The 72089-nt window shown below is 45.3% G+C and overlaps 2 protein-coding genes across 2 annotated transcripts; one reads left to right on the forward strand and one right to left on the reverse strand.

Moving 5' to 3' along the window:
- The first annotated feature begins 32269 nt into the window (after positions 1 to 32269).
- LOC123084417 (fatty acyl-CoA reductase 1) lies at positions 32270 to 56840 on the forward strand. Its single transcript, XM_044506034.1, has 10 exons — positions 32270 to 32412; positions 32873 to 32976; positions 50447 to 50646; positions 51092 to 51192; positions 51347 to 51539; positions 51642 to 51803; positions 51913 to 51994; positions 52256 to 52525; positions 52856 to 52980; positions 56504 to 56840. The coding sequence occupies exons 1-10, from the start codon at positions 32334 to 32336 to the stop codon at positions 56688 to 56690; spliced, it is 1503 nt and encodes a 500-aa protein (XP_044361969.1). The 5' UTR covers positions 32270 to 32333; the 3' UTR covers positions 56691 to 56840.
- An 8767-nt stretch (positions 56841 to 65607) lies between these two features.
- Positions 65608 to 70447, reverse strand: LOC123075772 (protein enabled homolog). Its single transcript, XM_044498299.1, has 5 exons — positions 70436 to 70447; positions 66888 to 66980; positions 66704 to 66805; positions 66074 to 66538; positions 65608 to 65987 (listed from the first exon to the last, which is right to left on the reverse strand). The coding sequence occupies exons 1-5, from the start codon at positions 70445 to 70447 to the stop codon at positions 65751 to 65753; spliced, it is 909 nt and encodes a 302-aa protein (XP_044354234.1). The 3' UTR covers positions 65608 to 65750.
- Between the last annotated feature and the right edge of the window lie 1642 nt (positions 70448 to 72089).

The following is a 72089-nucleotide window of genomic DNA, read 5'->3' on the forward strand; positions in this document are numbered from 1 at the left end:
AAGAAAATAAATAATGCAGAAAACAAAAAAAAACTGGGAAAAAAATAAAAATAGCAACAATAAGTAAAGAAAAAAAAGTGCCTCCTACTGGGCCCCCACGGCCTGAATACGAATAGAAACCCACCATGGGCCAGGATTCAGGCCCACAGGAGGCCCAGTAGGCCCATCAGGCAAAGCAGTACTAAGTAGGCCCGTAAGCCTGCAGTGGAGAGGAGCTCGAGAAGGGTGCGACAGTGGGGCTTATAAACCACTGCGCGCCCTTCTCAGCTAGCGAGGTGGGACTAAACTTTCGTGCCGCACCGTGCCAGCACACGACCATTCGTTCCGATTGGCGGCACCAACCAGGACTAAAGGGGGGTATTGGTCCCGGTTTGTGGCACCAACCGGTACCAATGCTCACCCTTTAGTCCCGGTTGGTGGCACCAACCGGGACCAAAGGCCGCCGCTTCCCGCCCTTTGGGCTACTGAAAAGAGGCCTTTAGTCCCGGTTGGTGGCACGAACCGGGACTAAAGGGTGTATTAGTCCCGGTTGGTGCCACGTACTGGGACCAATGCTCTTGATATATATATATATATATATATATATATATATATATATATATATATATATATATATATATATATATATATATATATATATATATATATATACAGCACTTAGCAGTTTTCGACCAAATCCCCCACTTCTCCCCCTGCTCCTCCTCGTCGCCGTCGCCGTCCGACGCCCCTGCTCGACCTTACCGTCGCCGCCGCCACCGACGCCGTCAGGCTGCTCGCCTTCGCTGTCACCGCCGCCACCGACGCCGTCAGGCTGCTCGCCTTCGCCGTCGCCGCCGCCACCGACGCCGTCAGGCTGCTCGCCTTCACCGTCGCCGCCACCCCCTGTGAGCAGTCCCACGCCCCTCCTGTCCCGCGCACCTGTGCGGCCGCCCGCGCCGCCGCCCCTTACCTGCATTTTTTTTGTGTATATGTGTATATATGTATTTTTTGTGTATATGTGTATATATGTGTATATATGTGTTTCTTTGTGTATATATATGTGTATTTGTTTTTGTGTATATGTGCATATATGTCTATATATGCATTTTTTTCATATATATAATGTATATATGTATGTGGTAGCTATATGATGAATGGATGTGGCTATCTATATGAATATAATGTTCATAGCATTTTTTTGTTTATATACATTTTTTAATATATGTATTAATTTTTTATTTAGGTTGTTAGTATTAGGTTTTAGGTTAGTGCATTTTAGGTTAGTGTAGAGGAAAAAGTAAAATAAGAAGATGAAAAAAGAAGAAAAAGAAGAGGAGAAGAAGAAAAAATAGAAATTCTATTTTTTCTTCTTCTCCCCTATTCCTTTCTTCTTCTCCTCTTTTTTTTCTTCGATCTTCTCCTCTGTTGTCGTCGATATACCCACACCCCCCGGCCCTCTCGCTCGACCAAAACTCTCGAGGACACCCAAACCCTAGAGAAAAAACGATGTTGGTCTCCTACCCCCTCCCGCTGCGCCCCTACCCGACAAACTCTCTTGAGGCCACCCAAATTTACCAAGTTAAAAGAGTGTTGCCGTCGAGGCCACCCAAACCCTTGAAGCGTTGTGTCGAGGCCACCCCAAACCCTTGAAGCGTTGTGTCGAGGCCACCCCAAACCCTTGAAGCATTGTCTAGGCCACCCCAAACCCTAGAGAAGCAGCGTCGAGGCCACTAACATGATTCCTTATTGTGATTAGCTAGCTAGTTCTACGTTTGCCACTAATATATATTCATCTGTACCATGTTTGAATAATAATTGACATGTTGTAAATATTTGCAGAACTATGGAGCACTACCGAGACGAAGCAACAGAAGCGATGTTGGGGGAGATAATCGCAGAAGGAACTGGTGTCGTTGCGTCATTTTTCAACGACGCCGTTGGTCAGCTGGAAGGACTGGGTGAAGAAGAGGGCTATGTTCATGATGGCTCCGGCCCATTAACGCCGGTACAAGAAGAGGGCTATGTTCATGATGGCTCCAGTGATGACCCAATGGAGGTACAAGAAGGAGACCGTGCTGACTGCTCCGGTGACCGAACCGAGTCCGGCCAGGTATATATATATATATATTAATTAAGCCCGTGCTGACTAGTTAATTGATGCATTCATTGTTTTGGTATATATACACATATTAATTAACTCTCGTCTTTCTTCCTTTTTCTAGCCCTCCAGATTGAGCACAACTTCGGTAAGGAGACGAGGCCCGAAGAAAAAGTTGAGCTCGGATGAAAAGTTTGAGATCACAGCAATCGCGCGCGACGGCGAACCGATTGAACCCATCCGGACAAAGAACCCATTTGTTGCTCAGTGCGGGGTTCTTGTTAGGGACAAGATCCCGATCAGCATCCACCAATGGTATAAGCCTAAGGAGGAAGACCCTCAGGTGTCTTATGTCAATGATATGCAGAAAGATGATCTTTGGACTGAGCTGAAGGAAAATTTCACCCTACCGCCAGAGGAGGATCCAGAAAAGCCAGTTAAAGAGCAATTAATCAAGTCTTGTGCTCTTAAGAAGATGGCAGGCCTATTCAGGAGGTGGAGGAAAGAGATGAAAAAGTTTGTCGCCAAAGAAGAGACACCAGAATTCATCGGCAAATATGAGAAGATCAGAGATCACTGGCCCGCATTTGTGCCCTACACGACATAGGAAAAGAGTAAGAAGATGTCGGCGACAAACAAGCAAAATGCTGCGAAGAAGTAGTTTCACCATCGCACGGGGTCAGGTGGCTACCTGCAAGCCCGTCCTAAGTGGTCCAAGGCTGAGAATGATCTGCTTGATAAAGGGATCGAATCGGAGACAATGAGATGGCCAGACCATTGCCGGACTTGGTTCATCGGGGCTGGCGGAACCTTAGACCCTGTAACAGGGGAGTGTCGTTGGACGGACGAGCAACTGAAAACACCAGTCACAAGGCTTCGGCAGTATATCCATGCAGCGCAGCAAGGGACGTTCGTTCCAGACAGGGAGAAGGACGAGCTCACAATGGCCCTCGGGAATCCTGAGCACCCTGGACGGACATGAGGCACGCCAGGCTCCATTCCATGGAAGGTTGGTTTCCCGGACGCAGGGGGTTACAAAACCCATGAGAGGAGGAAGAAACTGGAGCAGAGCCAACTATAGGCGCTGCACGAAAGGGTAATGGGGCTAGAGGAACGAGAAGCAGATCGCAACAAACGAACTGCTGAAGCTTCCCCCGAAGCTACCCCGCCATCTCAGTGGAGAAGCAGCGTGGCTTCAACCGAGCTGCTTCAGCCAGAGCATGTCTTGACGGCTCCTGCCAGCTATCCCGTGGATGCTATCACGGGGTCTCAAAATTGCCACCTTATGACGCGATGTATGAATTTGAAGGTCAAGGCGGCTGTTGGCTCTGTTTATCCTACTGAAGAAGGCGCAACTTTTCACTGCCGGCCGATTCCAGAAGGATATGCCAGGGTGATGATGGATGAAATAACGGAGGGATTTGAGGACCTCCAGCTTGACTACCCTACCGGTGAAGGAGAGACTAGGTTGGGTTCTGCTCTGAAGACTCCATGCCTACGGCGGAAGGAGCTCATCAACCTTCCGAACTGGACGCCTCCGCCTCCTGCTCCTCCTCCGGCGAGTAAGGGCACTCCGCCTCCTCCACCGCCTCCTCCTCCGGCGAGTGTCGGTCAGGGCACTGGGCCTCCTTCTTCGGCGTGTGGCGGCACTCCGCCTGCGCCGGCGCGCCCGAGCAACCAGCAGCCTCCTCCTTCTCCGGTGCATGGTGGCACTCCACCTCCTTCTCCGCCTGCGCCGGCGTGCCCGAGCAACCAACAGCCTCCTCCTTCTCCGGCGTGTTATGGCACTCCGCCTCCTTCTCCGCCTGCGCCGGCGCGCCCGAGCAGCCAGCACCTTCCTCCTTCTCCGCCTCGCCAGCAAGGGAGGAAGAGACCCGCCGCCGCCCCGGCTGCTCCGGTGCGTCGTAGTCCTTCTCCTCCGCCTCGTAAGCAAGCACGAAAGAAGACAGGCGCCACAACCGCTCCGTCTGCTCCGGCGTCTAGCAGTACAGCCAGCAGAGGAGGGAGGCAATACAGATATGTTCCACCTCTCAAGCCTCTAGAGAAGTTACCGTACGAGAGGACCGAGGAGGAAAACGCGACGATCGTGCGGGCCCACGTGAAGGACTTCTTTGAAGGGGTGAAAGCAAAGAGACATCCACCTCCAGAGGAGAAGGTAGATCCGGTGAAAGCAAAGCGCACTATCGACGCCCTGAGGAAACCACCAAAGTCTCCGCCGAGAACCAACTATCAGCGCATTACTGAACAGACATATCTCGAAGCCCAGCGGTCGGGAAGTACTGTCAGTGATAAAAAGTTAAAAGAACGAGCAGCTGGGAAAAAAATTGCCCAGCTCGGCGAACAAGCACAACAATCGTGCCCCCCGCTCAATGTGTCTAATGCTCCGGGGACGGTGGACGGTTATGGCAATCTTGGAGATTACCTGCCTGACGATCAACTTCCTGATTTCTTGGAGGTGGACGAACACAAATACGAGTACGGGAAGCCTCTCGTCAAAAATAAAAATCTATGATAACTATGATGCAAAGATTCCATAATTGGTACATAAAAACCTGCAGAGAGTCTGGGGGGACGAATGCTTTGTATCTGAATATTAAAGAGGAGCACGACCTTGTTGCAAATGATCTGTTGATTGTTCCATTTGATGAGTTCTTCGCGTTCTTCAATCAAAAGGCCCTCGATAAACTTATGGTCTTTTACTACTGTCTGTAAGTACTATTTCTGTCATTAAGTCTCTATATATTGCTCGGCTCTTTCATTGCATGTATTTATAATTAATTATCCTCAATATATTATGCAGATTGAAGATCGTCGAGTGCAGAAAACAAGATATGTATGATATTGGGTTCATTATTACAAATATCATAGATGATATTCAGGTTAAAAAGCACGCCGAAGAGGCCGAGGCCAACTTGCTACAATCGTTGATCAAAAATCAAAACAAAGATACCATACTCTTTCCTTACAATTTCAAGTGAGTGTTACTGTCGTGTGCATATTCGGTTTCCCTTGTTACTCGAGCGAGGTTATAGTAATGTAATTGATGAGTTATGCATACGTGTGCGGATTCCACTATGTTCTTCTAGAGATTAAGCTTGAGCAGGGAGTAGTAAACGTCTTAGACTCGAGACGAAAAGATCCCCAAACCTATGCGGACATGACTGAAATACTCAACAAGTAAGTTCAATCGATCATTTATCGCACTATATCGGCAACTTTTTGTTCATTTCCTGATATCTCAAGTAATAATATTTATTTTCTTTGTCTTGCAGGGTTTGGAAACAGTTCACCGCAGAAGTTCCGGGACTGTCGAAGGAGTTGCGATATACAATACCCGAAAGTAAGTACTACTAGCTAGCTAGTTGCGCGCATCTCCCGTTGGTTCTATAGTTATACTTTTATCAATGCCATTTATAATGCTTCATTATCAGTTTGATTGACCTCTCTATTTCTCGTAAAGTGCTTGTGGCAGGAACCAGGGAATGATTACTGTGGATACTACGTCTGCGAGTTCATCTACAACGCGGCTTCGAAAAATAAGCGGGGCTACTCTAAAAGACAATATGAAGTGCGTAAGCAATAATATTCACAATTTCATTTTATTACACCATCATTTCTGTTGAGTTTCATTCATATATGTATTAACCCCCTTCTTCAAATTAGACGTGGCAGATGCGGGATGAACTCCTAGAACAAGATCGCATGAACGCAATTCAAGAGGAATTGGCAGGATTCTTTCTTGACCACGTCATCAATAAAGCCGGAGAATATCATGTGGAAATTGATTTCAATTGCTAGGGGATTGTAAGAGATTTTACATATTGTATATGTATGTAGCCAGTAGCATCGGATAGATAATACGAAAACTTGTTGTTCGACCAATCTTTCGGAGAAGGAGAGGTCGATCGATCACTTCTCTCGGTATGCATGACGAATTTCTGTACTTAATGGTTTCCTTCATTTTCTTACTAGCTAGCGTGTCAAGGGCCTCTCTATGTACAGTATGTAGCGTCGACCAAGCACGGACATAAGAGAGAACACTTCTCTCTATTAATTAGCTAGCTAACACAATATATGAACCACCTAAATTAACCCCCCCAAAACCCCCACCCCCCCCCTTTAAAAAAACAAAAACCACGGCTACTGAAATGATGACGCGTGGATGCCTTTTGGTCCCGGTTGGTGCCACCAACCGGGACCAAAGGCCCTCTTGCCTGGGCTCGGCGCACCGGTCACGTGGAGGCACATCTGTCCCGGTTCGTGTTAGAACCGGGTCTAAAGGGGGGGCATTAGTAACGACCTTTTAGTCCCGGTTCAAGAACCGGGTCTAAGGGCACTTACGAACCGGGACTGATGCCCCCCTTTCCACTAGTGTTATGTACAAATTGGAGGACGTGTTCCTGGTGGTCATCTCCGTTCGAACAGGTTTTGATATGTTTGGTCGCGTGCAATTACCGAAAAAGGCTTTCGCCCCGCTTTATATATAAAGCACCAAACCAAAAGCATCTAGTACAACCACACGCCACGCCACCGCGACACACGCACACACCCAAGACAGGATACATAGGCGCTGAGCGCAGCAACACCACTCCTAGCACTACCGCGTTGGGGAACGTTGCAGAAAATTAAAAAATTTCCTACGGTTTCACCAAGATCCATCTATGAGTTCATCTAGCAACGAGTCATGGGAGAGTGATTGCATCTACATACCACTTGTAGATCACGTGCGCAAGCGTTCAATGGAACGGGGTTGATGGAGTCGTACTCGCCGTGATTCAGATCACCGATGACCTAGTGCCGAACGGACAACACCTCCGCGTTCAACACACGTACGGAGCGGATGACGTCTCCTTCTTCTTGATCCATCAAGGGGGAAGGAGAGGTTGATGAAGATCCAACAGCACGACGGCGTGGTGGTGGATGCAGCAGAACTCCGGCAGGGCTTCGCTAAGCAACTACGGAAGGAGGAGGAGGTGTTGCAGGGAGGAGGGAGGCGCCAGGGCTTATGGCTGCGGCTGCCCCTCCCTCCCCTCCCTTTATATAGGGGCAAGGGAGAGGGGGGGGGGGCGCAGCCTTGCCCCTTCCTCCAAGGAAGGGGTGCGGCCAAGAGGGGGGGAGGAGTCCATCCTCCCCAAGGCACCTAGGAGGTGCCTTCCCCTTTTAGGACTCTCCCCTCTCCAAGTCTTCTTGGCGCATGGGCCTGTTGGGGCTGGTGCCCTTGGCCCACATAGGCCAAGGCGCACCCCCTACAGCCCATGTGGCCCCCCGGGGCAGGTGGACCCCCCCCGGTGGACCCCCGGACCCCTTTCGGCACTCCCGGTACAATACCGATAAAGTGCGAAACTTTTCCGGCGACCAAAATAAGACTTTCTATATATAAATCTTTACCTCCAGACCATTTTGGAACTCCTCATGACGTCCGGGATCTCATCCGGGACTCCGAACAACATTCGGTTTGCTGCATACTCATATTCATACAACCCTAGCGTCACGAACCTTAAGTGTGTAGACCCTACGGGTTCGGGAGACACGTAGACATGACCGAGACGGTTCTCGGGCAATAACCAACAGCGGGATCTGGATACCCATGTTGGCTCCCACATGCTCCTCGATGATCTCATCGGATGAACCACGATGTCGAGGATTCGAACAACCCCGCATACAATTCCCTTTGTCAATCGGTACGTTACATGCCCGAGACTTGATCGTCGGTATCCCAATACCTCGTTCAGTCTCGTTACCGGCAAGTCACTTTACTCGTACCGTAATGCATGATCCTGTGGCCAAACATTTGGTCACTTTGAGCTCATTATGATGATGCATTATCGAGTGGGCCCAGAGATACCTCTCCGTCATACGGAGTGACAAATCCGAGTCTCGATCCGTGTCAACCCAACAGACACTTTCGGAGATACCTGTAGTGCACCTTTATAGTCACCCAGTTACGTTGTGACGTTTGGTACACCCAAAGCACTCCTACGGTATCCGGGTGTTACACGATCTCATGGTCTAAGGAAGACATACTTGACATTGGAAAAGCTCTAGCAAAACGAACTACACGATCTTGTGCTATGCTTAGGATTGGGTCTTGTCCATCACATCATTCTCCTAATGATGTGATCCCGTTGTCAATGACATCTAATGTCCATAGTCAGGAAACCATGACTATCTGTTGACCAACGAGCTAGTCAACTAGAGGCTCACTAGGGACATGTTATGGTCTAAGTATTCACACGTGTATTACGATTTCCGGATAATACAATTATAGCATGAATAAAAGACAATTATCATGAACAAGGAAATATAATAATAATGCTTTTATTATTGCCTCTAGGGCATATTTCCAACAGTCTCCCACTTCCACTAGAGTCAATAATCTAGTTATTGTGATGAATCGAACACCCATAGAGTTCTGGTGTTGATCATGTTTTGCTCGCGAGAGAGGTTTAGTCAATGGATCTGCGACATTCAGATCCGTATGTACTTTGCAAATATCTGTCTCCATCTTGAACATTTTCACGGATGGAGTTGAAACGATGCTTGATGTGCCTGGTCTTCTTGTGAAACCTGGGCTCCTTGGCAAGTGCAATAGCTCCAGTGTTGTCACAGAAGAGTTTGATCGGCCCCGACGCATTGGGTATGACTCCTAGGTCGGTGATGAACTCCTTCACCCAAATAGCTTCATGCGCTGCCTCCGAGGCTGCCATGTACTCCGCTTCACATGTAGATCCCGCCATGACGCTCTGCTTGCAGCTGCACCAGCTTACTGCTCCACCATTCAACATATACACGTATCCGGTTTGTGACTTAGAGTCATCCAGATCTGTGCGAAGCTAGCGTCGACGTAACCCTTTACGACGAGCTCTTCGTCACCTCCATAAATGAGAAACATGTCCTTCATCCTTTTCAGGTACTTTAGGGTATTCTTGACCGCTGTCCAGTGTTCCTTGCCGGGATTACTTTGGTACCTTCCTACCAAACTTACGGCAAGGTTTACATCAGGTCTGGTACACAACATGGCATACATAATAGATCCTATGGCTGAGGCATAGGGGATGACGCTCATCTCTTCTTTATCTTTTGCCGTGGTCGGGCATTGAGCCGAGCTCAATCTCACACCTTGCAATACAGGCAAGAACCCCTTCTTGGACTGATCCATTTTGAACTTCTTCAAAATCTTATCAAGGTATGTGCTCTGTGAAAGACCTATGAGGCGTCTCGATCTATCTCTATAGATCTTGATGCCTAATATATAAGCAGCTTCTCCGAGGTCCTTCATTGAAAAACACTTATTCAAGTAGGCCTTAGTGATGTCCAAGAATTCTATATCATTTCCCATCAAAAGTATGTCATCTACATATAATATGACAAATGCTACAAAGCTCCCACTCACTTTCTTGTAAACACGGGCTTCTCCATAAGTCTGCATAAACCCAAACGCTTTCATCATTTCATCAAAGCGAATGTTCCAACTCTGAGATGCTTGCACCAGCCCATAAATGGATCGCTGGAGCTTGCATACTTTGTTAGCATTCTTAGGATCGACAAAACCCTCCGGCTACATCATATACAGTTCTTCCTTAAGATGCCCGTTAAGGAATGCCGTTTTGACGTCCATCTGCCATATCTCATAATCATAGTATGCGGCAATTGCTAACATGATTCGGACGGACTTGAGCTTCGCTACGGGAGAGAAAGTCTCATCGTAGTCAATCCCTTGAACTTTCCGATAACCCTTAGCGACAAGTCGAGCTTTATAGATGGTGACATTACCATCCGCGTCCGTCTTCTTCTTAAAGATCCATTTGTTTTCTATCGCTCGCCGATCATCGGGCAAGTCAGTCAAAGTCCATACTTTGTTTTCATACATGGAGTCTATCTCGGATTTCATGGCTTCTAGCCATTTGTTGGAATCTGGGCCCGCCATCGCTTCTTCATAGTTCGAAGGTTCACCGTTGTCTAACAACATGATTTCCAGGACAGGGTTGCCGTACCACTCTGGTGCGGAACGTGTCCTTGTGGACCTACGAAGTTCAGTAGCAACTTGATCCGAAGTACCTTGATCATCATCATTATTTTCCTCTTCAGTTGGTGTAGGCATCACAGGAACATTTTCCTGAGCTGCACTACTTCCCGTTCAAGAGGTAGTACTTCATCGAGTTCTACTTTCCTCCCACTTACTTCTTTCGAGAGAAACTCTTTTTCCAGAAAGGATCCGTTCTTGGCAACAAAGATCTTGCCCTCGGATCTTAAGTAGAAGGTATACCCAATGGTTTCCTTTGGGGTATCCTATGAAGACGCATTTTTCCGACTTGGGTTCGAGCTTTTCAGGTTGAAGTTTCTTGACATAAGCATCGCATCCCCAAACTTTTGGAAACGACAGCTTAGGTTTCTTCCCAAACCATAATTCATACGGTGTCGTCTCAACGGATTTAGACGGTGCCCTATTTAAAGTGAATGTAGCTGTCTCTAGAGCGTATCCCCAAAATGATAGCGGTAAATCGGTAAGAGACATCATAGATCGCACCATATCCAATAGAGTGCGATTACGACGTTCGGACACACCGTTTCGCTGAGGTGTTCCAGGCGGCGTGAGTTGTGAAACGATTCCACATTTTCTTAAGTGTGTACCAAATTCGTGACTTAAATATTCTCCTCCACGATCCGATCGTAAGAATTTTATCTTTCGGTCACGTTGATTCTCTACTTCATTCTGAAATTCCTTGAACTTTTCAAAGGTCTCAGACTTGTGTTTCATCAAGTAGACATACCCATATCTACTCAAGTCATCTGTGAGAGTGAGAACATAACGATATCCTCCGCGAGCCTCAACACTCATTGGACCGCACACATCGGTATGTATGATTTCCAACAAGTTGGTTGCTCGCTCCATTGTTCCGGAGAACGGAGTCTTGGTCATTTTGCCCATGAGGCATGGTTCACATGTGTCAAATGATTCATAATCAAGAGACTCTAAAAGTCCATCAGCATGGAGCTTCTTCATGCGCTTGACACCAATGTGACCAAGGCGGCAGTGCCACAAGTATGTGGGACTATCGTTATCAACTTTACATCTTTTGGTATTCACGCTATGAATATGTGTAACACTACGTTCGAGATTCATTAAGAATAAACCATTGACCATCGGGGCATGACCATAAAACATATCTCTCATATAAATAGAACAACCATTATTCTCGGATTTAAATGAGTAGCCATCTCGTATTAAACGAGATCCAGATACAATGTTCATGCTCAAACTTGGCACCAAATAACAATTATTGAGGTTCAAAACTAATCCCGTAGGTAAATGTAGAGGTAGCGTGCCGACGGCGATCACATCGACCCTGGAACCATTCCCGACGTGCATCGTCACCTCGTCCTTCGCCAGTCTCCGCTTATTCTGCAGCTCTTGCTGTGAGTTACAAATATGAGCAACGGCACCGGTATCAAATACCCAGGAGTTACTACGAGTACTGGTAAGGTACACATCAATTACATGTATATCAAATATACCTTTAGTGTTGCCGGCCTTCTTATCCGCTAAGTATTTGGGGCAGTTCCGCTTCCAGTGACCCTTCCCCTTGCAGTAAAAGCACTCAGTCTCAGGCTTGGGTCCATTCTTTGACTTCTTCCCGGCAACTGGCTTACCGGGCGCGGCAACATCCTTGCCGTCCTTCTTGAAGTTCTTCTTACCCTTGCCCTTCTTGAACTTAGTGGTCTTATTGACCATCAACACTTGATGTTCTTTCTTGATTTCAACCTCTGCTGACTTCATCATTGAAAATACTTCAGGAATGGTCTTCACCATCCCCTGCATATTGTAGTTCATCACAAAGCTCTTGTAGCTTGGTGGGAGCGACTGAAGGATTCTGTCAATAACCGCCTCATCCGGGAGGTTAATGTCTAGCTGGGACAGGCGGTTGTGCAACCCAGACATTTTGAGTATGTGCTCACTGACAGAACTATTTTCCCCCATCTTACAACTATAGAACTTGTCGGAGACTTCATATCTCTCGACCCGGTCATGAGTTTGGAAAACTAGTTTCAGCTCCTCGAACATCTCGTATGCTCCGTGTTGCTCAAAACGCTTTTGGAGCCCCGATTCTAAGCTGTAAAGCATGCCGCACTGAACCAGGGAGTAATCATCAGCACGAGACTGCCAAGCATTCATAATGTCTTGGTTCTCTGGGACGGGAGCGTCACCTAGCGGTCCTTCTAGGACATATTGTTTCCTGTCAGCTATGAGGATGATCCTCAGGTTCCGGACCCAGTCCGAATAGTTGTTGCCATCATCTTTCAGCTTGGTTTTCTCTAGGAACGCGTTGAAGTTCATGTTGACATGAGCGTTAGCCATTTGATCTACAAGACATATTTGCAAAGGTTTTAGACTAAGTTCATGATAATTAAGTTCATCTAATCAAATTATTATAATGAACTCCCACTCAGATTAGACATCCCTCTAGTCATCTAAGTGTTACACGATCCGAGTCGACTAGGCCGTGTCCGATCATCACGTGAGACGGACTAGTCATCGTCGGTGAACATTCTCATGTTGATCGTATCTTCCATACGACTCGTGTTCGACCTTTCGGTCTCCGTGTTCCGAGGCCATGTCTGTACATGCTAGCCTGGTCAAGTTAACCCTAAGTGTTTTGCATGTGTAAAACTGTCTTACACCCGTTGTATGTGAACGTAAGGATCTATCACACCCGATCATCACGTGGTGCTTCGAAACGATGAACTTTAGCAACGGTGCACAGTTAGGGGAGAACACTTCTTGAAATTTTTGTAAGGGATCATCTTATTTACTACCGTCGTTCTAAGTAAACAAGATGCATAAACATAACAAACATCACATGCAATTATAAAATAGTGACATGATATGGCCAATATCATATAGCTCCTTCGATCTCCATCTTCGGGGCTCCATGATCATCTTCGTCACCGGCATGACACCATGATCTCCATCATCATGATCTCCATCATCGTGTCTTCATGAAGTTGTCACGCCAACGACTACTTCTACTTCTATGGCTAACGCGTTTAGAAATAAAGTAAAGTAATTTACATGGCGTTCTTCAATGACATGCAGGTCATACAAAAAATAAAGACAACTCCTATGGCTCCTGCCGGTTGTCATACTCATCGACATGCAAGTCGTGATTCCTATTACAACATATCATCACAATATATCATTCATCATTCATCACAACTTCTGGCCATATCACATCACATGACAATTGCTGCAAAAACAAGTTAGACGTCCTCTAATTGTTGTTGCATCTTTTACGTGGCTGCAATTGGGTTCTAGCAAGAACGTTTTCTTACCTACGAATAACCACAACGTGATTTTGTCAACTTCTATTTACCCTTCATAAGGACCCTTTTCATCGAATCCGCTCCAACTAAAGTGGGAGAGACAGACACCCGCCAGCCACCTTATGCAACTAGTGCATGTTAGTCGGTGGAACCGGTCTCACGTAAGCGTACGTGTAAGGTTGGTCCGGGCCGCTTCATCCCACAATACCGCTGAAGCAAGATAAGACTAGTAGCGGCAAGCAAGTTGACAAGATCTACGCCCACAACAAAATTGTGTTCTACTCGTGCAATAGAGAACTACGCATAGACCTGGCTCATGATGCCACTGTTGGGGAACGTTGCAGAAAATTAAAATTTTTCCTACGGTTTCACCAAGATCCATCTATGAGTTCATCTAGCAACGAGTCATGGGAGAGTGATTGCATCTACATACCACTTGTAGATCACGTGCGGAAGCGTTCAATGGAACGGGGTTGATGGAGTCGTACTCGCCGTGATTCAGATCACCGATGACCTAGTGCCGAACGGACAGCACCTCCGCGTTCAACACACGTACGGAATGGGCGGCGTCTCCTCCGTCTTGATCCAGCAAGGAGGAAGGAGAGGTTGAGGAAGACAGCTCCAACGGCAGCACGACGGCGTGATGTTGTTGGTGTAGCAGTACTCCGACAGGGCTTCGCCAAGCACGTACAGAGGAGGAGAGGTGTTGGGGAGGGGAAGGGCTGCGCCTTGGCTTGTGTGTGCGGCCACCCCTCCCTCCCCTCCCTTTATATAGGCGCAAGAGAGGGGGGACGGTGCAGCCTTTCCCTTCCTCCAAGGAAGGGGTGCGGCCAAGAGGGGGGGAGGAGTCCATCCTCCCCAAGGCACCTCGGAGGTGCCTTCCCCTCTTTGGACACTCCCCTCTCCATGTCTCCTTGGCGCATGGGCCTCTTGGGGCTGGTGCCCTTGGCCCGTATAGGCCAAGGCGCACCCCCTACAGCCCATGTGGCCCCCCGGGGCAGGTGGACCCCCCGGTGGACCGCCGGACCCCTTTCGGCACTCCCGGTACAATACTGATAAAGTGCGAAACTTTTCCGGCGACCAAAATAAGACTTCCTATATATAAATCTTTACCTCCGGACCATTCCGGAACTCCTCGTGACGTCCGGGATCTCATCCGGGACTCCGAACAACATTCGGTTTGCTGCATAATCATATTCATACAACCCTAGCGTCACCGAACCTTAAGTGTGTAGACCCTACGGGTTCGGGAGACACGTAGACATGACCGAGACGGTTCTCGGAAATAACCAACAGTGGGATCTGGATACCCATGTTGGCTCCCACATGCTCCTCGATGATCTCATCGGATGAACCACGATGTCGAGGATTCGAACAACCCCGCATACAATTCCCTTTGTCAATCGGTATGTTACATGCCCGAGACTCGATCGTCGTTATCCCAATACCTCGTTCAGTCTCGTTACCGGCAAGTCACTTTACTCGTACCGTAATGCATGATCCCATGGCCAAACATTTGGTCACTTTGAGCTCATTATGATGATGCATTACCGAGTGGGCCCAGAGATACCTCTCCGTCATACGGAGTGACAAATCCCAGTCTCGATCCGTGTCAACCCAACAGACACTTTCGGAGATACCTGTAGTGCACCTTTATAGTCACCCGGTTACGTTGTGACGTTTGGTACACCCAAAGCACTCCTACGGTATCCGGGAGTTACACGATCTCATGGTCTAAGGAAGAGATACTTGACATTGGAAAAGCTCTAGCAAAACGAACTACACGATCTTGTGCTATGCTTAGGATTGGGTCTTGTCCATCACATCATTCTCCTAATGATGTGATCCCGTTGTCAATGACATCTAATGTCCATAGTCAGGAAACCATGACTATCTGTTGACCAACGAGCTAGTCAACTAGAGGCTCACTAGGGACATGTTATGGTCTATGTATTCACACGTGTATTACGATTTCCGGATAATACAATTATAGCATGAATAAAAGACAATTATCATGAACAAGGAAATATAATAATAATGCTTTTATTATTGCCTCTAGGGCATATTTCCAACATACCGCCCCGAAGATATGAAGCTACATATGACGAACCATGCGCTCCAAGGCGGCGCCTTCAGGAAGGATACGACGCCGGAGCGCCGCCACCGCCCGATCCAAGGATCAGAGTTTCCCTCGGAGCCGCATGACGGGCAATGAGAGCCGCGACGTCGCCTTCAAGAAGGAAACGATTTCGCCGCCGCCGGTCGGTCCGAAGATAAAGCAGGTTTTCACCTTGGCCAACAATCACCGCCACCGAACGCCACACCCCCCCAACCACGCCGCCCACACGACCATGATGACCGGGCAGCACCAAGGCACGGGCTTTGTCCAAGAGCACCGCGCAACCACCACCACCAGGGCCGCCACTAGTGCAGAACCGGGCAATAGCACCGGTTCGTAAGGCCCTTTAGTGCCGGTTCCATAACCGGCACTAAAGTGTGGGCACTAAAGCCCCCCCCCTTTAGTACCGCTTCAGCACGAACCGGTGGTAAAGAGCAACCACGTGGCACGAGCCAGCTCCGGGGGGCTGGAGCCCTTTAGTACCAGTTGGTAATACCAACCGGTACTATAAGGTTTGGGGTTTTTTTAGTTTTATGATTTCTTTTTCATTTAATTTTGTGTTTCCATTTTAATTCTTTTTTGTTTGCTGGTATTTTACGATACTACACATTGTACACGTTATGCATATATATATATATATATATATATATATATATATATAATAGAATTTCTAGTAGAACCAATCATGCATATATATATCATCAATGTCTCACAAACCACCATATTAATTAATTCACACATACACAAATGTATAGCTAGCTATATACAATTTCTCCTACATATGCATGTTGCCTTCGGAGCCAGTGGCATTAGCCTAATTGGTGCCTTCGGAGCACGATGACAATTGGAAGTGGTTTTCATGGGGGCGGTAGCGGGTAATAGTATTCTCCCTTCGGATTTATGACCTGGTCGAGCAAAAATCCCGCTATTTCCTCTTGAAGTGCTTCTACGCGCTCCGTTTCTAGGAGCTTCTCCCGCACCTCTCTGAACTGTTAAGAAGGAGATCAATATGCATGTGTATTAGTTGTGTGACTAGATATCGATAATGGTGTAAAAATTGTGAATAGTGTTCTGACAAGCGTACCCATTCCTGTCTTTGAGATCTGCTCCTTTCGGACGCCATCATGCGAATGTTCTCGCAAACGCAGAATGCACACAGATCAGTCCCCTGCGCCTGCTTCAGGGCCTTTACGAGAATGGAATTTGATCAGATAATAATTAATCAAGCATGATAATTAAAGAGATGGCAGCTAGCTAGCTAGCTAGTACTACTTAATTACTTACCTTGGGTCGAAACCATTGAAGCTTTTTTTTCCATTCGCCATCCGTGACGCTGATGAACCTTGCCCAAGCCCTGCCCGCCGACAAAGAAAATGAATAAAGGGGTTATTAAATAGTTCATATCATGAAATGACGAACTAAATAGGCCGAGATATATAGTTAATAATGATTGAAATTACCTGTTGACTATCCCAAACAAGATGTTATAGTCAGTTTTTTCTTTGAGTAGTGAGTCCAGTATTTCAACTGTTCCGTCGTCAACTTTAATGATACACAAGACCCAGTGAAATCTGCATGCACACACGTTTGCATGTCTTAATTAAGCGGGCATATGTAAGCAAAAACATGTAGCTAGCTAGTAGGCAAAAACAGAGAATTTGTAGTACAAGACAGTGTGACTCACTGGAAGTTGTAAGGAAGTAGTATATCTTCATTGTATTTGAGGCGCTTCAAGAACTCTAGCATGTTGTCCTCTACGTCCTTTTGATGATGTGGATTTATCCGCCATGTGTATTCATTAACGGTGTTTGGGTCAATGAACCCAATGCCATAGCGTCCACCTTTTCTCATTTCATACATCTTCATCCTGCATAATACCACAGAAAAGAATATAGTGAGGATAATTACAGGTAATGATTGATCAAAAGGATCACTACAGCTAGCTTGAGACTTAAATTACAGAAAGAAATCACTTACAGACAATAGCAACTGACGATAGATTTGTCGAGTGCGTCTTGATTGTATAACTGAAACAGTTCAGAATACTCAACGGACAGAGCTTTCTCATGGAAGTAATGATCCTCCTTGACATTCACCATGAGGGACAATCGATCTGAAATCTTGGTAATGTTCATGTACCATTGATGCAATTCATACATTCTCGTTGGGAGGTTCTTGACCTTGTCTGGCTCGACCAAAGGTTGGCCCCGGACATATTTCCGTTTTATTTCATCCTCTCTAAGCACAGGCATGGGCTCGATCTCGAGGAGTTGTCCAACAGTGATTTTGAGAACTTCAGCCTGCATTATATGCTCCTCCGTTATTACCACATTGCCCACCTCAGGAACGTAAACTGTTTGCCCACAATAATATTGGGCGCGCGTACTGTCACGTGTTGTTGGCACAACAAGCGAGGGGATCGATTGCGCCGCCTGTTCTCCCAGCTGGGGAATGGTTTTCCCGCATTTTTTGACAGCTGCTTCTTGTTTGCTCGATCCCGAGCTCGCCTCCTTACGTAGACGTGCTCGATTTAACTTCCTGATGTGGCGCTCATAGTCTGTGTCAACAGGCTTGGGAGCTGGTGGTTGAGCCATACGAATGAAGTGGTCAATCGTTTCCTCAGGCACTTTCTCCCTTGGCGGCGGTGGCGGTTTCGGTGCAAAATGGGCTTCCACCTCGGCCTTCGATATGGCTGCGATTTCCTCCTCGGACCTGTCATAAGCCCTCTGCGGAAGAGGCGTGAGGCTTGGACCATATTTATATCGCTTGCCTCCGCCTGTACTTCCTGTACTACCTCGACTCGTACCGCTACGCACCATAGCTGCGGGGTGTCTCTTCTGCGATTGCTGAGGCGGCGGAGACGGCTGACGGGGCTGAGTTGGACGAGGAGGAGTGGCCGCCTGAAGCTGTGCCGGACTTGGAGGAGGAGTGGCCTGAGGTTGTGCCGGACTTGGAGGAGGAGTGGACGTCTGACGCTGTGGCGGACTTGGAGGAGGAGGAGTGGCCTGACACTTTGCCGGACTTGGAGGAGGAGTGGCCTGACACTTTGCCGGACTTGGTGGACTTGCAGGAGCGGGAGACTGCTGACTCGGTGGCGGACTTCGACGAGGAGTCGGCTGACGCGGTGTCGGTGGCCTTCGAAAGATGATGCAATCCTTTTTCCATAGGATGATACGATGTTTGGCCTCTCCGAGAAAGCGCTCGTCGTCACCTCCAGGAATGTCAAGCTGTAGCTCCGAATATGGTGGGTCCACCACCTCATCAACCAAGACACGAGCATAGCCCGCTGGAATCGGGTTGCAATGGAAGGTTGCCTCGGGGGGATTTGTAAAAGCAACGGCGTCCGCCACCTTCATGGATATGTTCGTTATTTTGACGTGTAGCTCGCAGTTAGTGTTCTCCGTGATGTCATCCACGGGGTATCTACCCAGCATTGCATCGTCCGGGGCGGCGAACCCACGCTGCTTCTCGGCATGGATGGGTCGGTGCTATCCAATGCTGGATCATCCGCTAGCTGCTGCAGCTGCTGAGACCCCCTTTGCTGGGTAAGTGAGTCGATCTGCTCCTGCTGCTGCTGGAATTTGACTGCCAATTCCGCTTGACTTGCTTCTAGGCCTTGAAGGCGTTCATAGTCCCGCTTCCTCTGCTCCTCCTCCATCTTCCTCTTCTTCTCCTCCGCAATCTTCTTTCTCGCACGGGTTCTGTAGTCGGTGTTCCAGTCTGAAAACCCCTTATACCACGGAATAGCGCCCATGCCTCGTGTTCTTCCCGGGTGTTCAGGATTTCCCAGGGCACGCGTAAGCTCGTCGTTCTCTCTGTTGGGCTGGAACACCCCCGATCGTGCCTCTTCTATTGCAACAAGTATCGCATCGTCGGCTCCCTTCAGACTTGCCTTCGTCGAAACATTGCCTGTCTTCGGGTCCAACTCCCCCCCATGCGCATAGAACCAAGTCCTGCACCTGGGGGGCCAGCTCTTAGTAACCGGAGTGACACCTGCATCCTCCATCTCTTTCTCAGACTTATCCCACTTAGGCATTGCCACCGCATAGCCACCTGGCCCCAGCTTATGGAACTTATCCTTTTTTTCGGCATTCTTCTTGTTTATTCTCGACCGTTCCTTAGCTAATTCCGAATCCTTGAATTTCACGAAATCGTCCCAATGAGCACGTTGGTTCTCTAGTGTTCCCTCGAATACTGGAGTCTTCCTTCCTCCCTTGACGTACTTGTCCCATTCACGATTCTTGTGGTTCTTGAATGCAACCGCCATCTTCCTAAGAGCAGCGTCCTTGACTTTCTGCACATCTGCTTCTGTGAAATGATCTGGTAGGGTGAAATGTTCCATGAGAGTATCCCAAAGCAGATCTTTTTGATTCTTGTCGACAAAAGTAACATCTGGACGTGGAGCAGCGTCCTCTTTGCCTTTTTGTCTTTTGTCTTTTGCTGGCTCTCTCCATTCTTGAAGGGAGATCGGGAGTTGGTCCTTCACAAGAACTCCGCACTGACGAACGAACTTGTCCGCAATCTTCTTAGGCGCTAATGGTTCGCCATTAGGTCTGACTGCCTCGATATTGTACTTTACGCCCTCCTTCAACTTTTTGTTCGGGCCTCGTTTCGTCCTTTTGCCTGAAGATTTGCTCGATCCGGATGGCTGAAAGAACAAAGATCGATTCGTTAATATATCTTCAAGTCATTTAAAACATGTGATGATCACCAGATACCTGCTTATATAAATATATATACCTCGCCGGTCTTTGTTGTTTCAGGATCAACATGTTCTTCGTCATCGTCATAATCGTAGTTCATGACTTCATCAATTCGGTCGTCGCGATCGAATATCATATCACCCTCTCCGGTGTTGTTTAGAAATTCGGAGCCGTCATAATCTTCTTCATTCTGATCATCATCTGGCCCGCGTATCATATCGAACATGGTCTGTTCTCCCTCTCTGTCGGTATTGTCTGCCATAGCTTTTATTTAACTAATCCAAAAGAAATATAAAACAATTTAGTATTCAAATTACATCGTCTCGAATAATAGATATAATCTCGAATACTTCGTCTAGAATAATAGATATAATCTCGAATACATCGTCTCGAATAATATATAATATTGAATAGTACATCACTGGCTAGCTAATTAAAGATCGAATACTACAGAAGAATCTAGGACACTCGCGGTTCCTGCGGCGCGGGCGGTGGACACCCAAAGAGAAGGAACCCTCACAGGATCATAGCTGAAGTGAGATCCCCGAAGATACTGCCAGGTATTGGAGAACCTGCCGCCCTCTAACGCAACCATGTAGCGATGGACGTGCTCGTCCTCCTCCGTGACATGGCGACGTACCACCTCCGGCAGGGCCGGGTCCCTCCGCACCGAAACTGGCCCACGCGAACGCCACCAAACAAGATCAGGGTCGACGACGGGACCCGGGGCTGGGTTCCTCATCAAGCGGCGCGCCCCTCCAGGCAGCACCTCCCAGTGCCAGCCCGGCGGAGCCCAGTCCCGGACATGGGTCGGCTGGACGTCGTCGCGGACGGGTCGACGGCGAGGATGCGGGCCGGGCATCGTCGAGAACAAATACTAGCTATATGCCCGCAAAAAGTAACATTTTTTAATGATTGTATTTTGATAACTAAAATGTCTAACATTTCTACTATTTCAAAAATCTATATACTATTTCGTACTAATTAAGCATCTAACACTAAAAACAGAAAACACAACTTCTATACATCCATTAAAAAACTGAAAAACAACATTATATAAAAAATTTCCATACTAATTAAGCACTAATTATATCCATCTAACATGCATTCATACATATATAATAGTGTAAAAATAATAATCTAAATAATCTAAACTAATTAAACATACAAAATACGTATATACTAATATATACATGCATTCATTCATACATATGTGTGTGTGTGTTCATCATGCTTGTGTGTGTGTATGGGCTCGGGGAGGGGCGGCGCCCATGGTGGCCGCCGGGGGCGAGGGAGAGGGGTTAGAGGGGGAGAGCTCACAGCGGGGCGACGGCGACGGCGAGGCGACAGCCGGGGGCGGTGACGGGCCGGGGCGGCGACGCGGTGACGGCGCGACGGGACGGGCCCAGGGCGGCGACGGAGACGAGGGCGGCGACGGGGACGGGGTCGGTGACGGGGACGGGGGCGGCGACGGGGACGGGGGCGGCAACGGCGACGGAGACGACGGAAACAGAGGAAGAAACAGAGGGAGAATGAAAATTTCGTAAGTGTATATATAGAAGGCACCTTTAGTACCGGTTGGAGCCACCAACCGGTACTAAAGGCCTGTTTTGGCCAGGCCAAGCGGCGGGAAGACGAGGCCTTTAGTACCGGTTGGAGCCACCAACCGGTACTAAAGACCACCCTTTAGTACCGGTTGGTGGCTCCAACCGGTACTAAAGGCCTCGCGCTGCCACCCCAAAGTTTAGTCCCACCTCGCCGGGCGAAGGGCAGCCGCACTGGTTTATAAACCCAGCCGCGGCTACCACTTCGAACTCCTCTATATAGCAGGCTTGTGGGCCTAAACTCTGCGCGCTGCCCTGTGAGTCTGCTGGGCCTTTAAGGCCTGTAATTACACACCTGTGGCCTATCAGGCCCACAGGGCAGCGCCCCAATTTTTTTATAGTTTTTTTCTTTTCTGCTTTATTTTCTTCTATTTATTTTTGCGTAGTTTTTTGTATAGTTTTTTCTTTTCTGTTATATTTATTTTCTTCTATTTATTTGTGAGTAGTTTTTCATCTAGTTTGCCAAAATTCAACATTTTCAGAGTTCATTTTGTAGTGATTTTCAATTTCACGGTCATTTTGTAAACGATTGAAAAATAGCAAATATAATTTTTTTCTTTTCTGCTTTATTTTTTCTTCTATTTATTTCTGAGTAGTTTTTTCTTTTCTGCTATATTTATTTTCTTCTATTTATTTTTGAGTAGTTTTTTATATAGTTTTTTTCTTTTCAGCTATAGTTTTTCTTTCTTTTCTGCTATTTTTTCTTTTCTGCAAAACTTGATGGTCAAAGTCTGGAGTTATAACTTAAAAAAAAGAAATGTCGACGTGCAATTAGTTTTTGCCATAACAGAAGAAGTCCGGAGTTGTAATAAGTTATTAAAAATAAAAAAGAGGTGCAATGCTCGTTAATTTGCTTCAAGCCTTTCGGAATAGTGTAAACTGCACTGCGCATAGCTCCGTGCAGTCTACCGTATTCCTGAAGGCTTGAAGCTAAGCAACGTGAGCATTGATCCTCTTCTTCATCGTCTCTGCACTCAGGGCTTATAAACCGCTCCTAGTCCCTCTCACTTCGCGAGGTGGGACTAAAAAACAGCTTACGTCTGGTTCATCCATGAACCGGTACTAAAGGTGCTCGTGGGGCCCCAGCCTTACCTGACACAACCTCATTAGTACCGGTTCGTGGTACGAACCGGCACTAAATGGTGATGGTGGGGCCATAGCCTGACCGGAGGCTGACACAGCCTCTTTAGGTACAAAAAATTACAAACTTTCTGTTAGTGCCCGTAGTTTTCAAATTTGAATAGTTTAAATTTTGAATTATTTGAAATTAGTGTGAATTTGTTTGCACATAAAATTTCTTCGCGTTTCAAATGCCAAAACACATAACTACCCTAACTATTACAGAGATTCCCCTCTGGGTGCGAAACACGGAAGAAAGTGATGATAGCTAGTGAAGCCGATCACATCCCAGATCTTTGGGTGTGAAACTTTTTCTTCGCGTGTGTCCCTTTGCGCCGTAACCATGGAAAATCTTCATCATTTAACGGGATGCTCGGGTCAATATTCACTGTGAATGGAGCAATTTCATCAAACTTTTCATAATCTTCTGACTTGTCTGTCTTGTCATCCACTCCCATGATGTTTCTCTTCCCAGAAAGAACTATGTGCCGCTTTGGCTCATCGTACGATGCATTCGCTTTCTTATCTTTTCTTTTTCTTGGCTTGGTAGACATGTCCTTCACATAGAAAACCTGTGCCACATCATTGGCTAGGACGAATGGTTCGTCTGCATACGCAAGATTGTTGAGATCCACTGTTGTCATTCCGTACTGCGGGTCTTCCGTTACCCCGCCTCGTGTCATATTGACCCATTTGCACCGAAACAAAGGGACCTTTAAACCACGTCGATAGTCAAGTTCCCATATGTCCTGTATATAACCATAATATGTTTCCTTTCCCGTCTTGGTTTCTGCATCAAAGCGGACACCACTGTTTTGGTTGGTGCTCTTCTTATCTTGGGCGATCGTGTAAAATGTATTACCATTTATCTCGTACCCTTTGAAAGTCATTATATTCGAAGATGGTAACTGGGACAGCAAGTACAGGTCATCTTCAATAGAGGTGTCATGCATGGTACGTGTCTGCAACCAGCTGGCGAAACTCCTGGTTTGTTCACGTGTAATCCAGTCATCAGACCGCTCCGGGTGTTTGGAGCGTAGCAAATTCTTGTGTTCATCCATATACGGAGCCACCAAGGCGGAATTCTGTAGAACTGTGTAGTGTGCTTCAGTGAGAGAATGTCCGTCCATACATATTATTTGTTCCCCTCCTAGCGTGCCTTTTCCATCCAGTCTGCCCTTATGCCGCGATTCAGGAACACCAATCGGCTTAAGGTCAGGAATAAAGTCAATACAAAACTCAATGACCTCCTCATTTTGATGGCCCTTGGAGATGCTTCCTTCTGGCCTAGCACGGTTATGAACATATTTCTTTAAGACTCCCATGAACCTCTCAAAGGGGAACATATTGTGTAGAAATACAGGACCCAAAACGTTAATCTCTTCGCATAGGTGAACTAGGACGTGCGTCATGATGTTGAAGAAGGATGGTGGGAACACCAATTCGAAACTGACAAGACATTGCACCAAATCATTCTGTAACCTTGGTATGATTTCTGGTTCGATTACCTTCTGAGAGATTGCATTGAGAAATGCACATAGCTTCACAATGGCTAATCGAACGTTTTCCGGTAGAAGCCCCCTCAATGCAACCGGAAGCAGTTGCGTCATAATCACGTGGCAGTCATGAGACTTTAGGTTCTGGAACTTTTTCTCCGCCATGTTTATTATTCCCTTTATATTCGATGAGAAGCCAGACGGCACCTTAATACTGAGCAGGCGTTCAAAGAAGATTTCCTTCTCTTCTTTGGTAAGAGCGTAGCTTGAATGACCCTGATGTATGCCGTCTTCTCCGTGCATACGTTGCTGGTCCTCCCGTGCCTCAGGTGTATCTTTTGTCTTCCCATACACGCCCAAGAAGCCAAGAAGGGTCACGCAAAGATTCTTCGTCACGTGCATCACGTCGATTGCGGAGCGGACCTCTAGGTCTTTCCAATATGGCAGGTCCCAAAATATAGATTTCTTCTTCCACATGGGTGCGCGTCCGTCAGCGTCCTTTGGAACAGGTTGTCCGCCAGGACCCTTTCCAAATATCACCTTCAAATCCTTGACCATATCATGTACATCAGCACCAGTACGGTGGCGAGGCTTCGTCCGGTGATCCGCCTCACCTTTGAAATGCTTGCCTTTCTTTCTTACGGGATGCCTGCTCGGAAGAAATCGACGATGTCCCAGGTACACATTCTTCTTACAACTATTCAAATATATACTGTCGGTATCATCCAAACAGTGCGTGCATCCGCGGTATCCCTTGTTTGTCTGTCCTGAAAGGTTACTGAGAGCAGGCCAATCATTGATGGTCACAAACAGCAACGCCTTTAGGTCAAATTCTTCCCCCATGTGCTCATCCCACGCACGTACACCTGTTCCATTCCACAGTTGTAAGAGTTCTTCAACTAATGGCCTTAGGTACACATCAATGTCGTTGCCGGGTTGCTTAGGGCCTTGGATGAGCACTGGCATCATAATGAACTTCCGCTTCATGCACAACCAAGGAGGAAGGTTATACAAACATAGAGTCACAGGCCAGGTGCTATGGTTGCTGCTCTGCTCCCCAAAAGGATTAATGCCATCTGCGCTTAGACCAAACCATACGCTCCTTGCGTCATCTGCAAACTCCTTCCCGTACTTCCTTTCAATTTTTCTCCACTGCGACCCGTCAGCGGGTATTCTCAACTTTCTGTCTTTCTTACGGTCTTCTCTGTGCCATCGCATCACCTTGGCATGCTCTTTGTTTTGGAACAAACGTTTCAACCGTGGTATTATAGGAGAATACCACATCACCTTGGCAGGAATCTTCTTCCTGGGGCGCTCGCCCTCGACATCACCATGTTTATCGCGGCTGATCTTATAGCGCAATGCACCACATACCAGGCAAGCGTTCAAATCCTCGTACTCACCGCGGTAGAGGATGCAATCATTAGGGCATGCATGTATCTTCTGCACCTCTAACCCTAGAGGGCAGACAGCCTTCTTTGCTTCGTACATACTCTCGGGCAATTCGTTGTCCTTTGGAAGCATATCCTTTATCATTACCAGCAACTTTCCAAATCCCTTGTCAGATACACCATTCTCTGCCTTCCATTGCAGCAATTCCAGTGTGGTGGCCAACTTTTTCTTGTCACCTACGCAATTCGGGTACAACAATTTTTTGTGATCCTCTAACATGCGCTGCAACTTCTTCTTCTCCAAATCACTTGCGCAGTTTCTCTTTGCATCTGCAATGGCCCGACCTAGATCATCAACGGGCTCATCTGATGCCTCTTCTTCAGCTTCTTCCCGCATTGCCGGCTCAGCTTCTTCCCACATTACCGGCTCAGCTTCTTCCCCCATTGTTGTATCATCGTATTCAGGGAACCCATGGCCAGGATAGTTGTCGTCGTCCTCTTCTTCTTCATTGTCTTCCATCATAACCCCTCTTTCTCCGTGCTTGGTCCAAACATTATAGTGGGGCATGAAACCGGACTCAAACACGTGGACGTGAATGGTTCTTGACGTAGAGTAATTGCGACCATTCTTACAGCCAGCACATGGACAAGGCATAAAACCATCCGCCCGCTTGTTTGCCTCAGCCGCAAGCAGAAAAGTATGCACGCCCTCAACGAACTGGGGAGAGCATCGGTCATGGTACATCCATTGCCGGCTCATCTTCATTACACAACACCGAATAGACCAAATTAATACAAGTTCATACATAAAGTTCATACAACACTTAAATGCAACAAACAAATAACTCTCTAGCTAAAGGATTTAAATGCAACAACAAATGCGATCAAGATCGCAACTAAGGTAACAATTGATCCAACAGCATAATGATACCAAGCCTCACTATTGATGGCATATTTTCTAATCTTTCTAATCTTCAAGAGCATTTTCTCCATCTTGATCTTGTGATCATCGACGACATCGGCAATATGCAACTCCAATTCCATCTTCTCCCCCTCAATTCTTTTCAATTTTTCTTTCAAGTACTCGTTTTCTCTTTCAACTAAATTTAACCTCTCGACAATAGGGTCGGTTGGAATTTCCGGTTCACATACCTCCTAGATAAAAATATCTATGTCAACTTGATGGGCATAATTTGTCATAAACACGAAATGCAACAAATAGTTTTAAAAGAGAATATACCACATCCGAATCATAACAAGGACGAGGGCCGACGGGGACGGATATCAAAACCATGGCACTATGTATAACAAACAACGTACGGGTAAGATAATTATTATACGAGTAACTATATATCCAAATCACACAAACATCAATTTTTTATATAAAATTTCATGAACAAGAGGCTCACCACAAGGTGGTGCCGGCGACGGGACGGTGCGGGCGATCGACGGTGGTTACGGCGGAGATTTAGAAGGCACTAAGTAAACCACACCTACATATGCAAACTAAGTGTTATTTTGACCTCAAATTGCATATAAATCAAATACTACCACATATAATTCCTCCCAAATTACTAAAACCCACAATTAATCACTATATAAACCAATGCAACAGCTAATCTAGCAATGAGAGATGAAATGACAAAGTTGCTAACCTTGATCATTTGAATGGATGAGGACCTGCAAATCTTGACAAATTTGGGGCAAATTTTGTGATGAACTCGAGAGGAAGAAGGGAAGAACAGAGGAGAGGGAGAGGGGAAAGGGGGAAGAATAGAGTGCCGGTGGACGAATGGTTTATATAGGACGATCTTTAGTACCGGTTCGTGCCACGAACCGGTACTAAAGGTGCTGGAAGGGCCCCACTCTGACAACATCCTACCACCACTCTCATTAGTACCGGTTCGTGGCACGAACCGGTGCTAAAGGTTTGCCACGAACCGGTACTAAAGAGCTCCTCCCGGCTAGCCGTTGGAACCGGCACTAATGGACACATTAGTGTCGGTTCTGTTATAAAACGGGACTAATATGTCTCACATTTGACCCTTTTTCTACTAGTGCGCCGCCCCAGCATTCAAGACCTCGACACCACCTCACCCGTGACCCGCCGCCCCCCAACGAAAGAGACGAGCGGAAAGGTCCCACCTTTCACGCCCCTGGGCGACCCCCAGCGTCGAGACTCAATAGGTCGGCTAGAACTGGCATCCACCGACCCATCCTGCTGCCCCAAGCGCGAGATGAGCTCGGTCCTGCAGCAACGAGAGGGGGGACGAGGTCAGTCCTGCTGCATCGTGCGCGAGACGAGCTCGGTCCTGCTGCATTGGGCGCGAGACGAGCGGTGGACCAGAGCTGGGAGAGGACCAGCCCTTTGGTGGGAGTAGCGTCCGGGCGACGTGGAGATGGGGTGAAGGTCGAGACGGCCCGAACGCAGACAAACCGACGCCGGAGAAGCCAGCCGTTGCCGCGGACAGATCCATCGAGCCACCGTGAAGCCGCCACAACACCGGTAGGCCACCGAGACCTGCCCATGCCGCCGCCCACGGCCGGAGCAGCAACCACGCCCGCTGCCCATCCGCGTCGCCCGGCGAGCTCCAAGCGCCGGAGCCGCCGGACACGCACCACCGGAGCCACCGCCACTGCGCCGCCACCCCGACCAGCCGAGGGGGCCTCGGTCAGGGCCGCCGCCCGCAGCCCTAGCCGTCGCGGCCCGCGTCGTCGAGAGGCCAGATCCAAAAAAGCCGCCGCGGCCGCCGACTTCGACCTCCAGCCCGCACCACCACCACCATCTGCTGCGGTGCCACCACCACCTGCCGCGGCCACGGCAGAGGAGGCCACCGGCAGCCCGCACCGCCCGCAGCCCGCGCCGCCATCAGCCAGATCTGGTCGCGCAAGAGCCGCTGCCGTCTCGGGCACAGGCGCGCCACCTGCCTAGTCGCCCGCCACGGGGGAGGAAGGGACGACAGGGAGCCGCCCCAGCCCGCCGCGCCACCATGGAGCCCGGCCGCAGCTCCACGACCCGGCCCGGGGCGCCGGCCCGCGCCAGCAACGCCCGAGCGGGAAGACAAAGGGGCCCCGCCGCCGCTGGCAGCAGCAGGGCTTCGCCCGGCCGCGCCCCTGGGCGACGGCGAGGGAGGAGGAGGGGGGAGGAGGGAGCGGCGGCGAGGGTTGGGGTTGGCCTCCGGCCGCCTCGCGGGAGACGACGCGGAGGGAGCGCTTCCGCCGTGCTAACGGTTGGTACTGCTGCTTTCGGTGGCTCGGTCGCGTGCAATTGGATGGATGGTCTCCGTGATGAACTCGTACGACGACCTACTGCTCACTACTAGCATCTCCCCGATCTAATAGTAGATGAAGACTTGTTTTAAAGGGTAGATGACCACTGTTACCTAATGATTTTCTTCGTAGATGATGGGGGGATGGCTAGGTACGACGAGGGATGGTCTCTTGCCGAAATCGACGCAGCCAACGACGTCTCCTACAACAACCGCCGTCCTCTCCCCCAGCCCACCTCGGTGACCGCAGCCATACTGTTACCTAATGTATGTTTTTTTATTAGTGTAGTTTATGGGACAACAATAATGTGCAAATTGCAAAACGTGTTCCTGGCGGTTATCTCCGTTCAAATAGTTTCTGATATGTTTGGTCGCGTGCAACGTGATGACCTCGTACGGCGACCTACTGCTCACAACTGGCATCTCCCGGATGTAATTGTAGATGACGACATGTTTTAAAGGGTAGATGACGACCGTTAACTAATGAGTCTTCTTAGTAGGGTACTAGCGACACCTTACGATTTCGGCAGCATCCGCAATACTGCAGGAAAGCAAAATGCTCTACACCGGAGCCGACCACGCACATGCACGCACGCGCCACTCTCCGGCCACGCACTAAGTACGACATAGCCGAAGCGAAGCGTCGCACGTAAAATAGCTAGACGTTATGTGTACCTGTCCATCTGCCCTAATAATTGTAGAGATATATACTCCGGCCACCTTGGCAAACTAAAAGAGGTTGCAACATGTATTGTCGTTGAGGCAAAATACAAACTCATGCACAATATTTTTTTTTTCTCGCCTACGCTAGCTTTGATCTTATATGACTTTGCTATTTGCCGGCGTGTGTGTGTTCGTGTTGGTTGTGTGTATCATAACTCTGCAGAGGCCGGGTGTATGCTCATTTTGTTTGTATCCTCTTGGTGCTCCATTTTGAACCAATAGAGTTCACCCTTTGTCTAAAAACAAAATACCCTTTTAAACAACCTCAAGGCGCAGACGAGGGAACACACTAGAAGCACAGACAGTGCCTAGACTGACACCTTAGGTGCCCCAAGACGCCCGAGAAGTGCACCGGACCCTGAGTGAATTAGCCAGATCGAAGTACGATCACTAAGAGCCCCTTCCCTTCCCCTCCCTGCCCACTCCCGCGAGCGCCGCCGAGGAGGAAACCCTAGCCCGCGGGGCTCGGCCCCCTCCTCACTTCTCCCTCCCCTCGCCGCCGCCCCAGCATGCTGGCGGGCAAAGCCCGGCCACCTCGGGCGGCGGCGGGGCCTCTTCCTCCCCCGAGCGGCACTGGATGGTGCCGGCCATCCTTATTGGGCGGCGGCACGGCGCTGGCTCACGGCGCGGCAGTGCGACGACGGTGGCTGGCGATGGGGGTGAGGCTTACAGGCGACGGCGTGGGTGGCTGGTGCGGGCTGGGGGCGTGCCCTGCTCCTGGCGGCGGCGGCGTTTGGGCGCGGCCCAGATCTGTCGTGGCTGCGGCTCGGGTGACCTGGGCCCTTGTGGTGGCGGGGCTCCGGCTCGCCATAGGTGGTGGCTTGCTCCGGTGGCCGCCCCTGCTGCGGCGCTTCCTGGTGGTGGTGGTAGACCTGTCGACCCCGGCCGATCCGACAATGGTAGGTGTCGTGGGTTGTGCTCGGCATGGATGTGGGCTACCACGGTGTGGTGGTGGCTCATGGCGGTGGTCAGGATCGTCTCAAGGCGGCGGCTGGACTTCTTTGGTGTCGGCCCATAGGTGAGCGGCCTGTGAAGGGCTTCGACCCCTCTTCTTGATGCCCAGGCGCAATCTTTGTCGATGGGATGGCCCTCTCCCTGCCGCGGCCCATCACTAGTCCCATGCTCGGGTAGCATGACCGAGCTCGTCTCGTGCCCGGCAGCAGAACCGAGCTCGTCTCGCGCCCGGCAGCAGGACCAAGCTCGTCTCGTGCCCAGAGCAGTAGGATGAATCGATTGACTTGTTTGCCCTGGGATCCCATCGGCTCTTCCGCTGGGGTAGCGGCGGGTGTCTGGTGAGGTGGTTCCTGGGTCTTGGATTCCGGGGCGGCGGCCCCGCTGGTAGTTGCGCGGTGCTCACGGGCGGAGCCTGTCGCTTGGTGCTGCCCAGTGGGCACGGCCGTGTGGGTGGCATGGTTGTCGGGGTGCGTCGTTCGATGGTAGTGAGTGTTGGCTGGGTTGAAAACCTGCTCCATCTTCAGACAGACTGGCGGCGGCGTAGCTCGTTCCCTTCTTGAAGGCGTCGTCGCGGCTCTCATTGTCTCTTGTGTGGTTCCTGGGGAAACCTTGATCCTCGGATCGGGCGATGGCGGCGCTCCCGTATCATACCCTTCCTGAAGGCACCGTCTTAGAGACCACGGTCGGTCGTATGCAACTGCATCTCTTTGTGGTTGCGTGTTCACTAGTGTAGCCCCGGTTGCTCGAGTAGTGCTTGGGATCGTGTTGGTGAGCTCAGCGCCTATGTATCCCACCTTGGGTGTGTGCGTGTGTTGTGGTGGAGTGCGTCTTTACCAGGTTGTTGTTGATCTTTGCTTTATTTATAAAGCGGGGTGAAAGCCTTCTTTGGTCAGTTCACCGGACCACAATGTCATCACGGTAGCACCCGTCCGACCACTGCGCAATCCACTGGACCACTCGCCGAACTACCGCGTCATGAACTCGACCACCTGTCGGACCTCCGCGCCACCCGTCAGACCATATCATGCTACCACCAGAGTCGACTGTCATACCACCACTCGGCCGTCGCAGCCCACCACCGTGTCGACGTATCACCGTGCCACCGCAAACACGATCCGCACCTCCGTCATCGCCCACCACCTTTACCACCAGAGCCGCTGTGGTCTTGAGAAAGAGATTTCTCACTGACAAGTAAGACTGATATGTCAGATTTAATATTGGGAAGGAATTATTGGGCTCTGAAAAAACATCTCACCTGCAAACTTCTGCTAACTTATTGGGACACACCCAATAACTACTTATTTGGGAGGTTTTTTTTTGGGGGGGGGGGGGGGGGGGGGGGGGGGGGTGGGAGGGGAGACTCTTAGAGATGCTCTAAAGCTATGGCCGTAAAGCAGCCACGTCCCCCCGGAAGAAATGAATATCAACCATGCGGATGGCTATCCCGCCTATAAATAGCTAGCACCCAGCCAACAGCGATCACCCACACAAAGATTAATCCAGCTATAGGCAGGCAACGTGCATTGGAGCGTTGATCTACAGCCATCCAGGAAGCCATGGACGCCGCTTCGGTGATCGGCTGTTTCCGGGACAGGAGCATCGTCATCACTGGCTCGACGGGCTTCCTTGGGAAATGTACGTACATTTGAGTACCAATCTACTCATGCACTTGTTCTCCCTCTTTTTCTAAGTAGAATGATCTTTATTTAGTGGCGGATTGAGCATAGGGCTGGACAGTCACGTCCTAGTCCTATATATCATATTATTGTTGCAAAAAGAAAGTTAGGCTTAGTTGTTTGATTACTGGTCCACACATGGCTTAGCTTACTAATCAATTCAGACGTTGAATCAAGTCGATGCATCTTAATAGAAACAGAAGCATATATGACAGCAGAAACATGAATAGACATAAATGCTAGAAATCCTCCAAAAGCTTGAAGAAAGATCAAAGATATGAGAGGATCTTCCAAACAAACAATAGGGATCTACCACTTCGGACAACTAGACCCCTTAAAATTTCGAATATTTTCTGTATACCCACTCCTAAATATTTAGAGCTTTGTGTGCAATAATGTATATGCATGGGATAATGTAGTGCTGGTGGAGAAGATACTAAGGGTCCAGCCGGACGTGAGGAAGCTCTACCTTCTTGTACGCGCACCAGACGCCGCATCCGCCCAGCATCGTGTGCTCACGGAGGTATGTCTGCCTCCAGTCTAACAATAGAATCAAGGGAAGATCTGGACTATAAATGAGGAATAAAAACAAATATGTCCTCTCTTAACTAAGAGAAATGAGATGATAGTTTTGCCCTTTGTATCAGATACTATCTCTTAGTCAGATGTTAATTAAATTTCATATGATTTCCAAACATCCAAGACAGCTGTAGACAACACTAAGGAATAACCCATGGTATATATAACAAATAATAATAGTAATCATCTTCTTCATCTTTAGATAACTTCAAGGATGTCTTTCTCACAACTATGCATACCCTTTCTTTCTTCGGCTCTTCCTTTTTCTTATCTAGTCGTAATCATGGTTATGTGGTAGTTATGTAAGCCATGATTGCATCTATTCCCGCAAAAAAAAAGATTGCATCTATTCTCATCCAACAAACTTAAACAAGCCTCTCCTTTCGTCCAATGCCAATAGAGTGCATAATCAGGAGCCATTGCAAGTTCGCACAAATCTTTTACCTTATGGCCAAAATTAAGGAACACATACGCTACTAGCTACTAATATTACTCAGTGTTTTAAATAGTGGTTTTCGTGGCTTAGAGGTGAGATCCCTGTAAACTACCAAAAGTTATAACTATCTATCATGTAAGCTACCAACAATAGTATTTTGACATCAAAATACAAAAATAATAAATATGCATACAGGGTAAGGCTTACAAGGCAATTGTAGGTTTTTTGCAGAGTAAGGAAATTGCCACTAGTAGAAAAAGGGCCTACAGTCCCGGTTGGTGAGGGCCTTTAGTCCCGGTTCATGAACCGGGACTAAAGGGTCGGTACTAATGCCCTGACCCTTTAGTCCCGGTTCAATCCAGAACCGGGACAGATGGGCCTCCACGTGACCTGTCCGCTGAGCCCAGGCAGGAGGGCCTTTGGTCCCGGTTGGTGGCACCAATCGGGACCAATAGGCATCCACGCGTCAGCATTTCTGTGGCTGGGGTTTTTGTTTTTTTTAAAAAGGGGGGGGGGTTTGGGGGGGTTTGGGGGGTTAATTTAGGTGTTTCATATATTGTGCTATAGCTAGCTAATTAATAGAGAGAAGTGTCCTCTCTTTTGTCCGTGCTTGGTCGACGCTACGTACCATACATACGTATAGAGAGGACTAGCTAGACACGCTAGCTAGCTAGTAAGCAAACAGAAAATCGTCATGAACATATATGCATACAGAGAGAAGTGATATCGACCACCTCTCCTTCTCCGAGAGATTGGTCGAACAACAAGTTCTCGTATATCTATCCGACACTACCGGCTACATATATACAATAATTATCTTTTACAAATATATAATCTCCTAAAATACGGACGCGTGGTCCACATAGTATTCTCCGTCTTCAGCGATCACGTGGTCAAGAAAGAATGCCGCCAATTCCTCTTGAATTGCTCGCATGCGATCTGGTGCTAGGAGTTCATCCCGCATCCGAAACATCTAATTTTAAGAAGGGGGTCAATACATATATATATATATATATATATATATATATATATATATGAATGAATGAAACTCAACACAAATGATCGTAATAAAATAAAATTGTGAATATTGTTATTTACGCACTTCATATTGTTTGTCGGAGTAGCCCCCCTCACAAGTCGTGTGGCGGATGGACTCGCAAATTTAGTATCCACAGAAATCATTCCCTTGTTCCTGCCACAACCACTTTACAAGAAATAGAGGTCAATCAAACTGATAATTAGCAAGCATGCTAAATGGTATTGATGAAACTAGCGCTTGAATCACTAGGGGATGCCTGGAATATGCTACTATATAGTACTTACTTTCGGGTGCCTAAATTGCAGCTTCTTCGGTAGTCCCGGAGCTTTTTTGGTGAATTTTCTCCAAGCCCTGCCATACAAAGAAAACAATTACTTGATATCAGAAATGAACAAAGTTGCTGATATGGTGGATAATGATCGATTTAACTTACTTCTCGAGCCTTTCAGTCATGTCCGCATACTCCTTGGGATCTTTTCGCTTGGAGTCTAAGACAGTTACTACTCCCTTCTCAAGCTTAATCTCTAGGAGAATATAGTGGTAGCTGCGCACACATGCATAACTCATCAATATTACATTACTATAACCTGGACTAATAAGGAAACCGAATATGCCACAAGACAATAACACTCACTTGAAGTTGTAAGGAAAGAGTATTATATCTTTGTGTTCATTTATTTCCAACGATCGTAGCAAGCTGGCCTCGGTTTCTTGGGCACGATATTGAACCTCAGTTGCATCTATGAGATATGTGTTAATGAACCCAATATCTCCCACTTGTCTTTTCTTCAATTCGGTGATCTTCAATCTGCATAATATAGTGAGGATAATTATAAATACATGCAAATGAAAGGGCTGAGTTATATAGAGAGACTTAATGACGGAAGTAGTACTACTTACAGACAGTAGGAGGTGACCGTTGCTTTATCGATGGCCAATTGATTGAAAAACTGATAGAACTCCTCAAATGGAATAGGCAACAGTTCAATTCCAAGGAGGTCATGCTCCTTTTTAACTCTCACATACAAAGTACTCCTCCCCTCAGACTCTTTGCAGGTTTTCATGTACCAATCATACAATCTTCGCATCATCGTTGATAGAGAACTTTCATCTTTGACGAGAGGCTTCCCGTACTCGTATCTTTGTATCTGCACCTCCAAGATATCATAATGTACATCGTCGGGCAGGTAATCTGCAAGATTGCCATAACCGGGCACCATCCTCGGATCGACGATGTCGCTAGCAGGCACCTTGAGCGGGGGGCACGATTGCTTCGCTTGTTCGCCGAGCTGGGCAATTTGTTTCCCAGCTCGTCGTTCTTTCATCCTTTGGTCACTTTTAATACTTCCCGACCTCTCCGCTTCGGCAAATGCCTTTCCAATAATGCGCTAATAGTTGCCTTTCAGCGGAGACTTGGGTGGTTTTGTCAGGGCAGCCAGAGTGCGCTTCGCTTTCACCGGATATACCTTCTCCTCCGGAGGTGGATGTCTCTTTGCTTTCAATCCTTGAAACCAGTCATCCACTTCGGTATGCGCGATCTTCGCGTTTTCCTCCTCGCTCCTCTGGTACGGTAACTTCTCTGGAGTCTTCAGAGAAGGACTGAATCTGTATCTCCTCCCGCCTTTGGCTGTACTGCTAGATGCCGGCAGAGTAGACGGAGCGGATGTCTTCTTTCCTTGCTTACGAGGCGGAGGAGAAGGACTGCGACGCGCCGGAGCAGCCGGAGCGGCGGCGGGTCTCTTCCGCCCTTGCTGACGAGGCGGAGAAGGAGGAGGTTGGCTGCTCGGGCGCGCCGGCGCAGGCGGAGAAGGAGGCGGAGTGCCGCCACGCGCCGGAGAAGGAGCCGGCCGAGTGCCCTGATCGTCACTCGCCGGAGGAGGAGGCGGAGTGCCCTGACTCGCTAGAGGAGGAGGAGGAGGCGGAGGCGTCCAGTTCGGAAGGTTGATGAGATCCTTCCTCCATAGGCATGGAGTCTTCAGAGCATAACCCAGCCGATACTCCCCTTCACCGGTAGGGTGGTCAAGTCGGAGGTCCTCAAATCCCTCCGTTATTTCATCGACCATCACCTTAGCATATCCTTCTGGAATCGGCCGGCAGTGAAAAGTTGAGTCGGGTTTAGTAGGATAAACAGAGACAACAGCCGCCTTGACCTTCAAATTGCTCCATTGTGCCATAAGGTGGCAATTTTCAGCATCCGTGATAGCATCCACGGGATAGCTGGCAGGAGCCGTCAAGGCATGCTCTGGCTGAAGCAGCTCGGTGGAAGCCACGCTGCTTCTCCGCTGAGATGGCGGGGTAGCTTCGGGGGAAGCTTCGGCAGGTCGTTTGCTGCGATCTGCTTCTCGTTCCTCTAGCCCCATTACCCTTTCGTGCAACGCCTGCAGTTGGCTCTGCTCCAGTTTCTTCCTCCTCTCCTGGGTTTTGTAACCCCCTGCGTCCGGAAATCCAGCTTTCCACGAAACGGAGCCTGGCGTGCCTCATGTCCGTCCAGGGTGCTCAGGATTGCCGAGGGCCATTGTGAGCTCGTCCTTCTCCCTGTCTGGAACGAACGTCCCTTGCTGCGCTGCTTCGATATATTGCTGAAGCCTCTTGACTGGTATGTCCAATTGTTCGTCCGTCCAAATGCACTTCCCTGTTATAGGGTCCAAGGATCCGTCGGCCCCAAAGAACCAAGTCCGGCAACGTTCTGGCCAGTTCATTGTCTCTGGTTCGATCCCTTTATCAAGCAGATCATTCTCAGCCTTGGCCCACTTAGGCCGGGCTACGAGGTAGCCACCTGACCCCGTGCGATGGTGAAGCTTCTTCTTCTCAGCATTTCTCTTGTTTGTCGCCGACATCTTTTTACTCTTTTACGATGTCTTGTGGGCCACAAATGCGGGCCAGTCATCTCTGATCTTCTCATATTTGCCAATGAATTCTGGTATCTCATTTTTTCGACATACCTATTGAGGTCTTTCTTCCAATTCCTGAATAGGTCTGCCATCTTCCTCAGAGCAAAAGACTTGATTAATGGCTCTATAACTGGCTTCTCCGGATCATCCTCCGGCGGTAGGGTGAAATTTGACATCAGCTCAGTCCAAAGATTCTTTTTCTGCATCTCATGGACATAAGACACCTCAGGGTCTTCGTTCTTAGGCTTATACCATTGCTGGATGCTGATCGGGATCTTGTCCCTAACCATAACCGCGCACTGAGCAACAAATGCCTTCTTTGTCCGGTAGGGTTCAATCGGTTGGCCGTCGCGCGCGATTTGTATGATCTCAAACTTTTCATCTGAGCTCAACTTTTTCTTCGGGCCTCGTCTCTTTACCGAAGTTGTGCTCGATCCGGAGGGCTAGAAAAAAGAACAAAGACGAGAGTTAATTAATATGTGTACATACCAAAACAATGAATGCATCAATTAGCTAGTCAGCACAGGCTTAACTAATATATATACCTGGCCGGACTCGGTTTGGTGATCACCGGAGCCGTCCTCACGGTCTACTTCTTCACCCTCTCCTTCTTGCACCGGCATTGGGTCATCGGAGCCATGTAAATCATAGCCAGCTGCTTCTTCACCCTCTCCTTCCAGACCATCGTTGTCGTTGAGAAACATCAACAAGGAGACGGCAATACTTCCTTGTGCGATTATGTCCCTCAACAACGCTTCTTGTGCTTCGTCTCGGGGGGTGTCCATAGTTTCTACAAATATTTACAACATGGCAATTATTATTCAAACATGACAGATATGGATATATTAGTGGCAAACGTAGAACTAGCTAGCTAATCACAATAAGAAATCATATTAGTGGCCTCGACGCTGCTTCTCTAGGGTTTGGGGTGGCCTCGACAACGCTTCAAGGTTAGGGGGTGGCCTCGAGAACGCTTCAAGCTAGGAGGGGGTAATATCGACCCCCCCCCCCACATGTTGAAGCTATCGGGAGGGGGTCGGTGTTGAACACTACATCTATGTCCCACAAGTGACGTGGGCATCGACGCCCGCGGTAGGGTAGAGGGTCGTGGATCGCCGAGCGGTCGAGGGTCAATGCGTCGAGGATCGCCGAGGGGTCGGGAGGTTGCCTAGTGTCAAAGGATTCAACAAAACCATGTCTTCATCATTAGGCGAAAGTAACAGGTGCATGATGGTACGAAGCTCTCCAAAGTTATTTTGGAACGGAGTCCCAGATAGGATAATTCGCTTTTTGGTACAAAGTTCAGCAAGAACCTTCCGAATACCTCCCGACCCCTCGGCGATCCTCGACCCCTTGACCCCTCGACCCCTTCGTACCATCATGCCATGGTTACTTCCGGTTAATGATGAAGCCATGGATTTCTTCAATACTTTGACACTATAGGAACCCTCTCGACCCCTCGGCGATCCTCGACCCCTTGAACCCTCGACGACCCTGGAACCCTCGACCCCTAGACGATCCTGGAACCCTCGATCCCTCGACCCTAGAACCCTCGACCCGGGATAATATCGACAACGCTTCAAGGGGGTAGTACCGACAACGACGAGATACATACACGGGAGAAATTAATGTTATCGGGGAGGGGGTATATCGACCCCCCCCCCACGTATTGAAGTTATCGAGAGGGGGTATATGGACCCCCCCCCCCTCATGTTGAAGTTATCGGGAGGGGTATATCGACGATGACAGAGGAGAAGATCGAAGAAAAAAAAGAAGAAAAAAAAAGAGGAGAAGAAGAAAGGAATAGAGGAGAAGAAGAAAAAAATAGAATATTTTCTATTTTTTCTTCTTCTCCTCTATTTCTTTCTTCTTCTCCTCTTCTTTTTCTTCTTTTTCCTCTTCTTATTTATTTCTCCTCTTCTTCCTCTCCTCTTCTTCTCCTTTCTTCCTCTTCTCATTTTCCTTTTTCCTCTCCTTCTTTTTCTTCTTCTTCCTTCTTTCTAGCTAGATATATAAAACTTTTCTAAAAATGTAACTTTTGCATATATAAAACTTTTTTCTTCTTCTTCCTTTCTTCCTTCTCTTCCTTCGTCCTAAATATATAAAACTTTTCTAAAAATGAAACTAACCTAAAATTAATGTACTAAATCAGAGAACAATTGAAAACACCATGCATATTACAATTGAAAAAATACATACATTCATACAAAAAAATATAATACAAGCATATATATATGAAAAAGAAATGAAAAAGGACGGCGCCGGCGGCCGGACCAAGCTGCGGCGAGGATGGCAGGGTCGGGGTAGAGGCGCGGATGATGGCGAGGGCGGGCCGGGGCGGCGCGCGTCGGGGCAGGGGCGCGGGCGACGGCGACGGTGGTGGGCCGGGGCAGAGCGCGTCGGGGCAGGGGCGGGCAGGGGCGGCGCGCGTCGGGGTAAGGGCGCGGGCGACGGCGAGGGCGCGGGCGACGGCGACGACGGGCACGGGCGAGGCGACGGCGACGGCGGGGGCGACGAGCGGCGTCAGGGCAGCCTGGCGGCGTCGATGTGCTCAGCGTCGTCGGGGGGAAACTGGCGAGGGAAATCTGAAATTTTCTAAGTGTTTTCTTATATAGCAAGGGCATTCGTCCCAGTTCGTGCCACGACCCGGGACTAATGCCCACCTTTAGTCCCGGTTGGTGCCACCAACCGGGACCAAAGGCCAATTTTCAGCAGCCCAAAGGGCGGGAAGCGGCGGCCTTTGGTCCCGGTTGGTGGCACCAACCAGGACTAAAGGGGGGCATTAGTCCCGGGTAGTGGCACCAACCGGGACTAATGCACCCCTTTAGTCCCGGTTGGTGCCACCAACCGGGACCAAAGGCCTGTGCTGCCCCGAACCTAATATTTAGTCCCACCTCGCTAGTTGAGAGGGAGGCACACCTGTTTATAAGGTGCCGTGCGCCATCCCCCTCGAGCTCCTCTCTTAAGCAGGCTTTCGGGCCTAACCCTGCAATATGTGCCTGTGGGCCTATTGGGCCTCCTGCGGGCCTGAATCTTGGCCCATGGTAGGGTTTCTAGTCGTATTCAGGCCATGGGGGCCCAGTAGGTGGCACTTTTTTCTAGTTTTTTGTTTTGTTTTCTGCATTATTTATTTTCTTTTGTTTTTTTCTTTATTTTTTAATTCTTTTTACTTTTAGTTTTAGAAAAATTATAAACTTTCTGTTAGTGCCATTAGTTTTTAAATTTGAAAACACTTTTTGTTTTCTTTGTTGCTTTATTCATTTTATTTTGTTTCTACTTACAACAAAATACTTATTGTTGCTATTTTTATTTTTTTTCCAGTTTTTTTTGTTTTGTTTTCTACATTATTTATTTTCTTTTGTTTTTTGCTTTATTTTTTAATTCTTTTTGCTTTTAGTTTTAGAAAAATTATAAACTTTCTGTTAGTGCCATTAGTTTTCAAATTTGAAAACACTTTTTTGTTTTCTTTGTTGCTTTATTCATTTTATTTTGTTTCTACTTACAATAAAATACTTATTGTTGCTATTTTTATTTTTTTCCAGTTTTTTTGCTTTGTTTTCTGCATTAATTATTTTCTTTTGGTTTTTTGCTTTATTTTTTAATTCTTTTTGCTTTTAGGTCAGCAAAATTATAAACTTTCTGTTTGTGCCATTAGTTTTCTTTGAAATTTGTGTGAATCACAAGTTTGTGAGCTCAACAAGGCGTGTAGAGGGACGGGCTTATAAACCGGTGTGAGCGCCCTTCGGTTGGTGAGGTTTTCAAATTCGTAGTTTTCAAATGAACTCTGAAAAAGTTGGCATAGCATGTGCATTTACAAAACGGACAATGGTATCATACTCGTCTGTTACAAAGTTGGCATGGTATCATCATATATAATAGTTGCGGGAGAAAGTCTTCACTTTTTCTTCGCTTGTGTCGTTTGCTTATTGCGCCGTAACCATGGATAATCTTCATCGTTTATCAGGATTCTTGGGTCAGCCTTGACTTTGAAGGGGGGAATTTCATGAAATTTTTCATACTCTTCAGACATGTCTATCTTGCCCTCCACTCCCAGGATGTCTCTTTTTCCTGAAAGAACTATGGCGCTTTGGCTCATTGTATGATGTATTCGCTTCCTTATCTTTTCTTTTCCTCGGTCTGGTAGACATGTCCTTCACATAGATAACCTGTGTCACATCATTGGCTAGGACGAACGGTTCGTCAGTGTACCCAAGATTTTTCAGATCCACTGTTGTCATTCCGTACTGTGGGTCTACCTGTACCCCGCCTCCTGACAGATTGACCCACTTGCACTTAAACAAAGGGACCTTAAAATCTACTCCATAGTCAAGTTCCCATATGTCTACTATGTAACCATAATATGTGTCATTTCCATTGTCGGTTGCTGCATCAAAGCGGACACCGCTGTTTTGGTTGGTGCTCTTTTCATCTTGGTCAATCGTGTAAAATGTATTCCCATTTATCTCGTATCCTTTCCAAATCATTACAGTCGAAGATGGTCCCCTGGACAACAAGTACAACTCATCATAAACAGTGTTGTCACCTCTGAGACGTGTTTCCAACCAACTGCTGAAAGTCCTGATGTGTTCACATGTAATCCAGTCGTTGCACTGCTCCGGGTGTTTGGAGCGCAGACTGTTCTTGTGTTCATCGACATACGGGGTCACCAAGGTAGAGTTCTGTAGAACTGTGTAGTGTACTTGAGACCAAGAATATCCGTCCCTGCATATTATTGAGTCCCTTCCAAGCGTGCCTTTTCCAGTCAGTCTCCCCTCATACCGCGATTTAGGGAGATCTATCTTCTTAAGGCCAGGAATGAAGTCAACACAAAACCCGATGACATCCTTTGTTTGATGGCCCATGGAGATGCTTCCTTCTGGCCTAGCGCGGTTACGAACATATTTCTTTAGGACTCTCATGAACCTCTCAAAGGGGTACATATTGTGTAGAAATACGGGCCCCAGAATGACAATCTCGTCGACTAGATGAACTAGGATGTGCGTCATGATATTGAAGAAGGATGGTGGGAACACCAGCTCGAAACTGACAAGAGATTGCGCCACATCACTCCTTAGCATTGGTACGATTTCTGGATCGATCACCTTCTGAGATATTGCATTGAGGAATGCACATAGCTTCACAATGGCTAATCGGACGTTTTCCGGTAGAAGCCCCCTCAATGCAACCGGAAGCAGTTGCGTCATAATCACGTGGCAGTCATGAGACTTTAGGTTCTGGAACTTTTTCTCTGGCATATTTATTATTCCCTTTATATTCGACGAGAAGCCAGTCGGGACCTTCATACTGAGCAGGCATTGAAAGAATATTTCTTTCTCTTCTTTCGTAAGAGCGTAGCTGGCAGGACCTTCATACTGCTTCGGAGGCATGCCCTCTTTTTCGTGCAAGCGTTGCAGGTCCTCTCGTGCCTCAGGTGTATCTTTTGTCTTCCCATACACGCCCAAGAAGCCTAGCAGGTTCACGCAAAGGTTTTTCGTCACGGGCATCACGTCGATCGAAGAGCGGACCTCTAGGTCTTTCCAGTAGGGTAGGTCCCAAAATATAGATTTCTTCTTCCACATGGGTGCGTGATTCTCAGTGTCATTCGGAATAGCTAGTCCGCCGGGACCCTTTCCAAAGATTACGTGTAAATCATTGACCATAGCAAGTACGTGATCACCGGTATGCATGGCGGGCTTCTTCCGGTGATCTGCCTCTCCTTTGAAATGCTTGCCTTTCTTTCAACATTGATGGTTGGTCGGAAGAAATCGACGATGGCCCAGGTACACATTCTTCCTGCAGCTTCCCAGGTATATACTATCGGGTCAAGTAAACAGTGCGTGCATGCGTGGTATCCCTTGTTTGTCTGTCCTGAAAGGTTACTGAGAGCGGGCCAATCGTTGATGGTCACGAACAGCAATGCCTTTAGGTCAAATTCCTCCTTTTTGTGCTCATCCCACATACGTACACCGTTTCCATTCCACAGCTGTAAAAGTTCTTCAACTAATGGCCTTAGGTACACATCAATGTCGTTGCCGGGTTGCTTAGGGCCTTGGATGAGAACTGGCATCATAATGAACTTCCGCTTCATGCACATCCAAGGAGGAAGGTTATACATACATAGAGTCACGGGCCAGGTGCTGTGATTGCTGCTCTGCTCCCCGAAAGGATTAATGCCATCCGCGCTTAATGCAAACCATACGTTCCTTGGGTCCTTTGCAAACTCATCCCAGTACTTTCTCTCAATTTTTCTCCACTGCGACCCGTCAGCGGGTGCTCTCAACTTCCCATCTTTCTTGCGGTCCTCACTGTGCCATCGCATCAACTTGGCATGCTCTCCGTTTCTGAACAGACGTTTCAACCGTGGTATTATAGGAGCATACCACATCACCTTCACAGGAACCCTCTTCCTGGGAGGCTCGCCGTCAACATCACTAAGGTAATCTCGTCTGATCTTATACCGCAATGCACCGCATACCGGGCATGCGTTCAGATCCTTGTAGGCACCGCGGTAGAGGATGCAGTCATTAGGGCATGCGTGTATCTTCTCCACCTCCAATCCTAGAGGGCATACGACCTTCTTTGCTGCGTATGTACTGTCAGGCAATTCGTTATCCTTTGGAAGCTTCTTCTTCATTATTTTCAGTAGCTTCTCAAATCCTTTATCAGGCACAGCATTCTCTGCCTTCCACTGCAGCAATTTGAGTACGGTACCGAGCTTTGTGTTGCCATCTTCGCAATTGGGGTACAACCCCTTTTTGTGATCCTCTAACATGCGATCGAACTTCAGCTTCTCCTTTTGACTTTCGCATTGTGTCCTTGCATCGACAATGACCCGGCGGAGATCATCATCATCGGGCACATCGTCTGGTTCCTCTTGGTCTTCAGCAGCTTCGCCCGTTGCAGCACCATCGTGCATATCGTCTAGTGCATCTTGATGTTCAGTAGCATCACCGTATTCAGGGGGCACATAGTTGTCATCGTACTCTTCTTCCTCGCCGTCTTCCATCATAACCCCTATTTCTCCGTGCCTCATCCAAACATTATAGTGTGGCATGAAACCCTTGTAAAGCAGGTGGGTGTGAAGGATTTCCCGGTCAGAGTAAGACTTCGTATTCCCACATATAGGGCATGGACAACACATAAAACCATTCTGCTTGTTTGCCTCAGCCACTTCGAGAAAATCATGCACGCCCTTAATGTACTCGGAGGTGTGTCTTGAACCGTACATCCATTGCTGGTTCATATGCGTGCATTATATATAATTAAGTGTGTCAAAAATCATTACAGAACATCATGAATAGATAATTAAGTGACCAAATTAATAGAAGTTCATCATCACATAAAAACCAAAGTACATACATAGTTCTCATCTAACAACATAAAGCTCTGCAGAGCATCTAAATTAATTAAACCATACATTGAAACTATGTAAAACATTTCAATGCAAAAACAAATGCGATCATAATCGCAACCAAGGTAACAACTGATCCAACGGCATAATGATACCAAGCCTTGGTATGAATGGCATATTTTCTAATCTTTCTCATCTTTAAGCGCATTGCATCCATCTTGATCTTGTGATCATCGACGACATCCGCAACATGCAACTCCAATATCATCTTCTCCTACTCAAGTTTTTTTATTTTTTCCTTCAAGAAATTGTTTTCTTCTTCAACTAAATTTAACCTCCTAGATAAATAAAATCTATGTCACGTTGGTCGGCATAATTTTCATAAACAATAAATGAACCAATAGTTATGAAAAGATAATATATACCACATCCGAATCATAGACAGGACGAGGGCCGACGGGGGCGGATACCAAAACCATCGCACTATATAAGATGCAATAATAAAAGTAAGAAAATAATACAAGTATCTATCTAAACAAACAAGTAATAATATTTTTCCTTTCAGAAAGAAGATAAGAACAAGAGGCTCACCACGGTGGTGCCGGCGATGAGATCGGCGCGGGTGATCGACGGCGATGAAGACGGGGACGGGGCGTGATGGACCGCTAAACCTAGATAAATATTGAGGAAAATAGAGCTTGGCGGTCGAGCTTGGAGAGGAGAAACCTTAAGTAGTGTGGCTCGGGCATTCCATTGAACACCTTGTGTGCATAGGAGGTGAGCTAGAGCACCACCAAGCCCTCTCCCCCTCGGCCAGAAAAAACAGAGTAGTGTGCTCTGCTCTTGTGCGAGGGGCTATATATAGGCAGCACCATTGGTCCCGGTTGGTGGCATGAACCGGAACTAAAGGTAACCCTTTGGTCCCGGTTCACGCCACCAACCGGGACCAATAGTGGTGGGCCAGGAGCCAGGACCATTGGTCCCGGTTCGTCCCACCAACCGGGACCAAAAGGTTCGGACGAATCGGGACCAATGGCCCACGTGGCCCGGCCGGCCCCCTGGGCTCACGAACCGGGGCAAATAGCTCCATTGGTCCCGGTTCTGGATTGAACCGGGACTAATGGGCTGAACTGGCCTGGGCCATTGCCCCCTTTTCTACTAGTGCAGTTTTGAAACATATTTATACATATTGGAATGAATAACCATAGTTTTTATGACATCATGTAACTAATCGCTAAGAAACATGGATGTTATATTTTTTTTGTCTAGATAAGTTGATCTTAAAAAACATAGTTTTAAAAATAAGAATTTCTATCACGCGAATGTTTATATCAACTAGGTGATCACAATGATAAACTAAATAGAGAATGCGACCAATTATCGGATATAACTTGTCTTAGTGGGCCTACAACAATATAACTACAAACCTCAAAATATTGTTGATACTAGTTAATGCCTGTGAGATGCTACAATCGGCCTTGGATGGAAGTACAGATCCATCCCTAGGAGGAGGGGGTGAGAGCCCCCCCCCCCCCCCCCCCCCCCCCCGGGTCCCCGAAACAAAGGGGCCCCCTTTCCATGTATAGGCGCACATGGAGAGGGGAGCGCCCTAGTATCAATCACCATTAGAGAACTACAACAAATTCTCTGCGTCTCGAGAAGGAAGAAAGTTGAACTGTTTCCTTTTCGCGACTAGGCCTAGGCCTTTTTCGTTTACCAAGGGAAAGGGGATACTGATAGTTAAGTGATGGTGGGCCGCACTAGATTTGGCCAATACTAGCTCTAGTTCCTGTTGATGCCGACCATAATATCTCTAGTGCCACAAGGTAGGCCCAGGCCCGTCCATGAGGGTGTGTTAGCGGTGCGGCCGCACAGGCCCCCAAAATCGTGGGGGCCATCCTTGGATAGAAAACCGCGTTGGTTTTGCGCGGGAGCTGTATCTCGCATTAAGCGAGATGGAGTGATCTCCCGCGCGCAAGCATTTACAGTAATGGGCCAACCCATTAACTCTTTCTTAAAAGAAAGAGAAGAAAAAGGGAGCGGCCGCACGAGTAGGGATTCAATCCCTGGTCTATTTCCAGCGCTGCTAGCCACTAGGCTCAGCTCGAGTTCTTTGATGAAGTACACGGCCAAGATCTACTTGAGGCAGAATAAGCTGATTAACTGGTTTTTGCTTTTTCACCTTTTTTTTGTTTCACTGGTTTTTCTATTTTCTCTCTATTTTTCTCTGTTATCTTTTGGTTTTCTTTACTCGCTTTAAACTGATTTTTTCTTTTCTTTTTTTCTTCATTTTTCTTTTGTGTTTTTTTGTTTTCTTTGAATCTTATCAGGTTTCATTATTTTTCTATACATTTTTGGTATATATCTAATACATATCTAATACACATTTACCATTTTTCAAATCATTTATTAACAATTTTCAAATACAAGATTAACATTTTTGTAATACAAGGAAAATATAGTTTTTAATAAACATTTAATATTTTTCGGAAAATTCTTGATTAAAAATTTTCAAATACAAATTTAATAATTTTAAATTACAATTTCAACATTTTTAATATACATTAACATTTTTTCAAATATTTTATTAACATTTCCCAAATACCATATTAATATTTTTCCTATACATTGTCAACATTTTTTCAATACACATTTAATATTTTTCAAATAAAAGTTTAATTTTTTAAATACATTGTAAATACTTTTTTGATATGGATTAACATTTTTTCAAATTTAAGTTTAACAATTTTTAATACATGGTCAATACTTTTTCTATACACATCAACAATTTTCAAATACAAGTTTCACATTTTTTAAGTACCTGGTCAGTATTTTTTCTATACACATTTAATTTTTTTAAATGCTCCCTCTGTAAATAAATATAAGTGTGTTTAGATAACTACTTTAGTGATCTAAATGCTCTTAAATTTTTTACGGAGGAGTACATGTTTAACATTTTTTAAATATATGGTAAACATTTTTTCACAACCTTGATTAGCATTATTTTAAATAAATGATCAACTTTTCTACACACATTGTATATTGTTTGTATACATGTCGACATTTTTGATACATATATAACATTTTTCAAATGTATGATTAACATTTTTTAGAATGTTACGTAAAGTATATACTTTTGTAGTTTATAAGTAAGTTTAGAATTTTTGGGAGTGAAACAAAAGTAAAAAAAAAAGGAAAAACAAAACAAGAAACAAAAGATTGAGGTTTTGGGTTCCAGCGCACCTAGGGAGGTCCATCTCGAGCTGCCTTATGCGAGGGTTCCCTCTGTCTGGCAGAAAGCGAGACATAGGGGCGCCCATGGTTATGTAGCAGTGAAGAACGCTGACACTGTTGAGAGACAAACCTAGACCAACTGATCAAAGAGTGCTTGTTCAGAGTCTCCCCAATGGTCATTTGGGGTGTGCTGAGAGCGTGCCACTCAGCTGCCGCCACGTGTTGCTTTCTCGGCGCTTCCTCTAATTTTTATTTTTTAATTTCTTTGCCTCGTTTTTGGCTTTTTAGATGGTTTTTCTAGTTTTTTTTTACTTTTTGGTGTTGCAAGCAAACGCGTTTTTTTTTTCATTTCGCGAGAGGCACGGGTCTGCATCTGTGAAAGGCAGAAAGAAAAATAATGTGTTTTTTCCTTCCGCAATAAGCGCGGATTTGCTTCCACAAGGAAACAAAAAAAGTGTTTTCGTTTTTTTTCCTCCGCATGAGACACGGGTTTGCTTCCTCAAGAGGCTTGGCCTCTCCGCCAGGTGCCCAGCCGCCCGGTGACTCTCGCAGCCGCCCAAATTATGTTGAAAAATTACCGATAAAATTGTTGCCTCAAAAGAATAGAGGAACAAGAAGGTACGGAAAGTCACTCACCCATCTCCCTTGTTAGGCATGCTAGACTGCTAGATTTCCATTCAGTATTGGTACCAGAATAGAGATTACTATTTGCGAAAAGAAGTTACAAGGCTATTTAGTATGTTAATGTTTATATTTTTTGTTGGCAATGGAGAACTAGTGTCGTATTTTCTCTCATTGATCATATATATTTCTATACTTCCGAGTTTTATGCTTTATTACTGAACTTCATATAGTTTTTCAGAAAAAACAGCTTTATATAATTAACCTATATTTCAAGTGAAACATTTTATTTTAGTAGCATTTTTACCATGTGACATTTTAAATTTTCAAGTATTCTTTCATAAATATTGTTACCTGAATCCTTAGATTCATTCGCCCGGCCCTCTGCCATTTTAGTATTCATATATTTTCAAATATTTATGAAATAACAAGTATCTAAGTTATATATTTAGGAAAGAGTATACTTTGGTTACATAAGTTATTCAAATTCAGGGGCCTCGTCTTTGCATTGTGCACTGGGGCCCCAAATTTCTGAAGGCGGCCCTTGGTGGACCGCACTAGGTTTGACCGCACTAGTCGAGCCAATGATGAGGATGCTCCTGATTATGCACTAGGTGTATGCATGATTTTACCAGAGGCGCCACATCACTGGCCCCACGAGGCAATGTTGAGAGACAAGTCGTCGAGAGAAGAGCACGCCACATCCCACATCCAGATGACACAATGTCGAAAAACACATACCTCTAATACTCTTTTTGTATATATTGTTAGTGGGTTAGTATTCTCTAAGAATATTATTTGAAGGGCCCCATGTTCTCCTTTCGCCCCGTGCCCCCGAAATCTCAAGACCGGGCATGCAGAAATACCAAGTTGTCGCAAGTATAATGTTAGAAAAAAGCAATGTCAACTATATAGAAGAGTTATTTGGAGACATGGCGCTAGTGGCTATCCATATAATTACTGAAACATCGCCCTGTCAATTATCGCAGCTATAGCACGGAAATTCGCAGGGGCATGCACCTACCCAGCCTTGTCCGGCCACACGATTGCCTAGCGATCTGCAAAGTTGTTGGATTCCACATCATGGCACACCAAGTTCTTAAGTTTTACTTTCCGTAATTTGTGATTTTTTTCGTTCTTTGTATCAAGTTTCAGTAGATGAAGCTTAACGAAGTTCTTTAAAGTCCCCAAAACATATTTAAAAACGGTCTTATTTGAAATTCTTCATCACGAGAAACGGGAATATGAAATCGAAACTTAATTTGGATTTCTATTTAAAAGATACGGAAGGTTGAAAATTGAAAGCTAAAATAAAAATGGGGTCGGTGCCCCCATGCATGCGTGCCACAAATTCCCTCCCAGCTATAGCAAGCTATGTAGAGCCTTTGTAATATATGGAAGAAAAATGGGGTCGGTGTCCCCACGCATGCGTGCCACAAATTTCCTCCCAGCTATAGCAAGCCATGTAGAACCTTTGTAATATATGTCTGCCTGTAATTGTCTCCGCTCGTTGCACCATGCCTCTTCAAGCTGACTCAGTCCTCTCACTTCACGATGTCCATTCAAGTGCCTCTGTTCAACAATGGCGCACTCTCATCATGTTGTTCCTCGGGTAATCTGAAAGAGCATGAATCGCCTTGTCTTCTGTGGTGTTTACTTCTTCAGGATGCAAGTGTAGCTAGTGAAAGGTTGACGGTCACATTGTTGTTTCCCCGCCAGTGCCATTTTTGAATGTGTGGTCCAGTCCTCACTATGGATGTTAAAAGAAGTGAATCTGTATTAAATTATTTGTGGACTTCAAGTATCTTTCTAACTTAGCTTTTCTTATACTATTTTGTGTAGGTTGTTGGAACAGAACTCTTTGATGTTCTGCGAAGCAAGCACGGAGCTGATTTCAACTCTTTGATGAAAGACAAAATTTTCCCTTTAGCTGGAGACATGGTGTGCGAAAATTGTGCACTCCCAAGCTCTACGATTGAGCAGATATCCAAGGAAATTGATGTCATTGTCAGTGTAGCTGCAACTACTAGCTTCTACGAGAGGTGCTTATAATACTAGTGCATTGAGAAACATTTATTTCTTAATCAACTGACATGGACACCCGATTTAGAGTACCAACTTCTTAGGACAAAACTAGTATAATAAGTTCTGCTAAATACTCATAAGTAAGTCTCCTGTAGTTTCAAATATAAAAACTTCATCTATATATCGGTCTAGTGCTTTTTTCCAGTCGTGCATAACTTTGTCATCTTCAATGCATTTTTTGCGAGGGTTCATTTTAAATACATTTAATTATAAATATGGTTTGTTTATCTATGCTAGGAACATTAACTCATATATGACAAACCTAATAACAAACAATATACTTATCGTGTTAATGAATAAATAGCCAATAGGAAATTTCTGTATATCACCATTTGATGTATTGTTTTAGAAGGCTAACATATAAGTTGTGAATCAGCATATCGTTGGATATTCCATGTGCAGATATGATGTTGCTTTGGCATCAAATGCCTTAGGGGTCGCCCATGTGTGCCATTTAGCAAACAAGTGTGGTAATCTCAAAATGCTCCTTCATGTTTCAACTGGTAAGAATGTCCATAACTCATGCTGCTTAGCTCATCTTTGTGAAAGTGCTGAAACATATGGTTGGAATGTAGATGTTGTGTGCATATATATGATGAAACATCACATACTAACAAAAAGTAGTGTTGTTGTACTTGTTGTTGCTGTCTTGAGTAGCTTTCGTGGCCGGTGATCAAGAAGGCTTGTTAATGGAGAAACCATTCAAATCAGGTGAATCACTAAGGAAAGGTTACAATTTGGACATTCAAGCTGAGATAAAGCTAGTTGAGAATTTCAAGTCAAAACTCAGGATGCAGTCCTCTAATGACAAGTTAGAAAAGAAGAAAATGAAGGAACTTGGGTTGAAAAGGTTTGGAAACATAAATATACATATCATTTGAATGAATTCCCATAAACATTTGTGACCAAGAGTTAACATAAGTAACGTGATGTAACAATATTATTTTTCAAGGGCTAGGCACTTTGGTTGGCCTAACGTGTACTCACTCACAAAGGCTTTAGGGGAGATGTTGCTTGCTAACTTAGGACGAGACCTTCCGGTTGTCATAGTCCGCCCCAGCATCATACTCAGCACTTTCCAAGATCCAATGCCTGGATGGATAGAGGGGACTAGGTAAAATAAATAAATCGAAGTGTTTGTCGTTCATGCTAACTCTTTTTATGCATCTACATTAGTACTTATTGTATGTACGTGTTAATAGATTGTGTCACATTGGTTGCAGGACAATTGATATGTTGTATGTTGCCTACAATGACCAAAAACTTCCATGTTTCATCGCCGACCATAATGTCATAAGTGATATGGTGGGTATTGCACAAAGACGAATCCAAAACATGCATACACATATCAAAAGTTGGGTAACCATATATAGAGGCATGTATTTTGGCAACTACGTCAAATAGGGTGCCTAGAGGTTATTCCTCATATAATTGGGGATTTTTAGTGTACTATTAACGCGTATGTAGTTTATACATTTCACTCATGTAATTAAGTAGCATATAAATTTATGGGGTATTCTTGTAGTTCTAGGTTTGAATTTAATTTCAAAACTACAATATTTGCAGATACCCGGAGACTTGGTGATTAATGCAATGATGGTTTCCATGGCCATTCATTGGGACCAGCACGGAGGTCAAGCAATTTACCATGTGACCTCAGGCCATCGGAATCCTCTGAACTATTCTATTACAGAGGAATCACTTTATGAGTACTTTCATGCAAATCCTCGTGTATCCAACGGTGGGAGGATTGTCAAGAATAAAAGGGTGCTCCTTTTCAAGAAATACACACATTTCCATTTATACATGATCCTACGGTATAAGATAGCATTAGAGGTATGTAAATTTTTCTTTCCAATTCATATGTACTTTCAATCTATGTGACTATGCAGACGTCAACAATAATAGCTACAAACTACATGGTCAATCTCTGAGAACCCTCCATTTAAACCCTCCCTTTATTTTGCTTTAGTTCACACAATATGCATTGGTACTTAGAATATTTCGAATTCTAGATGAGAGAGAGAGAGAGAGAAGTTTTGACAGAAAGAAAGAAATACAGGTTCATATTCAAGTCATTTAAATAGATATTTACTTATGAATGATGAAATAAATATGTTCATACTGTGAATTATGTAATGACTTGGGAAATCTTGTGATATACAGACGTTGCATGTGATGAGTGTATTTGGGGGTTCATTTTCCAAGAACTACAATAAGCTGAACCGCGGCTACAATTTCTTGATGCTTGTCGCCAAGTTGTACGCTCCATATGTCTTCTTTAAAGGGTGGTGAGCAGCTTCAACTTAATTCTGTAGATTACCACAGAAGTAACACTATTTCGTTACAAGAGTCTAGAACCATGTACCATTTGAGTGACTGGTCTCACAAACCAATATTTACTTTTTCACCGGAAGTAGATTTAGTTTATTTGACTGTTCTGGAAACGAATTTTTTGTGTTAGCATTTTTTCATTAATAAGTAGTTCTTTGAGCGCTTCTTAAGTGGATATGTACAAGTAAATTTCACAAGACCTACCATGACTTCATGTCTGTGTTAGCGAAGTTTAGAATAACACATGTTTGGAACTAGATGTTGCTAGTAGTAGTTGGTACTTGCTATATAAAGACATAATAGTGGCAGTGATGCAAAATTTACTCTATTCTTAAAAATACATAGTTCCTACCAAAAAATTGTAGCCTCCGTCGTCAAGGACCAGCTAGAACATTCTGTTTGGGGAAAAGGTATAGTGGTATTTCATAGTGCAGGTTGGGTTATCTGTACAGGTGTGAACACGTATGTGCTTCATTTTACTGAGAAATTTGAGAATGCTATACTAGTGCAAACTATTATGGTTGATGAGTATATGGCTATATAGTATTGTCACCATAGAAATTCAAAACTAACTTACCAAGTATCATGTACAATTATAAATCTAGCGTGCATGTGCAAGCAATGTTACATATATAATCACTTACGTATAGGAAAATGGTTATATACTCTCGGGGGTATGTACATCCACTCTTTAAATACTACATACATGAAGTGATTATACTCCGTTATTATATTTAATATAACTCATATTTAGGTATCCTAGAATAATTAATAAGATATATTTAGAATGGGACAATTAACTAGCAAAAGTGATATTTTTAGAGACATCTGAACGAATCCAACATCCCTTGATTTTGTTCAGGTGAGGACCACCCACTCCCGAGCGCCCCCCCTCCCCCCCCCTCCCCCGCCCCCAAGTTGTTCCCTTTGCCATTTTGTCTCCTCGTGAGGATCTGTACGTGGTCTTAGCCTATGTTAGTTCCAGGCCATGTTTTTTGCTGATTTTTAATCTTTTCTATAAAAGAAAGGTGATTGAGGTGGGAATTAAACTCTTAACCTATTCACCGAGACCCTTACTTGAATCCACCAAATCAATTAATCCAAAAACCTTATGTACATGTTTTTCAACCAAGACCTATTTGATTGCCTGCGTACATCATAGGACATGAACATTCAACCTTGTCTTAATGACCCTAAGTTGAGCTTCACCTCATTAATGGCTTGTAAATAGCATGGTAATATACACACTTTAGATTTCATTATTTACATGCAAACACCGTGGTAACTAGCCAGGGAGGGGGCGGGAGTTGTTGAAACATACACACAGTAACTTTAGTGTAAATAACACGGTAACTTATGCACTACTGAGCTGATAACTCACGTACAAACACCATGGTAACTTTGACCCGTGAAAAAAGTTGTTGCAAACGTACCCTCGATAACTTTTGTTTAAATAGCATGATCATATACATACCACATATGTGGTAAGTTACATACAAACACCACGGTAACTTTCACTTAGACAATTTTTTATCGATTACATACCCCCGGTAACTTCTGTATAAATAACATAGTAATATACACACCACATGATAACTTACCTACAAACGCTGTGATAATCTTGACCCGGAAAAAAGGTTGTCGAAACATACCTAGTAACTTTTGTGTAAAAAGCATGGTAACTTATGTACCCAAGGTATGGTAGATTTTCAGCCAAAAAGCCGCCGAGGCATACCAACATAGGATGAAGTTTTGAAGGTCTTGTCGTGATGGATTCAGTGGTGAAAACAGATTTTGAATCAGACAGAGGTTTGAGATACAAAACATTTTGAATTTTTCAAATTGAAGAATTTAGGATAACATCAATTTTTGTCCTCTAGTACGTATGCATGCACATGCATGAGCGACAAGGTTCGGAACCATTTTTATGACTCAATAATTTAGTGTAAACAACATGATGAGAACTTGCGTACCTCGGGCCTGGTAACTTTGGACCCAAAATTATACCGCCAGAACATACCAACATGGGATCTAATTTCAAAGATCTCATCGCAACGAATTTAATTGTGAATATAACATTCTGAATCAGACAGGGGCTTAGGTCATGCATCTCTTTTATATTTTTCAAGCATGCAATTAGTTGCTCTAAAAAGGCTCACACATGCAAGGGGAAAGAAATGCAGTAGAAAGACAAGCATGAACATAGGAATCGTCCGGTCAGATTACTCGAATGGTGACGTTCGTCGGTTATTTCAGACCATTAAGGATTATAATGACGTATAATATGTTTATTTATGAGGTATATTTTGTATGGAAGTACGTAAAATCCAAGGAGTCCATATCGCTTCGATAAATTGGTTATAGCTCCTTGTTATTTGTAATATGCTCCATTAGTAATTGTCGTATACGTGACAGGAGCTCTACAATAAAATCCAAGTTCATCTTTTTTACATAGTTTGCACGATTGCATTTATACTGCTTTTTTGTACGTACGGAATGTGTATTGCAAAAACAAGGGGTTGGCGATATTCTTTCATGCTACTCATATTATGGTACCTTAAAATAATTTACTAAAACTATATTGAGAAAGATAAAGTGGTATACTAGCTACACACAAGAGGTATATTGACCATGGCGTACATACCCCGGGAGTATAGTAAATGTGTGTGTGTGTGTGTGTGTGTGTGTGTGTGTGTGTGTGTGTGTGTGTCACCCTAGGAAAAATGTATACAAAATATAGTAAACTGGTGTACAAAATGTAGTAATTTTCAGAATATGGTAGTAACGCGGTAACATTGATAGTAAAAAAATTGCAGATTACTACTGTTTGTACATAGTTTTACCATGCATGCTTGTATATTTATATATGTATAATAGATATAGTGGTATAATAGGTACTCATGCATATGAAGTTTTGCGAAGAAATGACATCCTTGGTATTCTGGAAAAAACAAACAAAATTGAAGCTTTATTCGAAAACACTATTTGAATGTATGGTAAAGTCAGATCGTATTTTCTTTACTACAAAATACCCTAGGTGTCATTCCTTCACGAAACTACACACCTGAGTAGAATGGTCGGCCAAGATTGATACCCCAAAATTTAGATTTTTTTTCTTCTTCTGAACTTACTATTCACATAGGTGTGCGTGAAACCATGTTGAACATGTGTATATTCGGGTGTAATCGTTACTTACAAGACGTATGTTGAACATGTGTATTTTCGGGTGTAATAGTTACTTACACCTATAAGTATATATATTTTCACACAATATATATTTGATTTCATCTTAGCATACATTTCCATAGACTTGGCCAAACTTAAAAATGTTTGACATATGACAAATCTAGAACTTCAATTAATTTAGAATGAAGGATGTATGGATTTTGCCGCAAGGTTTTTCTTGGCTAGAGAATGTTTCAAATTGTTTAGTGATCATTATTTACTTTACTGATCTAACTTTCCCTGTGTCCTACAAAGCTTTGATGACACGAACATGAGGAAGCTATGGGCGACCACTACGGACAAGCTAAATGAGGATTCCATGTTTGATTGTGATCCTGCCTGCATCAACTGGAGCTCGTACCTCGTGAACACACACATCCCGGCTGTTATGGTGAATTCACGCAATGCTAACCACATGAAGAAAGCCAACAAGATTGCATAAGGGGCGCAGATTATAAATTTTATTGCCAAATCAGGAATGACCATATATGTATATGCGCTATATGTTGGAGATATGCCCTAGAGGCAATCATGTATGATGATATTTCCTTATGTTTATGAATAAAGATAGTCCTTGGACATTATCAATGATGTATATCAGCAAGTACATGACTTGTTTGTGGGACTATGCATTGTATGATTACTGTCCTAAAAGGTTCCTAGTCGAAAGGGTTGTGTAGACGCGCAGCCAACTACACTAGCATATGACATGGTCGATGGCTTGGTCTCACTAGCCATTGAGCATTGGATGCTAACCGGATAATATGGACTCGGAAGGATCTGTCAGATTCGATGTAGTCCAATCCGAGTCAAGACAAGGTCTAAGTCAGACAGACCCAACTATAAGACGCAGCGATATGTCATATGTGAGTCTCTAGTACAACATACGTTCTATGTCCTAAGACCTGAGCTGACACATGTACTCAGGATGGTGACAGACCTACTTTGGACCAATCAAACGCTACTCCGTGACTGGGTAGTTACAAAGGTAGGTTTCGGGCTTGTCAAGACCCATGTTGTGAGATGATTAGCCCCTCCGATCAGGAGAGATATACTCTGGGCCCCTCGTGTGATCCGACCAAGATAAGCATGGCCTTGCGACAAGGATTATGAGATAATCCGGTTTGTGGTCGGCATCACTAGAACGAGAAAGAGGTCAGACTAGCACAAGAATGACAGACTCGCCTTGAGCCTGAAATATATATCGTGTGGCAAAGGGAATGGAAGTGTGATGTACAGGTTCGCCAACCAATGTGCTTGGTGGTTGGAATGCCTCGCTAGAGGCCGCTACCAACCGTGCAGTTCAGAGGTGATCCAAACTGTGGCCAAGTCACTTGAACCTAAGGGGTCGCGCACTTAAGAGAAGAATCCTGTGAGGCCGGATCAGACTCCACGAGTCAGACGTGATCCTACTCGGACTCGGATCCCGGCCGACCAGATTTTGTGCTTTAGGGTCCATGACGGGCGCCTATATAAAGTGGTGGTGCGGCGCACTGATTCTTTTTTATCGCTTTGGCGCTGTCATTAGGGGTTGCATGTGTTGTGAATAGCCACCTCCAATCGCCGCTGGTTGTGTGATCGGACCTAGTAGTCCACCGCACGACGTTCCTCCTGCACTCACGGATACCGTTAGAGGCGGTCCACTTGCGCCGCTCCGCCGAACCTGTACGTGGGAACTGACGACCGGCTGTTCGAGGGAGATCCGATAAGGAGGAGACAATCAACATTGACACGCTGCCCCAACTCTTCTTCCGCTGCACGGCACTGCGCGTCTAGTGGTAATAATCTGTGATCCATTCCCGTAGCATGTTCCTAGTTGTTGTGCGCGTAGGAAAATTTTAATTTTCAGTCGATGCACCCTACCATAGAACCCAACAGTGGTATCAGAGCCTCTGCTATAGATTTGAATTCAGATTGTATGCTTATTAGATATGTGGAGGCGACATATGAGATCTGTTGTCATTTAGGAAATCGGCTATGTGCACCGTTGATGAGATCAACTGCACACGGGGAATGATGTCGCTATGTTTTCTGATGATCGGAGTCGATGAGCTCATGCACAACTTACCCCTACCGGTCAGTACCCGCCATCAAGGTTAACAATGAAACGTAAATCTGAATCGGACTCGCGATGATCGATAAGATTGGTCAGATTAGAAACTTCGGCGTGAGCGGGACCGCCATGTGCGTAGCGCCTTGTATTTCGTACACGATCACTCCAACCGGTAGAATTCGATTCTATGCGTAACTTTGTTTTGCAGGTTTGATGTGAATAGTATGGCTCATGTGTATGTGATGCATGTATGTAATTTATGCATGGCCTGTGCGTCATGTTTGTCAGCCGGCAGGAGCCAAAGTGATGTCATTATAATGTATAACGACTTGCGTGTCGACTTGTGACTCTATGTAAAATTCATTACTAGTTGTTGTAGTTGGATTATAGAGATCGGGTTCGTGGCTTGGCGTCCCGGCGTGACAAACAAGATGGAGTTCCTAGATGGTCATCAGAGTCGGAGCCGACCTAGAAGAACATCCATGAAGGAGCCATACTATTTCACAATATATATTTATTTGTGATTGTTATGCTTATTGTTCTCTATTCATGTTAGAATGATAGAAAGATCCCTCGTTAATATCAAGTACCTTGCCATTCCTGATGTTGCACCTCCGCACGTCAAGTATGTCTAGTGGTGGGCTCATAAAATTGGGGTACTCCTAGGTGTCCTTGAACTGAAGGGTTCGTGTCGGACACGGACATGCACTGCATTAGGTTAACTTGACAAGGCTATCAAAACGGTTTTGGGCCTTGTGGCAAAGAAGGTTGGGAGCCGGGGTATAAGATACCGTCCCTACCGATAGGAGTCGTATAGAGATACGATTAGCAAGGAGTTGCTTACCGGATAGGCATGTTGTCTAGCAGTGATGCTAAAGCTCACTAGTCGCATGTGCTAGTCAGATCTGGAATCACCGAGAGTTTGCGGAGGGATGCCGACTTCAGTGTGAGTAGTTCTATTTAAGGATATAATTACTCTACATAAACACATTGCTTAGTGATTGCATATTTTCTGTTGTAGATCAATGGCATCACCTGCTCAACCCAACTCTTTATTGAAATCAATTCTGGAAAAGGTTAAACTGAATGGAACAAACTTTACCACCTGGTATAGAAATTTGTGAATTGTTCACAAGCATGATAAAAAGGAACATGTTCTAGAGGATCCACTTCCAAAGGAACCTGCCGATAATGCAAATGCCACAACCAAGAATGCCTAGCAGAAACTCGTTGATGAATCAAACAGAGATCAGCTGCCTCATGCTGGCTTGTATGGACCCCAACTTGCAACAACATTTCGAAGATGTTGGGGCTTTCGATATGGATCGAGAGTCTCAAGAGCATGTTTCAAGTACCTGCTATGATTGAGAGGTTCAACGTCTGGCGATCCTTGATGGATTGCAAGCTGAAGGAAGGTGATCCACTAAGGCCGCATGTGATCAAGATGATCGGATACGTGTAACCTTTGGATCGGTTGGGCTTCCCGCTCTTGGATGAGCTGGCTACTGATGCTGTTCCGGGTTCTCCTTCGTCTAGCTTTGGGACATTCATCTCGAACTATCATATGCATAGCATGGATAAGAAGCTCACTGAATTGCATGGGATGCTCAAGGTGGCATAGCAGGATATTAAGAAAGGCACGCATTAAGTTTTGATGGTGCAGAAATCGGCTAAGTTCAAGAAGAGTTGGTCAAAGAAAATGGCTAAGGCCAAGGGCACATAGATGGTAACCTCTGCCGCTGTGCTGAAGTCTGGACCGGACTCAAAGACCATTTGCTATCACTGCAAGGAAACTGGTCACTGTAAGAGGAACTATAGCAAGTGGCTTGCAGAGCATGGCAAGAAGGCCGGGAATGCTGCTTCAGGAAAAGGTACACTTGTTGCATATGTTATAGAGATTCACCTTGCTGACATACCTAGTAGCTCTTGGGTATTTGGTACCGGATCAGTTGTTGACATTTGCAACTCGATGCAGGGGCTGGTAAGAACTAGGCGTGTGTCACAAGGGGAGATTGACATCAGGGTCGGCAACAAAGCAAGAGTTGCTGCATTGGAGGTCGGCACGATGCAGCTCCAGCTTCCTTCTGGATTTATTTTGGAATTGAATAATTGTTATTACATTCCTGCACTTAGTTGGAACATTATTTTTGCCTCATGTTTGATGAGTCAGGGTTATGCATTCAGTTTAAAGGACAATGGTTGTTCATTTTATTTGAATGGTATGTTCCATGGCTATGCACCTATTGTTGATGGGCTATTTATATTGAATCTGGAACAGGAACCAGTTTATAACGTGAATTTCAAGAGGCATAAGCCTAATGAGATAAATCCGACATACTTCTGGCATTGCCGGCTTGGACACATTAGTCTGAAACGCATGAAGAAGTTCCATGATGATGGACTCCTAACTTCGTTCGACTTCGGGTTGTTCGAGACATGTGAATCATGCTTGCTTGGCAAGATGACTAAGTCTCCTTTCGCAAAAAGTTGCGCGAGGGCGTCCGAGCTGTTGGAGCTTATACACAATGATGTGTGTGGCCCAACAGGGCCGTCTCCAGGAATTCGGGGCCCCGGTGCGAAATGCGAAATGAGGCCCTCAATTTAGCAAAAAAAAAAAGTATTGCAAATATAATTAGACATAGTTTCACTTAATATATAGCTTCAAATATGTGTTATATCCAATAGTTGAAATATATATTATATAGTAATGCTAAGAGTAAACATAGTATTGAAACAATAAACTTCTCTTTTGTGAATTGTAATCAAATAGTAAACTGAGTGCATGTTCCATCGAAAAGCATCATCTGTCTAGTACTCCCACCGTCCCGAATTACTTGTTGTAAAAATAGATAAAAATAAATGTATCTAGAATTAAAATACGTCTAGATACATTTATTTCCGCGACCAATAATTCCGGACATAAGGAGTATTTCTTAAAGGGAAATCTTTAAATCCATTGACTCTATTCTGGCAAAACAAAAATCCATTAGGTCTTTCTTAGAATCAACACACAACAAAGAATTAGTACTAGAATAAGAAATTAGCTGACGGCTAGTGAGATATTCTTATTAATTCTGATTGAAATTAAGCGCATGCCGAATCGTGTAGCACTTTTGTAATACTCCCTCTGTTCCGAAATATAAGTCTTTCTAGTGATTCCACTAGGTGGACTACATACGGAGCAAAATAAATGAATCTACACTTAAAATGCATTTATGTACATCTGTATGTGGTTCATAGTGGAATCTCTACAAAGACTTATATTTACGAACGGAGGGAGTATTAGGCATTGTGTTCGATACGGCAGGAAGACATCAAACGAACCAGAAAGAGAACCATTGTAACAAAAAATAGTAACCTTAACTAGTTTTTCATTCATCTATTTTGATCCAGGTGTATGGCTGGTACTTGCCTTGGGAAATATTCTGCTACAGTAAAGAAACAAGCACTCTCGGCCATAGCGATTAGGCCCATTAGCGTAACTAGCCTGCCTTATTTTTCTACTTGCTCTTTTTCAAATAGGCCGAAAGGGGAGTGGATAAATCATTACTAGGCCAACGGAGGGCCTGTTGGCTGGGTATTAGCCCACCGTACGTTCCGCTTCTCGCTTCCGATTAAATCAGATCGAGCGAGCCATCCGAAAAAGGCAGCGCATGAACCGCGGCCGTTACATCGTTTTTCCTTCGATCGGGGCCCCTACGATTTCGGGGCCCTGTGCAATCGCACCGCTCGCACAGCCTTTTGGACGGACCTGTGGCCCAATGAGTACAACTGCCAGAGGTGGTTATCAGTACTTCGTGACTTTTACCAACGATTTGAGTAGATATGCATATATCTATTTGATGAGGCACAAGTCGAAAACTTTTGACAAATTCAAAGAGTTTCAGAACGAGGTTGAAAATCAGCTCGGCAAGACTATAAAGCTTCTACGATCAGATCATGGAGGTAAGTACATGAGCCAGGAGTTTGATGATCATCTGAAAAGCCGAGGTATAGTACCTCATCTCACACCTCTGGATATGCCACAGAGAAACAATATGTCAGAACGGAGGATTAGGACCTTGTTGGACATGGTTCGGTCTATGATGAGCAAATCGGATTTACCCTTGTCATTCTGGGGATACGCTCTAGAAACTACAACTTTCGCACTTAACAGGGTACCATCGAAATCCGTAGACAAGACACCACATGAGATGTGGACCGAGAAGAGTCCCGGTTTGTCTTTTCTGAAGATTTGGGGTTGTGAAGCATTTGTCAAGCGACTTATATCAGACAAGCTTACACCCAAGTCGAATAAATGCATATTCGTGGGATATCCGAGGGAAACCTTGGGATATAGCTTCTACAATCATGAAGAGAACAAAGTGTTTGTTGCTCAGAGAAAAGATGTACTATATGGGATCTATCTGGCACAAGGAGCAAAGAAGTACCACATGGGACCCACCAGATACTGGAGCAAAGAACTACTATATGAATGCATTGTGTTGTGTATGGAGATATATCATAATATACTCGTGCTTTCCAAGTACGTACCTTAGATATGGAGGACAACTTTCATCAATCTTACACATCATGTCCTCATCTTGACAAAAGCGGCAACAAAGTTTTTGTGATAGCAACACGTAAATAAGGAAAAAAAATGAAGAATAGAAAAATACGACGGCAAACAAAAAAAGCAGCACGAGAATATACACTCGGTTCATCAATAGGATGTGTGACATAAAAAACATAATTGCTTCTACTAATTCGCGTGCAGCATGACAATCTGAATGTAATTGAAGGAATTTTACAGGTACCATTATTACATATTTGAACTCATCTGGACCGCAAGTACATCTCTAGTACACAAGTTACTTTGTGATTTGCATATGCTGAGAAAGTTCGTTCTTAAAACATGAAATGCATGCTCGGAAATAAATTAACAACCACAAAAATCTCTTGCGACTATCATTCAACCGATGGATAAGTGTATGAATACACAGCACTTCAGTATTTGATCTTGTGAATTGTCATCTGAAGATCAAAACCCACTGTGTACACGCAGTTCCAACATGCAAGGCATGTGGGTATCATGAGAATCAAACTTTGTTTTACAATATTATTAAGATAGAGTGCAAAAAAAATCACAATGAGACATACTTTGCCACAATTTGCAAAACTAATTCTCTTCCGGCAGGTTTATGACACAAAATAATGCTCATGCATTATGTTGGAACTTCAAAACAATTGTTTCTTTGGGTTTTTTTTTGAAATGTTCACCGGGGGAGAAAGGCTCCCCCCATCTGATTATATATTTCAAAATCTGCCGTGTTACACAGTTAAGAACGTTGTGAGGATAGGAACTCACGCCACAGACCAGCGTGGCCCCTTTAGAATTTTGGTTTTAAGTCTATGAGCCCAAAAAATCAAGTCCTTGGAGAACTTTCTTATTCCGTGCGTCCCAGATTTTCCGAAGAATCGTATGTTCGAGTCAATCGATTGTTGTGAGCTCCTGGATTAGAAACTGATGGTCGGATCTTCTTCTTACTCCAAACAGTTCACTATCCATCTTCATCCTCATGCGAGCCCCCCTCCGATGCTGGCCAGACCGCCTCACTACAAGGATCCGGGTCTATTGCAACAAAAAAATTTGTTGCAATACATGCTGTTTCGTGGCGATAAGTACCTATTGTCACGAAATGACATTCGTTGGCAGCCGTTGCAACTGGACACATGGTAATAGGTTATTACCACGAAAAGGCAATTGTGGCAATAAAGTGTGATATTGCAACATCCATGCGGGAACTTGCCACATGTTTTCCCGTGGCAACACTCACCTGATGCCACAATTTGCTTTGTGAAGATAGCTTTAATGCAACATGTACCGAATTGTGGAGACTGATATGTCGTGGCGATAGACATTTGTGGCAACAACCTATGCTAACGACGGCCATTTCGTGGCGCATTACTCTTTCGTGGCAATAATCAATTGTGGCAACAAACTATGGCAACAATATTTATTTTCGTGGCATCAGGCATGTTGCCACGACCCACTATACTTGTGGCAATAAACTATGGCAACAATTCTTGTTTTCGTGGCATTAGGCATGTTGCCACGACCCACTGCGCTTGTGGCATTAACTTATGGCAACAAATATTCCAATCGTCGTAATAGGAAATTGCAACGTACTTCTTTTGATGGTGACAAATAGGTATCACAACAAGTAACATCTTTGTAGCGAGAAATTATTGCGACAATTTAAACTTTCCGTGGCGATACTCTATTTCAACAAACTTTGGTGGCGCTAAACTGTTATCGCATCATGAAATTTTTTGTGGCGCGAAGCTATTACAACAATACAAAGTGCTCCATTGCAACACTCTAGTGCAACAAAATAGATAGGCGTAGCAACCGAGATATGATGCAACACTACATTTTTAGTGGTGCTAGCATGTGGCAACCAAAAGTGGGTTGTGGTAATAGTCTATTGCAATCGTAAAAAAATTTACGGGGTTTCAATTACAATATTCAAAACCATACGTATAATATGTAGATTCATACAATTCATACTTCTGATAGAAAATATCCATCAAATAAAACTCAAATGTAATTTAGCTATCCTAATTAACTTTGAAGACTAAACTGCCCGTGATCTAGAGTCCAGTCCAGCTAGTTCTTTGGATCCTGCAATCAAGAAATAAAAAAAGTTCTAGTTAATGAGTCAAACATAACATCACCATACAATTATGCCAGCTCCATTGTTTAAAACCATTGCCAGACTAACTAGCTAATACTGTGTCAGCAAGCATGTAACTAAGGCATCAGAACAACTATACAAGTGTGAATGGCTAAGGCATAACCTAAAGTACATCTACTAAAAGGTTTTTTTTTTAGAAAAAAACATTGCTTTTAACTTAATGGTGTTGGGCTGAATCACCCAAAACACAGAGCAGCCACAAGGGCTAGTACATCGGCCCCCCATTCCAGTTAGGTTCTAACATCCTATCAAGACTAGCAAGCTCATGAGCAACAAAGTTTGCCGAGCGACGACATACATTTATTTCATAATAAGAAACCCATAATATGAGCGGGTACTTGGTATCCTCAATAACAGCAGCATAGGCCGACAAGTCCAACCTTATTGATATTAAGTGCTTCCATCAGGAGTTGCGAGTTCGTTTAAAAAACGACCCTCACGACCCCTATATCAACAGGAAGAGATACTACATGGGACATTGCAGTGGACTCATCAGCGAAGGCATCACGCGCATGATCATGACATCCTGCTCGTGCATACAGAATGGTACCATCGTCCGATCGTACATCTACTAAAAGCTGCTGCTATTGATTTAAGTTATGACTAGATGTATAGTTTCAGTTAAGTTCATGTCCCTAGCTAGCACATATTTGTATTTTGTTTAAGTTGTGACTCGATGCAGCAACAACACATGGTAAAAGAGAAGAAGCAGCTAGCTAATTATGAAGACCAATGACGTATAAAATGCAGGTGAACATGAAGAGAAAGCAAGGTTGTGACTTAGCATTGCTTTATACATTCGAGATTGCCTTGCTGCAGCTTGTATGAGCGCATTTGAAGAAATAGCAGTCGGCCTTGAACCTGGAGTCTTATTAGGACTAGATGTCTGTGAAAGAATATTTTGCAAGTTTGGATTACTATTTTCTTTGTCAACCCTCTTCGTAGGAACCTGTAAATAGAAGTCCACTTTTAGCAATGCAAGTAAGCAACATAAATCTTACAAGGTCAGAAGCATATGACTGTAATGACCATCACCTGTTGGGTTTCCACCTGTTTGCTCAATTCTACAAACTTTGCCATCATGTTTTTTTCAAATTCCAGTCTTGATGTTCGCTCCTCTTGCAACAATCTTTCCCTTTCAGCACGCTCTTCTTTTAACCTCTCCTCAAGTTGTTCTCTCTCAGCACGCTCCAAGTTAATCCTCTCTTGTGTGTTAGCACGTTGAACTTGTAGTTGATCTTCTAAGTCATTGACCTGCTGGCTGAGCTGAGAGTTTCGCTCCTGGGTGGCTGCTGTAGCACGAGCTTGCTCTTCAATCTGGATACGGAACTTTTCAGAACCAGTTGAAGTTTTGGCCATGTCTCCGTACCCACGAGGCTGCGATGACTTGCATTCCAGAGTGTCTTTGTAAGCGGTCTGGAAAACATTGTTTTTTTGCTCACTTGTAAGTGGACCTTCAGTTTCAGCTTCTTTGTTTTTAACCTCTTCAACTGCTTGGTCCTAAAAATGATAGGAACAATTATAGGTGCAGCATCAATATTGACACTATAAAAGATGAAACAAGAATAACACGGTCCAACGCATGAATAATCGCATCTGATGATGAAACATGCCGAATGCACATCATTGACTAACTATAGAATAACCAAAAGTCAGTGTACTCACGTAAACTTTCTGGGAATCTGTGTTAGACCATGTTCCATTGTTTGTGTGGGTGAGTTCCCATAGAGCAATACAATCTGGCTCTTCTCCAGTTTCTAAGTTTCTCTGCAAGTAATATAACAATGAGATGCTTGAAACATGAGACCATATTTAGCAGCAAGGCATACATATTTAATTGGACTTGTACCTTCTCAAAACTAACTTGCGAGTAAGATTTTGATCCGATTATATGTTTTGTCTTCTGTTTCTTACGGTTATCAGCGTTCTTTTGGCTGCGTTCCTATCAATTCATTGAAACCAGATATAACCAATGAGACTATGAGACGTGCCTGTAATCAATGGCACAGAGATTCTAAATTACGGGTCTTTCAGGAGTTATAGATTCCGAAATTTATTTGTAAAAAGTTATATCGTGGTGAAAAAAACACCAAATCCGAGAATTGTGAAGGGGCGATCCGACACCATCCTCTTATCATCGTCGATATTTGTATAGTCGTCACCATTTGAGGTAGTCCAGAACTACATGTCACAGAAACCTCATGCGACCCTCACTTTAAACTAAACTATTAGGTTATACTCTTGTCTCGAAACATAAGTACTGATGGGATGGGTTGATGAGACAGTCGATCTATGTCGGTCTCGATCTGAAATTCCGATCTTGAGATGGGATGATCTCAGCATCGTTCATCTTATCGGACAATCCGTGGAGGGTTCGTCCAAGCCAAAGTAGGTTGAACATAATTGTGTCGCTTTTGTTCAAATGATAATCATAGAGATTCAACTATGTAAATCAAACAACCAAACCAATTTAGTTTTTGAGATTTATTGTGTTAGGACCGCGTCGGAACACCACCGAGAGGGGAATGTCTAGGGGTCCCCGCCGCGAGCGTCGTCTGGGCGATGTCCGAGAATTGTGAAGGGGCAATCCGACGCCCTCCCCTGTAATGTTCTCGTCGTCAATATTTGTATAGTCATCGCCATTTGAGAAGCCAATTAACGAATGAAAAAGAGTTTCCCTGTTTATATTTTAAAACAATCATCACATACGTTGAAGCAGCTAATACAAAATGGACGCCACACACACCCAAGGCCATATACACAAATGCCGGGCACCGACACACAACCTCAACAACTACCAAGCACCTACAAGATGTGCAAAAAAGGGATCCGCTTAGAGCCGGCGGAGACCACCAGCACGAGGAGCGATCATCTTGGAAGATGTGCGCCGGACATGCCGGACCGAGGACTCCAAGACCATGCCTCAAGGAAGGGCACGACCACGAACGTCGGTACCGTCTGATCCGAAGATCAAGTTTTCACCAAAAGTAAGATAGAAAGGAGTGGGAGGAACACCACGTCCACGGATGCCTCCACCGTCAACTAGTGGGCGGACTGGGTAGGTGATGTATCACGGTGCTTCAACCCCTCCGCCGTAACCCCAGTCCGCCAACCACCCGCAGCCAATTAGGAAGGTGTTGTTTCATCATGGATCTACACTTAGGTTGGATATGTAAGTCTCGATCTCATATTCCAATATTTAGATGGGGTGATCTCATCATCTTTCATTTTATCGGACAATCCGTCGAGGGTTTGTCCACGCCAGAGTAGGTCCAACATAATTATTTCGCTTTTGTTCAAATGATAAGCATATAGATTCAATTACTATGTAAACAAAATAACCCTGCATCGCGGCGCCTTTGCGTGTCGGATCCATCCTACATTGGATCCACACGCAAGGGGGCGAACGAGCCCTGCCACCGCCGCCGCTGGCCGGGCTTCACCTAGTCACGCCCTCTAGCTGCGGTAGGGGAGGGGAGGAGCAGGAGGCGGGGTGCTGGGAGGCTGTCTAGCGATATATCCCATCACGTGCGAGGGGGCTCAGGAGGGTCCTCTGCGCCACAGTAGGTCCAACGTAATCATGTTGCTTTTGTTTCAAGGAAAATAATAGAGATTCAACTATGTCAATTATCAACCAAACAAATTTAAGTTTTGAGATTTACTTATTGGCATATCACACATTTGTTAAAAAACAAAAAATGTATTAAGATAAGGCCAACGCCTTATCTGTTCTTAATATATTCATTTTTAGATATAAAAAATCTTCAAGTCTTGGACTGTTGCCTCGTCTTATCTTTCAAACGAAAAAGAAGGCCACATCGTCGATCACATATTTCAGTAAAAAAATTGCATCGACATATTTCAGTAATATACATTATCCAACCTTCAAAAAATGTAATATACGGCAGAAGACCGTGTCTGGTCACCCGGGCGATGGAAGCACCCAATGGCGCGACCGACCAGACGACCCGTCTGATGCCACGCGCCCCGGGCGATCGAAGCACCCAGTGGCGCGACCGACCAGACGACCCGTCTGATGCCACGCGCGGCTGAACCACAAAGGAGGGGATCGAACGAAAGAAAAGGGGCGCGACTTCCTTTCTCTCGCCCCTAAAAAAACAAAATCGAAGCCAGAACAGAGACAGGGGGGACACCAGATCGAACCAAGAAAAGAGAAAGGGGAGAGATCAGATCGAAGGAAGAGGGAGGTGAGAAGAGGGTTTCAGGAGGCTGGCGGCGGCGGCCTCTCCTCCCTGACGGCGCGCTTCACCAGAGAGGGAGGCGGGGGAGCTTGAATCCTCGGGGCCCATCCCTGCCGCCTCTGACCGACGACCGCCGCTGCTCCTCTTCACCACGCTGCTGATCTTCCCCAAGGATCCTCTTCTGCTTCTCTTCTTCAAGGATCACACAGAAGATCTTTACTAGTTGTAAATCTCTGAAACTCTATACTGTTTTGCTTTGATCTGCATATGACCCTGTGAATCGTTGCATGGAGATGGGTTAATTGGTGAAAAATTACTGTGAGAATACTTAGTATGCTACCCAGTGATCTTGATTTCCTGTATGAGTAGTTACTGAATCCTGTTTCACTTGCTAGTACTTGGCTGTGTGTTCGATTAATCAGAATACTACCAAAAAGGACTGTCCTATTTCTGAACCATTTACCTTTGCTATCTATTATTTTGTTTTGTCTTTCTTTGATCCTGTGACTACTTATGCTATGTTACATGCATGATCAATACTCTCATAAGGGGCACAAACATGGAAGAAGATGCAGAAGAGCAGATGTTTTTCTTTGCCCCTTATGCTATGTTCTTGAGCAGAAGAGCAGATCATGATGCAGGTGGTGGACAAACAAAGCAAATGGCAAATTTTCTCGCCACTGTCTCTCTCTGAATTTCTGTTTTTTCATGATCTAGCCAACTACAGAACTGAACTTATTTACCCTCATGTCACATATACTACCATGTGACAGTAATACTATTTCTTCTTCCATCAACCAAATTTTGATTTACAATGTATAGATAAATTTTTGCTTTACCATGTGACAGTAAAACTGGTATGTATGTATCCCTGTTGTCTTGTCTTGTAATCCAGCTAGTGATGCAATTGACTGTAATGCAGCTACTAAAGCGCCTGTTATGTTTGTTTAACAGGACTGCCTTGACGGAGATAAGGCAAAAATGACACAAGATAAGAGCTGGATGGAGAGGGATAGAGGTTCTGTTGAGTGGCAAACTGGCATGAAGGATTTCTTGAATTTTGCCTTCGATGGTGCTCACCCAGACTCAATAGTCCCATGCCCATGTAGGAGATGTCTCAATAGTGTTCCGAAAAACGAAAAAGGATGTTCATACTGACTTGCTGTTCAATGGGATGGATCCAACCTACACTCACTGGATATACCATGGTGAACAATCGGATGAGGGAAGCATGTCTGAAGATTCTGATAATGAAGACGCTGTAGATGATGGTGCTGGGGTATGTGACATGCTCAATACTCTCATAAGGGGCACAAACATGCAAAACAATGCACACATTGGTGAAGGTGCGGGAGACACTCATGTGGATGCTTCCAGCGGTGATGAAAGGAGCCAGGAGCCAAATGCAACAGCCAAGGTCTTCTTCGAACTATTGAAAGAGGCAAAAAAAGAGTTGTACCCAGGTTGCAAGGATTTCACGAAGCTATCTTTCATTGTGAAGCTTTACCAAATCAAGTCCGTGTCTGGGATGACCAATAGAGCATGTGACTTAGTTCTGCAGATGTTCACACAGGTGTTGCCAAAGGGTCACTGCATTCCTACTAATCTCGCTAAAGTAAGGAAGGTGATCCGAGATCTTGGGCTGGACTACAAGAAGATACACGCGTGCGTTAATGATTGTGTGCTATTCCGTAATGAACATGCTGATGCAGAAGAATGCCCTGTCTGTCATGCGTCTCGATGGAAATCTACTCCTGCTACTGATGAAGACAATGCATCAAGTCGTAAATCAAAGAAGCTAGTGCCACAGAAAGTTCTAAGGTATTTCCCGCTCATTCCAAGACTGCAAAGGATGTACATAACAGAACATATGTCATCACATATGAAATGGCATAAGGAGGGTCGGGTGGATGATGGCGTAATGAGGCATCCTGCAGATTCCAAGGCCTGGAAGCATTTTGATAAGAAATATTATAAGAAATTCTCAAAAGATGCTCGCAGTGTTCGGCTTGGCCTTGCTTCAGATGGATTCAACCCCTTTGGGCTCATGAGTATATCACACAGTACATGGCCTGTCATTCTTATTCCATATAACTTGCCACCTTGGATGTGTATGAAACAAGAAAATTGGATTATGTCAATGATTATTCCAGGACCAAAGTCACCAGGAAATAACATAGATGTGTACTTGCAGCCCTTGATTGATGAACTGAATGTTCTATGGGAGGATGGTGCTGAGACATATGATGCTGCAACTAAAAAAAATTCCAGATGTATGCATGCTTGTTGTGGACCATTAGTGACTACCCAGCTTACGCAATGCTGAGTGGTTGGAGCACAAAAGGCAAGCTAGCATGCCCGTATTGCCACAAACATACAGATTTTTTATGGCTCAAGTATGGTCGAAAGCATTGCTACATGGGACACCGACGTTTTCTGCCCAGGACCCACAAATGGCGTCGAAACAAGTGTTTGTTCAACAACAAGACAGATAATAGAGAAGCTCCAGTGCCACTTACAGGTGAACAAGTTCTGCGGGAACTTGATAGCATTCAGCATGCACCATTTGGACGGTCAAATAAGAGAAAGCGACCTGAAACTAGTAGCTGGCATAACTGGCGGAAGAAAAGTGTATTTTTCCAGCTCCCATATTGGAAGAACTTGCTCGTAAGGCACAATTTGGATGTTATGCACATCGAGAAGAACATTTGTGACAGCATTGTGGGAACTTTGCTTGAGATGGATAAGAAATCAAAGGATGGTGTGAAGGCTCGTCTTGATTTATAGGACCTGAAAATTAGGAAGGACCAGCATCCAAAGCCTCGTAAGCATAAGTATGACATAAAGAA

This window comes from Triticum aestivum, chromosome 1B (genome assembly GCF_018294505.1).
Source record: "Triticum aestivum cultivar Chinese Spring chromosome 1B, IWGSC CS RefSeq v2.1, whole genome shotgun sequence".
Classification (NCBI taxonomy): domain Eukaryota; kingdom Viridiplantae; phylum Streptophyta; class Magnoliopsida; order Poales; family Poaceae; genus Triticum; species Triticum aestivum.

Coding starts and splice junctions, on each gene's coding strand:
- LOC123084417 (XM_044506034.1), top strand. CDS start 32,334: ATGGACGCCGCTTCGGTGATCGGCTGTTTCCGGGACAGGAGCATCGTC. Junction 32,977..50,446: donor AGCATCGTGTGCTCACGGAG/GTATGTCTGCCT, acceptor TATTTTGTGTAG/GTTGTTGGAACAGAACTCTT. Junction 51,193..51,346: donor GCTCCTTCATGTTTCAACTG/GTAAGAATGTCC, acceptor TGTCTTGAGTAG/CTTTCGTGGCCGGTGATCAA.
- LOC123075772 (XM_044498299.1), bottom strand. Junction 66,539..66,703: donor CAGATTCCCAGAAAGTTTAC/GTGAGTACACTG, acceptor TATCATTTTTAG/GACCAAGCAGTTGAAGAGGT. Junction 65,988..66,073: donor AACAGGTGGAAACCCAACAG/GTGATGGTCATT, acceptor TTCTATTTACAG/GTTCCTACGAAGAGGGTTGA.